Below are 69,117 nucleotides of genomic sequence, written 5' to 3'. Positions count from 1 at the left end.
CTCTGATAAGCGTGTGCGTATTGCACATGCTAATATTGGACGACAATGTATGCACATGCATTAAGCCCCATTTTCCAAGAGCGTGGCTGCTTGTTGTTAGTTATGAGCGTTAGCTCACACTAATGTAGAGAGGCAGTTTTGCAAGCCAGTTTGATTTTAACTAAGCTAAGAACGATAACTGCAAGCCAGTCTGTTGTTTGCTAAGCTATGAACGATAACCTCTGCCTGTCTTCACTACCTGCAGTAAAATTATGCAGACGACGAATGCTACAAGCGTCTTCTCTACTACTGCAGTGTGTATTTAATCAATAGTGTTTAACAGCTTGTAAGACAACATTGGCCAGTCTAGTGTTTATCATCTGAAATCTGTACATATTGGCTGCGTTCAGGGAAAACGGGGCATAATGCATGCCAAAATAATAATATTAGCCTGTGCACACTGATTAGCCTGTGCAATGCGCACAAGCTAATCAAGGACGACTCTTTCTGATTTTATGGTGTTTTTCGTTTAAAGACTGTCTCTGGTACTGGAATGAATATTAATGCATATGCATTAAGTCCTGTTTTCCCAAAATGATGCTTAAATTACCCTTTTATTAATGATTAGAAAAAAACACACCTCGGCCTGTGTTTTAAGACACACTCTTTATAAATGTGAATGGGTTGTGTTGATTTCAAACTTGCGATATAAAGAGCTATAACATAATTTTGAAAACTGAGTTGCGTCTAAGATTATACAACAGCAAACAACTTCAGTGCTCGGCTTCTCCGCTGGCGTTATTGCCACGAAAGGAAAATATTTGTCTATCACTCGGAATGCGAATCTTAGCCGGCCGATACATTCACGCTTCTTGTGGTGTTCCGAAAAGAATAGTGAAGCGCTGGATTATTCAAATATCTGTCAATGACATGTTTTATCAAAATTAACAGGTAACTAACCAGTTGTGAAATTACTAAAACGTGTATCTTGTTTATTAATATCCTAACATTTATTGATAGCGCAAGCATATATCAGAACTTTTCTTTGAGGCAATTTTTTTTCGGAAATGTATATATGCTTAAGATGGAAAACATTATTGCCAGTACGCTAGAAAATGATTTTGAAACTTTACAATGTTTCATAATACATTACATATTTACGATTTGTTAACAATCGTTTAACGTAATGAGAAGGCTTGTTTGATTCATTAATAAAAAGTTATAGCTCCTTTAAAATGTTATGTGTCCGTTATTTTAACGCTTTGAAGAGTTATGTACATGACTTGTAACTGACTTTGTTATTCGTCAGTGTTTGTAATACATGTAATTTGAATGTGATGATTTTAAATATAAGCATTTTCCCATGTGTCAATCTCATAAACTCAAACGGTAATGTTAATCCAAATGTCAAATCATAACTGTTACTTTGCGATTCAATTTGTTAATGTTGCTTGAAGTAATATTAATGATATCGTTCACAAATGTTCTAAAGCTTAAAATTCAGTGCAAAATTTCTGGTAGATGAGAGAATGTAAATCGTCTAGCTGCTGTAGAATTGCATGCCATAACGCACACCTGCACTACATAATCTTGCATACTATATGTTATTATTCCAAGTTTCTTGATAGTCATATTTGTTCATCTAGATTCCCTGTATCGGTCATATATATCTTTTGAATGCAGAATGCCGGATTGTCAATTAATTTTAAGACCTGAAATGGAATATATCAAAGTAATAAAATATGTTGTATGGCTTTAAATCTATGAGACGTAGGTTCTCAAAATAATGCAACATCCATTAGATATATATATGAGAAATGACACCCCAGTATCATAATGAGTATATAATAGTGCGTTATTCATTTTATTTAATGCAAATGACCTATTCATTTGATCCAAACTATTGCAAAAAGGGGTTTAATGCATACGTACAGGCTCATCAGGGACGGCACTTTCCTTTTCTATAGATTTTTTCGATTTAAAGGAAGTCTCTTCTAAACAAAAATCTAGTCTCAGCGGTAAGTGCCGTCCTACATTAGCCTGTGCGGACTGCTACTCAGCGGTAAGTGCCGTCCTACATTAGCCTGTGCGGACTGCTACTCAGCGGTAAGTGCCGTCCTACATTAGCCTGTGCGGACTGCTACTCAGCGGTAAGTGCCGTCCTACGTTAGCCTGTGCGGACTGCAAATCAAGTCTCAGCGGTAAGTGCCGTCCTACATTAGCCTGTGCGGACTGCTAATCAAGTCTCAGCGGATCGTGCCGTCCTACATTAGCCTGTGCAGACTGCTAATCAAGTCTCAGCGGTAAGTGCCGTCCTAAATTAGCCTGTGCGGACTGATAATCAAGTCTCAGCGGTAAGTGCCGTCCTACGTTAGCCAGTGCGGATTGCTACTCAAGTCTCAGCGGTTAGTGCCGTCCTACATTAGCCTGTGCGGACTGCTAATCAAGTCTCAGCGGTAAGTGCCGACCTACATTAGCCTGTGCGGACTGCTAATCAAGTCTCAGCGGATCGTGCCGTCCTACATTAGCCTGTGCAGACTGTTAATCAAGTCTCAGCGGTAAGTGTCGTCCTAAATTAGCCTGTGCGGACTGATAATCAAGTCTCAGCGGTAAGTGCCGTCCAACATTAGCCTGTGCGGACTGATAATCAAGTCTCAGCGGTTAGTGCCGTCCTAAATTAGCCTGTGCAGACTGTAATCAAGTATCAGCGGTAAGTGCCATCCTACGTTAGCCTGTGCGGATTGTTAATCAAGTATCAGCGGTAAGTGCCGTCCTAAATTAGCCTGTGCAGACTGTAATCAAGTATCAGCGGTAAGTGCCATCCTACGTTAGCCTGTGCAGTATGCTAATCAAGTCTCAGCGGTAAGTGCCGTCCTATATTAGCCTATGCGGACTGCTAATCAAGTCTCAGCAGTATGTGCAGTCCTGCATTAGCCTGTGCGGACTGCTAATCAAGTTTCAGCGGTTAGTGCCGTCCTATATTTGCCTGAGCGGACTCCTAATCATGTCTCAGCGGTAAGTGCTGTCCTAAATTAGCCTATGCGTACTGCTAATCAAGTCTCAGCGGTTATTGTCGTCCTACATTAGCCTATGCGGACTGCTAATCAAGTCTCAGCGGTAAGTTCTGTCCTACATTAGCCTGTGCGGACTGCTAATCAAGTCTCAGCGGTTAGTGCCGTCCTATATTAGCCTGTGCGGACTGATGATCAAGTCTCAGCGGTAAGTGCCGTCCTACATTAGCCTGTGCGGACTGATAATCAAGTCTCAGCGGTTAGTGCCGTCCTACATTAGCCTGTGCGAACTGATAATCAAGTCTCAGCGGTTAGTGCCGTCCTACATTAGCCTGTGCGGACTGCTAATCAAGTCTCAGCGGTAAGTGCCGTCCTATATTAGCATGTGCGGACTGCTATTCAAGTCTCAGCAGTATGTGCAGTCCTACATTAGCCTGTGCGGACTGCTAATCAAGTTTCAGCGGTTAGTGCCGTCCTATATTAGCCTGTGCGGACTGCTAATCAAGTCTCAGCGTTAAGCGCTGTCCTACATTAGCCTATGCGGACTGCTAATCAAGTCTCAGCGGTTATTGTCGTCCTACATAAGCCTATGCGGACTGCTAATCAAGTCTCAGCGGTAAGTGCCGTCCTACATTAGCCTGTGCGGACTGATAATCAAGTCGCAGCGGTAAGTGCCGTCCTACATTAGCATGTGCGGACTGATAATCAAGTCTCAGCGGTAAGTGCCGTCCTAAATTAGCCTGTGCAGACTGTAATCAAGTATCAGTGGAAAGTGCCATCCTACGTTAGCCTGTGCGGATTGCTAATCAAGTATCAGCGGTAAGTGCCGTCCTAAATTAGCCTGTGCAGACTGAAATCAAGTATCAGCGGTAAGTGCCATCCTACGTTAGCCTGTGCGGACTGCTAATCAAGTCTCAGCGGTTAGTGCCGTCCTATATTAGCCTGTGCGGACTGCTAATCAAGTCTCAGCAGTATGTGCAGTCCTACATTAGCCTGTGCGGACTGCTAATCAAGTTTCAGCGGTTAGTGCCGTCCTATATTAGCCTGTGCGGACTGCTAATCAAGTCTCAGCGGTAAGTGCTGTCCTACATTAGCCTATGCGGACTGCTAATCAAGTCTCAGCGGTTATTTTCGTCCTACATTAGCCTATGCGGACTGCTAATCAAGTCTCAGCGGTAAGTGCTGTCCTACATTAGCCTGTGCGGACTGCTAATCAAGTCTCAGCGGTTAGTGCCGTCCTACATTAGCCTGTGCGGACTGATAATCAAGTCTCAGCGGTTAGTGCCGTCCTACATTAGCCTGTGCGAACTGATAATCAAGCCTCAGCGGTAAGTGCCGTCCTACATTAGCCTGTGTGGACTGCTAATCAAGTATCAGCGGTTAGTGCCGTCCTACATTAGCCTGTGCGGACTGGTAATCAAGTATCAGCGGTTAGTGCCGTGCTACATTAGCCTGTGCGAACTGATAATCAAGTCTCAGCGGTAAGTGCCGTCCTAAATTAGCCTGTGCAGACTGTAATCAAGTATCAGCGGTAAGTGCCGTCCTACGTTAGCCTGTGCTGATTGCTAATCAAGTTTCAGCGGTTAGTGCCGTCCTATATTAGCCTGTGCGGACTGCTAATCAAGTCTCAGCGGTAAGTGCTGTCCTACATTAGCCTATGCGGACTGCTAATCAAGTCTCAGCGGTTATTTTCGTCCTACATTAGCCTATGCGGACTGCTAATCAAGTCTCAGCGGTAAGTGCTGTCCTACATTACCCTGTGCGGACTGCTAATCAAGTCTCAGCGGTTAGTGCCGTCCTACATTAGCATGTGCGGACTGATAATCAAGTCTCAGCGGTAAGTGCCGTCCTACATTAGCCTGTGCGGACTGCTAATCAAGTCTCAGCGGTTAGTGCCGTCCTACATTAGCCTGTGCGGACTGATAATCAAGTCTCAGCGGTTAGTGCCGTCCTACATTAGCCTGTTCGGACTGTTAATCAAGTCTCAGCTGTAAGTGCCGTCCTATATTAGCATGTGCGGACTGCTAATCAAGTCTCAGCAGTATGTGCAGTCCTACATAAGCCTGTGCGGACTGCTAATCAAGTTTCAGCGGTTAGTGCCGTCCTATATTAGCCTGTGCGGACTGCTAATCAAGTCTCAGCGGTAAGCGCTGTCCTACATTAGCCTATGCGGACTGCTTATCAAGTCTCAGCGGTTATTGTCGTCCTACATTAGCCTATGCGGACTGCTAATCAAGTCTCAGCGGTAAGTGCCGTCCTACATTAGCCTGTGTGGACTGCTAATCAAGTATCAGCGGTTAGTGCCGTCCTACATTAGCCTGTGCGGACTGGTAATCAAGTATCAGCGGTTAGTGCCGTGCTACATTTGCCTGTGCGAACTGATAATCAAGTCTCAGCGGTAAGTGCCGTCCTAAATTAGCCTGTGCAGACTGTAATCAAGTATCAGCGGTAAGTGCCGTCCTACGTTAGCCTGTGCTGATTGCTAATCAAGTTTCAGCGGAAAATGCCGTCCTACATTAGCCTGTGTGGACTGCTAATCAAGTCTCAGCGGTAAATACCGTCCTATATTAGCCTGTGCGGACTGCTAATCAAGTCTCAGTGGTAAGTGCCGTCCTACATTAGCCTGTGCGGACTGCTAATCAAGTTTCAGCGGTAAGTGCCGTCCTATATTAGCCTGTGCGGACTGCTAATCAAGTCTCAGCGGTAAGTGCTGTCATACATTAGCCTGTGCGGACTGCTAATCAAGTCTCAGCGGTTAGTGCCGTCCTACATTAGCCTGTGCGGACTGCTAATCAAGTCTCAGAGGTAAGTGCCTTCCTATATTAGCGTATGCGGACTGCTAATCAAGTATCAGCGGTAAGTGCCGTCCTACATTAGCCTGTGCGGACTGCATTAAGTCTCAGCGGTTATTGCCGTCCTATATTAGCCTGTGCGGACTGCTAATCAAGTCTCAGCGGTTATTGTCGTCCTACATTAGCCTGTGCGGACTGCTAATCAAGTCTCAGCGGTTAGTGCCGTCCTACATTAGCCTGTGCGGACTGCTAATCAAGTCTCAGCGGTTAGTGCCGTCCTACATTAGCCTGTGCGGACTGCTAATCAAGTCTCAGAGGTAAGTGCCTTCCTATATTAGCGTATGCGGACTGCTAATCAAGTATCAGCGGTAAGTGCCGTCCTACATTAGCCTGTGCGGACTGCATTAAGTCTCAGCGGTTATTGCCGTCCTATATTAGCCTGTGCGGACTGCTAATCAAGTCTCAGCGGTAAGTGCCGTCCTACATTAGCCTGTGCGGACTATTCTGGACATCAATTTACACACGTTCATTAAGCACCGTTTTCCACACGTGCATTCAGCCCCTTTTTTTCAAAAGTGTTGCTTATTTTCAAATGGAGGAAATGCATATCATACATTAAGCATAAACGAATTAATACAGCGGATGTGACTGCTTTTGAACAATAACTACATACATTTGTGGTTTAAACTGATTGGTGACCTCACGCCATACCTGGCCCAGAATTATCACTAAACGCAAACGCGTAAACAAAAATCAACCTGATTATATATCAATTTAAATTAAAGAGTTTTATAAGATAGTAATCGTAGTTTATCTAATTGCGTTGAATTCCATATGATTACCGAATGTAATTACTTAAGACTTCATTTACAATCGTAAGAAAATCTGTAACATTTTGTACAATTTTACAATGTATTTGGGCTTCAAAGGCGGGGTTTTAATTCAATGTAATTAAAACCAGTTTAAGTTTTAAACCGAAGTTTGTTCCTGTTTATGATGAAATAAACCAGAAAAAAAATTCCCTACAGGTCCTATCGGCGCGGGGTCGGCGCGGGTCGGCGCGGGTTAAGGCCCATATATGGATCTTGGAGCCGGAAGTTATCTAACATGCTGTGCGGTCTGTATCAATGATAGAAACGATTTTTTTGTTATATATTGTAGGTATACATCTCTTATTTACGCCTAATATGTTTATTTTTTCAATTTCATAAACAAAAACCTGAAATATCAACGGCGCGAGTGACCCCTGTTAAATCCGCGCCAAATTTCGATACTTTTCCAAAATCCCCGGCTGCGCGGATTATATTGCGATATAAACTTTACAAACACCCATTTAAGTTGTATATCATCTGAAAGGGAATTTAATTACCTACAATTTGGTTATAAAATAATGTTCAAGATCTAATTATTAAGGCTTGAAATTAAAAAAAAACTTACCCCAATTTTTTTTTTTTTTTGCCAATTAGACACTTTATATGGGTGATATAACAACATTTAATACGTTATATTGTAGCGGTAAATATGCCCTATTAAAAACTAGTTGATTTTTGCAAATTACACGGGGTTGGAGGCCCAAAATTACTGGCGCGGGTGACCTATTTCGAACCCGAGCCGTATTCCGTTATTTTCCCCGAAATCCGAGCGACGCGGATTGTATTGCGAATAAACCGTTATATACACCCATTTAAGTTATATATCATCTGAAAGGAAATTTAATTACATACAATTTGGTTATAAAATAATGTTAAAAATCTAATTATTTAGGCTTAAAATTAAAAAAAACTTACCCCCACCCCCCCCCCCCGATTTTTTTTTTCTCATTTCATACATGCCAATTAGACACTTGATATGGGTGATATAACAACATTTAATGCGTTATATTGTAGCGGTGAATATGCCCTATCTAAAACTAGTTGATTTTTGTAAATTACACGGGGTTGGAGGCCCAAAATTACTGGCGCGGGTGACCTATTTCGAACCCGAGCCGTATTCCGTTATTTTCCCCGAAATCCGATCGGCGCGGATTATATTGCGATTAAACCGTTATATACACCCATTAAAGTTATATATCATCTGAAAGGAAATTTAATTACCTACAATTTGGTTATAAAATAATGTTCAAGATCTAATTATTAAGGCTTAAAATTATAAAAAAAAAAATTCACCCCCACCCCCCCACCCGCATTTTTTTTTATTTCATTTCATACATGCCAATTAGACACTTGATATGGGTGATATAACAACATTTAATGCGATATATTGTAGCGGTGGATATGCCCTATCTAAAACTAGTTGATTTTTGCAAATTACACGGGGTTGGAGGCCCAAAATTACTGGCGCGGGTGACCTATTTCGAACCCGAGCCGTATTCCGTTATTTTCCCCGAAATCCGAGCGGCGCCGATAATATTGCGAATCAACCGTTACTTACACCCATTAAAGTTATATATCATCTGAAAGAGAATTTAATGCCCTACAATTTGGTTATAAAATGGTGTTCAAGAACTTCTGATTAACGCCCAAAAAAAATAAAATACTTACCCCCTACGCCCCCCCCGGAAAAAATCAGTTCATGCATGCCAATTAAACAGTCGATATGGGTGATATAACAACATTTAATGTTGTTAGGGTAGCTAGCCGTAGGGTAGCCGTAGGGTAGCCACAGGGAAGCTATATATAGGATAGCCGTAGGGTAGCCGTAGGGCAGCCGTAGGGTTGCCGTAGGGTAGCCGTAGGGTAGCTAGCCGTAGGGTAGCCGTAGGGTAGCCGTAGGGTAGCCGTATGGTACCCGTAGGGTAGCCATAGGGTAGTCGTAGGGTAGCCGTAGGGTAGCCGTACGGTTGCCGTAGGGTAGCCGTAGGGTAGCTCTAGGGTAGCCGTAGGGTAGCAAGCCGTAGGGTAGCCGTAGGGTAGCCATAGGGTAGCCGTATGGTAGCCGTAGGGTAGCTAGCCGTAGGGTAGCCGTAGGGTAGCCATAGGGCAGCCATAGGGTAGCCGTAGGGTAGCCGTAGGGCAACCGCAGGGTTATCGTAGGGTGGCCGTAGGGTAGCTAGCCGTAGGGTAGCCATAGGGTAGCTGTAGGGTAGCCGTAGGGCAGCCGTAGGGTTGGTGTATGGTAGCCGTAGGGTAGCCGTAGAGTAACCGTAGGGTAGCCGTAGTGTAGCCGTAGGGTAGCTAGCCGTAGGGTGGCCGTAGGGTAGCCATAAGGTAGCCGTAGGGTAGCCGTAGGGCAGCCCTAGGGCAGACGTGGGGTTGCCGTAGGGTAGCCGGAGGGTAGCCAGAGGGTAGCCGTATGGTAGCCGTAGGGTAGCTAGACGTATGGTAGCCGTATGGTAGCCTTAGGGTAACAAGCCGTAGGGTAGCCGTAGGGTAGCCGTAGGGTAGCCGTAGGGTAGCCGTAGGGCAGCCGTAGGGTTGCCGTAGGGTAGCCGTAGGGTAGCCGTAGGGTAGCTATAAGGTAGCCGTATGGTAGCTAGCCGTAGGGTAGCCGTAGGGTAGCCATAGGGTAGCCGTAGGGTAGCCGTAGTGCAGCCGAAGGGTTGCCGTAGGGTAGCATTAGGGTAGCCGTAGGGTAGCTAGCCGTAGGGTAGACCTAGGATAGCCCTTGGGTAGCCCTTGGGTAGCCGAAGGGTAGCTAGCCCTAGGGTAGCCGTAGGGTAGACGTAGGGCAGCCGTAGGGTTGCCGTAGGGTAGCCGTATGGTAGCCGTAGGGTAGCTAGCCGTAGGGTAGTCGTAGGGTAGCCGTAGGGTAGCCATAGGGTAGCCGTAGGGTAGCTATAAGGTAGCCGTATGGTAGCTAGCCGTAGGGTAGCCATAGGGTAGCCGTAGGGTAGCCGTAGTGCAGCCGAAGGGTTGCCGTAGGGTAGCCTTAGGGTAGCCGTAGGGTAGCTAGCCGTAGGGTAGACCTAGGACAGCCCTTGGGTAGCCCTTGGGTAGCCGTAGGGCAGCCGTAGGGTTGCCGTAGGGTAGCCGTATGGTAGCCGTAGGGTAGCTAGCCGTAGGGTAGTCGTAGGGTAGCCGTAGGGTAGCCATAGGGTATCCGTATGGTAGCCGTAGGGTAGACGTAGGGTAGCCATAGAGTAGCCGTAGGGTAGCCGTAGGGAAGCGGTAGGGTTGCCTTAGGGTAGCCGTAGGGTAGCCGTATGGTAGCTAGCCGTAGGCTAGCCGTAGGGTTGCCGTAGGGTAGACGTAGGGTAGCCGTATGGTGGCCGTATGGTAGCCCTAGGGTAGCTAGCCGTAGGGTAGCCGAAGGGTAGCCGTAGGGTAGCCGTAGGGTAGCCGTAGGGTAGCCGTAGGGTAGCCGTAGGGTAGCGGTAGGGTAGCCGTAGGGTAGCCGTACGGTAGCCTTACGGTAGACGTAGGGCAGCCCTTGGGTAGTCGTAGGGTAGCCGTAGGGTAGCTAGCCGTAAGGTAGCCGTAGGGTAGCCGTAGGGAACCTAGCCGTAGGGTAGCCATAGGGTAGCCGTATGGTAGCTAGCCGTATGGTAGCCGTAGGGTAGCTAGCCGTATGGTAGCTAGCCGTAGGGTAGCCGTAGGGTAGCCATAGGGTAGCCGTACGGTAGCTGTAGGGTAGCTAGCCGTAGTGAAGCCATAGGGTAGCGGTAGGGTAGCCGTAGGGTTGCTGTAGGGTTGCCGTAGGGTTGCCGTAGGGTAGCCGTAGTGTAGCTAGCCGTAAGGTAGCCATAGGGTAGCCGTATGGTAGCCGTAGGTAAGCTAGCTGTAGGGTAGCCGTAGGGTAGCCATAGGGTAGCCGTAGGGTAGCCGTAGGGTAGCCGTAGGGTAGCCGAAGGGCAGCCGTAGGGCAGCCGTAGGGTTGCCGTAGGGTAGCCGTAGGGTAGCTAGCCGTTGGGTAGCCGTAGGGTAGCCATAGGGTAGCCGTATGGTAGCCATAGGGTAGCTAGCCGTAGGGTAGCCATAGGGTAGCCGTAGGGCAGCCGTAGGGTAGCCGTAGGGTAGCCGTAGGGTAGCTAGCCGTAGGGTAGCTAGCCGTAGGGTAGTTAGCCGTAGGGTAGCTAGCCGTAGGGTAGCCATAGGGTAGCCATAGGGTAGCTAGCCATAGTGTAGCCGTAGGGTTGCCATAGGGTAGCCGTAGGGTAGCCGTAGGGCAGCCGTAGGGTAGCCGAAGGGTAGCCTTAGGGTAGCTAGCCGTAGGGTAGCCGTAGGGTAGCCATAGGGTTGCCGTATGGTAGCCGTAGGGTAGATAGCCGTAGGGTAGCCGTAGGGTAACCATAAGGTAGCAGTAGGGTAGCCGTTAAGCAGCCGTAGGGTTGCCGTAGGGTAGCCACAGGGTAGCTAGCCGTAGGGTAGCCGTAGGGCAGCCGGGCAAAGTGCAAAAGGACCGTACAAATCGTCGATTACCCTAACCGTAAAAAGCGCCACTTACCCTAACCGTAAAAATCGCCGCTAACCCTAACCCTTACCCTAACCCTTCGGTTACCGAACGATCAGCGGGACCGTTGGCCGAGTCGAACGCACCCACCCCCGGGGTCGTGCGGCCTTCGGTTACCGAGACCGTAAAAATCGCCGCTAACCCTAACCGTAAAAATCGCCGCTAACCCTAACACTAACCCTTACCCTAACCCTTCGGTTACCGAGAAACCACCACGATCAGCGGGACCGTCGGCCGATTCGAACGCACCCACCCCTGGGGCAATGCGGCCTTCGGTTACCGAGACAATTAAAATCGCCGCTAACCCTTACCGTAAAAATCGCCGCTAATCCTAACCGTAAAAATCGCCGCTAACCCAAACCCTTACCCTAACCCTTCGGTTACCGAGAGACCACCACGATCAGCGGGACCGTCGGCCGAGTCGAACCCACACACCCCCGGGGCCGTGCGGCCTTCGGTTACCGAGACCGTAAAAATCGCCGCTAACCGTAAAAATCGCCGCTAACCCTAACCGTAAAAATCGCCGCTAACCCTAACCCTTACCCTAACCCTTCGGTTACCGAGACAACACCACGATCAGCGGGACGGGCCTTCGGTGACCGAGACCGTTAAAATCGCCGCTAACCCTAAACCTAACCGTAAAAATCGCCGCTAACCCTAACCCATCGGTTACCGAGACACCACCACGATCAGCGGGACCGTCAGCCGAGTCGAACGCACCCACCCCCGGGGCCGTGTGGCCTTCGGTTACCGAGACCGTAAAAATCGCCGCTAACCCTAACCGTAAAAATCGCCGCTAACCTTAGCTAACCCTAACCCTTACCCTTCGGTTACCGAGACCGTAAAAATCGCCGCTGACCCAATTAGGGTTACTCACGCTAACGATAAGCCGAACGGGACGGGCCAAGTGCAAAAGGACACCACCACGATCAGCGGGACCGTCTGCCAAGTCGAACGCACCCACCCCCGGGGCCGTGCGGCCTTCGGTTAGCGAAACCGTAAAAATCGCCGCTGACCAAATTAGGGTTACTTACCCTAACGAAAACATCTAAGTAAATAAATGTTTTAGGTATAATATATCGCGATAAGAATGTTTTTAATAAGTGTTTAGCAATTGTTATGAGTTATTTTTCCTTTTACAGGCGACTTTTCACCCAAGAAGAACAACATCGCAATCCGCGCCATGGAGGAAAATCCCGGTAAATGGCCCAAATATGGGCCCCAGCGTAGTTCCTTTCCCTATGCCGCGGATAACTGAAATTCAAAAAATAAATATACTGTTCGGCGTTGGCAGCCAGGCGATGATGCCCGATGCGAGGCCTTGCCAGGCCGCGTCTTTTGCACCTACCCTTGCCGGGCTCCTTTATTTAAAAAAAAGTCGATTTTTTACGGACTTAGCCGTTTTCAGCGAACATTTCGAGCGAAAATTGCTAAGTATGCAAAGCAGCCAGCCTGCACAGCGGGACCGTCGTTCTTGTTATAAAGGTATAAGTATGATTAAAACGCTTTATTATACGTTCTTTTGGTGTTTAACGGTGACTGTTAAATTACCAAAACACTATGTCCGACACTATGAGGACTTAGCCGTTTTTAGCACATTTAGGGTTACTAACCCTAACGAAAACGTCTAAGTCAAAAATAATGTTTTAGGTATATTATATCGTGATAAGAATGCTTTTAATAGGTGTTAAGCACTTGTTATGCGTTATTTTTCCTTTTACAGGCGACTTTTCACCCAAGAAGAACAACATCGCACTCCGCGCCATGGAGGAAAATCCCGGTAAATGGCCCAAATATGGGCCCCAGCGTAGTTCCTTTCCCTCTGGCGCAGATAACTGAAATTCAAAAAATAAATATACTGCTCGGCGTTGGCAGCCAGGCGATGATGCCCGATGCGAGGCCTAGCCAGGCCGCGTCTTTTGCACCCACCCTTGCCGGGCTCCTTCATTTAAACAAAAAGACGATTTTTTACGGACTTAGCCGTTTTCAGCGAACTTTTCGAGCAAAAATTGCTAAGTATACAAATCACACAACCTGCACAGCGGGACCGTCGTTCTTTGAAATTGTTACAAGTATGAATATATACGACCACGATCAGCGGCACCGTAGGTTTTTTACGGACTTAGCCGTTTTCAGCGAACATTTCGAGCGAAATTTGCTAAGTATACAAAGCACCAAACCTGCACAGCGGGACCGTCGGATTTGTTATTAAGGTATGAGTATGATAAGAACGCTTTATTATACGTTCTTTTGGTGCTTAACGGTAACTGTTACTTAACATTTTCTCCCCCATCTGTGTTTTCACGGGCTTTGGACCGTTTCCTGTGAAAATGTTCACAGGAAGCCACATTAGAGAGTGATAGAAGGAACGCAGGGAACGGTCTGTTTAGCGCTTACAAGCGTCAGAAAGTGGCGCACTCAACACCAAGTAAGACGACGTATGTACTTTAATGTATTTAATTTATTGCTATTATATTTCTAAAAAAGTAAAAATGTGAAAAAAAAGATCCATATATGGTCCCCGGGAATCGGGTCAAGATCCATAAATGGATCCCGAGTCAAGCTTTTTTCACATTTTTACTTTTTTAGTTTATTCGACGGGAAATCACTTGAAACGGAAAAAAACATCAAAAACCCGTGATCTGCATCGTCATTTATGACATATGGCCTTTCTTATGTCAAAATCTAGGGCCCATTTATGGATCCTGGGCCCAAATATGGATCTTTGTGGCACTACAAGTGACATATGGCAGAAATATTTGTTTATTTTGGGGTAATCAACGGGAAATTACCTGAAACGAAATAAACCATCAAAAACCCGTGATCTGCAACGTCTTTTATGACATAAGGCCTTTGTTATGTCAAAATCTAAGGCCCATATAAGGATCTTGGACTTAGAATTTTTTTTCACATTTTTACACTTTTAGTTTATTCGACGGGAAATCACTTGAAACGAAAAAAACAACATCAAAAACCCGTGATCTGCAACGTCATTAATGACATATGGCCTTTCTTATGTCAAAATCTAGGGCTCATGGACTTATTCGTTTTCGAGGGTTTTTGGACTTAGTCATTTTCGAGCGTTTTTGGACTTAGTCGTTTTGGACACTCCGTGTAGCAGATTGTTTTATTGGGTAAAAAGTCGTCTGAAAACAGCGCAAAAGCGCGTCAATCCCTTATGTGGCTTCCTGGAACAGCAGGGAACGGTCCTAAGCCCGTGAAAACACAGAAGGGGGAGTAATAGCCGGATCAATCCGCTGTACTTCATAAAAATATTTTCCATCTGGCTGTCAGAGTCGCCAGGGTAAAATGATTCAACAGGAAAATAACCACGGAAGGCAATATAATACAATATAAATATACGCAATATAACGCAATGTAATACAATATAATATATAATACAATACATATAATGCGAAAAAACATCTCGAAAAGGTTCTCTCGACGCATGTTCAGGAAGGAAGCTCCCTGAACGGATTGTCACAGGATACCTTTAATTTGGTTATACTGATGTCCCAGCATTGTCAATCCAAACTGCCTGAATCGGCAAACTTTTTTTAAAAACGTCTTCGTTCCGTCTTTACGCAGCAGTAGTCCTCACATAGCTGTGAGGGATGGTAGTGTTCCGCTATCCATCTCTTTTTAAATATCTGATATATCTGAAATATAATAACACATAACAATAAATTAAATTAGTACACACGTCGTCACTCTGCGCTGAGTTGCGCAATTACTTCCGTTTCCAGATCCTTACGGACGTCCACAATTTTTGGCGAGTAGAACCTCAATCCTATCATGCTCGTTTCTATTGCCCAAGCTTAGGTTCAAATCCAATGTAGGTGGTAGTATTCCGCTATCCATCTCTTTACACAGCAGTAGTCTCTGCACATCTGCGACGGGTGGTAGTGTTCCGCTATCTCTTGTTCAATGTCTGAAGTTAAAATATAATAACTATAAATTAAATTAAAGTGCATACGTCCATGTTTACTCGTAAACTATCTCCACTGATATTTTCATCTTCGGTATCATCGTCTATTGGTATGCGGTCTATCTTCCCTGCGTTTCGTCTGCCATCTGCTTTCGCCCATCTAATACTCCCTAATGTGGCTTCCTGTGAACTTGTTCGCAGGAAACGGTCCAAAGCCCGTAAAAACACAGATGGGGGAGAAAATGTTAAGTAACAGTTACCGTTAAGCACCAAAAGAACGTATAATAAAGCGTTCTTATCATACTCATATCTTAATAACAAGAACGACGGTCCCGCTGTGCAGGTTTGGTGCTTTGTATACTTGGCAATTTTCGCTCGAAATGTTCGCTGAAAACGGCTAAGTCCGTAAAAAACCGACGGTGCCGCTGATCGTGGTCGTATATATTCATACTTGTAACAATTTCAAAGAACGACGGTCCCGCTGTGCAGGTTGTGTGATTTGTATACTTTGCAATTTTTGCTCGAAATGTTCGCTGAAAACGGCTAAGTCCGTAAAAACTCGACTTTTTGTTTAAATGAAGGAGCCCGGCAAAGGTGGGTGCAAAAGACGCGGCCTGGCTAGGCCTCGCATCGGGCATCATAGCCTGGCTGCCAACGCCGAGCAGTATATTTTTTTTTCAATTTCAGTTATTCGCGCCATATGGAAAGGAACTACGCTGGGGCCCATATTTGGGCCATTTACCGGGATTTTCGTCCATGGCGCGGATTGCGATGTTGTTCTTATTGGGTGAAAAGTCGCCTGTAAAAGGAAAAATAACGCATAACAATTGCTAAACACATATTAAAAGCATTCTTATCACGATATAATATACCTCAAACATTATTTTTGACTTAGACGTTTTCGTTAGGGTTAGTAACCCTAAATGTGCTGAAAACGGCTAAGTCCTCATAGTGTAGGACATAGTGTTTTGGTAATTTAACAGTCACCGTTAAACACCAAAAGAATTTATAATAAAGCGTTTTAATCATACTTATACCTTTATAACAAGAACGACGGTCCCGCTGTGCAGGCTAGCTGCTTTGCATACTTAGCAATTTTCGCTGGAAATGTTCGCTGAAAACGGCGAAGTCGTGGTGGTGTCTCGGTAACCGAAGGGTTAAGGTAAGGGTTAGGGTTAGCGGCGATTTTTACGGTTAGGATTAGCGGCGATTTTTACGGTTAGGATTAGCGGCGAATTTTACGGTTAGGGTTAGCGGCGATTTTTACGGTCTCGGTAACCGAAGGCCGCATTGCCCCCGGGGTGTCTGCGTTCGACTCGGCCATCGGTTCCGCTGATCGTGTTGGTGTCTCGGTAACCGAAGGGTTATGGTAAGGGTAAGGGTTAGGGTTAGCGGCGATTTTTACGGTTAGGGTTAGCGGCGATTTTTACGGTCTCGGTCACCAAAGGCCGCACGGCCCCGGGGGTGTGTGCGTTCGACTCGGCCGACGGTCCCGCTGATCGTGGTGGTGTCTCGGTAACCGAAGGGTTAGGGTAAGGGTTAGGGTTAGCGGCGATTTTTACGGTTAGGATTAGCGGCGAATTTTACGGTTAGGGTTAGCGGCGAATTTTACGGTCTCGGTAACCGAAGGCCGCATTGCCCCGGGGGTGGGTGCGTTCGACTCGGCCGACGGTCCCGCTGATCGTGGTGGTGTCTCGGTAACCGAAGGGTTAGGATAAGGGTTAGGGTTAGGGTTAGCGGCGATTTTTACGGTTAGGGTTAGCGGCGATTTTTACGGTCTCGGTAACCGAAGGCCGCACGGCCCCGGGGCAGGGTGCGTTCGACTCGGCCGACGGTCCCGCTGATCGTTGTGGTATCTCGGTAACCAAACTGTTAGGGTAAGGGTTAGGGTTAGGGTTAGCGGCGATTTTTACGGTTAGGGTTAGCGGCGATTTTTACGGTCTCGGAAACCGAAGGCCGCACGGCCCCGGGGGTGGGTGCGTTCGACTCGGCCGACGGTCCCGCTGATCGCGGTGGTGTCTTGGTAACCGAAGGGTTAAGGTAAGGGTTAGGGTTAGGGTTAGCGGCGATTTTTACGGTTAGGGTAAGCGGCGATTTTTACGGTCTCGGTAACCGAAGGCCGCACGGCCCCTGGGGTGGGTGCGTTCGACTCGGCCGACGGTCCCGCTGATCGTGGTGGTGTCTCGGTAACCGAAGGGGTAGGGTAAGGGTTAGGGTTAGCGGCGATTTTTACGGTTAGGGTTAGCGGCGATTTTTACGGTCTCGGTAACCGAAGGCCGCACGGCCCCGGGGGTGTGAGCGTTCGACCCGGCCGACGGTCCCGCTGATCGTGGTGGTGTCTCGGTAAACGAAGGGTTAGGGTAAGGATTAGGGTTAGGGTTAGGCTTAGCGGCGATTTTTACGGTCTCTGTAACCGAAGGCCGCACGGCCCCGGGGGTGGGTGCGTTCAACTCGGCCGACGGTCCCGCTGATCGTGGTGGTGTCCTTTTGCACTTGGCTCGTCCCGTTCGGCTAATCATTAGGGTGAGTAACCCTATTTGGGTCAGCGGCGATTGTAACGGTCTCGGTAACCGAACGCCGCACGGCCCCGGGGGTGGGTGCGTTCGACTCGGCCGACGGTCCCGCTGATCGTGGTGGTGTCCTTTTGCACTTTGCCCGGCTGCCCTACGGCTACCCTACAGCTACCCTATGGCTACCCTACGGCTTCCCTACGGCAAGCTACCGTACGGCTACCATACGGCTACCCTATGGCTACCCTACGGCTAGCTACCCGGCGGCTACCCTACGGCTACCCTACGGCTACCCTACGGCTACCCTACGGCAACCCTACGGCTGCTTAACGGCTACCCTACGGCTACCTTATGGTTACCCTACGGCTACCCTACGGCTATCTACCCTACGGCTACCATACGGCTACCCTTTGGCTACCCTACCCTAAGGCTACCCTTCGGCAACCCTACGGCTGCCCTACGGCTACGCTACGGCTACCCTATGGCTACCCTACGGCTACCCTATGGCTAGCTTCCCTACGGCTACCCTATGGCTACCCTACGGCTAGCTACCCTACGGCTAGCTACCCTACGGCTACCCTACGGCTACCCTACGGCTACCCTACGGCTGCCCTACGGCTACCCTACGGCTACCCTATGGCTACCCTACGGCTAGCTACCCTATGGCTACCATACGGCTACCCTATGGCTACCCTACGGCTACCCTATGGCTACCCTACGGCTACCCTACGGCTAGCTACCCTACGGCTACCCTACGGCTAGCTACCCTACGGCAACCCTACGGCTGCCCTACAGCTACCCTACGGCTACCCAATGGCTACCATACGGCTACCCAATGGCTACCTTACGGCTAGCTACCCTAAGGCTACCATACGGCTACCCTACGGCTGCCCTATGGCTACCCTACGGCTACCCTATGGCTACCCTACGGCTAGCTACCCTATGGCTACCATACGGCTACCCTATGGCTACCCTACGGCTATCCTACGGCTAGCTACCCTACGGCTACCCTACGGCTACCCTAAGGCAACCCTACGGCTGCCCTACAGCTACCCTACGGCTACCCTATGGCTACCCTACGGCTACCCTACAGCTAGCTACCCTACGGCTACCCTACGGCTACCATACGGCTACCCTATGGCTACCTTACGGCTAGCTACCCTACGGCTACCCTACGGCTACCTTACGGCTAGCTACCCTACGGCTACCCTACGGCTACCCTACGGCTACCCTACGGCAACCCAACGGCAACCCTGCGGCAACCCGACGGCAACCCTACGGCTACCCTACGGCTACCCTATGGCTACCCTACGGCTACACTACGGCTAACTACCCTACGGCTACCGTACGGCTAGCCTATGGCTACCCTACGGCTACCGTACGGCTAGCCTATGGCTACCCTACGGCTACCATACGGCTACCCTATGGCTACCCTACGGCTACATTACGGCTAACTACCCTACGGCTACCGTACGGCTAGCCTATGGCTACCCTACGGCTACCGTACGGCTAGCCTATGGCTACCCTACGGCTACCATACGGCTACCCTATGGCTACCTTACGGCTAGCTACCCTACGCTTACCCTACGGCTACCCTAGGGCTGCCCTACGGCTACCCTACGGCTCGCTACCCTACGGCTACCATACGGCTACCCTATGGCTACCCTATGGCTACCCTATGGCTACCCTACGGCTAGCTACCCTACGGCTAGCTACCCTACGGCTACCCTACGGCTACCCTACGACTACCCTACGGCTGCCCTACGTCTACCCTACGGCTACCCTATGGCTACCCTACGGCTAGCTACCCTATGGCTACCATACGGCTACCCTATGGCTACCCTACGGCTACCCTAGGGCTACCCTACGGCTACCCTATGGCTACCCTACGGCTACCCTACAGCTAGCTACCCTACGGCTAGCTACCCTACGGCTACCCTACGGCTACCCTACGGCAACCCTACGGCTGCCCTACGGCTGCCCTACAGCTACCCTACGGCTACCCAATGGCTACCCTACGGCTACCCTACAGCTAGCTACCCTACGGCTACCATACGGCTACCCTATGGCTACCTTATGGCTAGCTACCCTACGGCTACCATACGGCTACCCTACGGCTGCCCTATGGCTACCCTACGGCTACCCTACGGCTACCCTATGGCTACCCTACGGCTAGCTACCCTATGGCTACCATACGGCTACCCTATGGCTACCCTACGGCTATCTTACGGCTAGCTACCCTACGGCTACCCTACGGCTACCCTAAGGAAACCCTACGGCTGCCCTACAGCTACCCTACGGCTACCCTATGGCTACCCTACGGCTACCCTACAGCTAGCTACCCTACGGCTACCCTACGGCTACCATACGGCTACCCTATGGCTACCTTACGGCTAGCTACCCTACGGCTACCCTACGGCTACCTTACGGCTAGCTACCCTACGGCTACCCTACGGCTACCCTACGGCAACCCTACGGCAAACCTGCGGCAACCCTACGGCAACCCTACGGCAACCCTACGGCTACCCTATGGCTACCCTACGGCTACACTACGGCTAACTACCCTACGGCTACCGTACGGCTAGCCTATGGCTACCCTACGGCTACCGTACGGCTAGCCTATGGCTACCCTACGGCTACCATACGGCTACCCTATGGCTACCCTACGGCTACACTACGGCTAACTACCCTACGGCTACCGTACGGCTAACCTATGGCTACCCTACGGCTACCGTACGGCTAGCCTATGGCTACCCTACGGCTACCATACGGCTAACCTATGGCTACCTTACGGCTAGCTACCCTACGGCTACCCTACGGCAACCCTACGGCAACCCGGCGGCAACCCTACGGCAACCCTACGGCTACCCTACGGCTACCCTATGGCTACCCTACGGCTACACTACGGCTAACTACCCTACCGCTACCGTACGGCTAGCCTATGGCTACCCTACGGCTACCATACGGCTAGCTTCCATACGGCTAGCTACCCTACGGCTACCCTACGGCTAGCTACCATACGGCTACCCTATGGCTACCATACGGCTACCCTATGGCTACCCTACGGCTACCCTACGGCTAGCTACCCTACGGCTACCCTACGGCTACCCTACGGCTACCCTACGGCTACCCTACGGCTAGCTTCCCTACGCTTACCCTACGGCTACCCTAGGGCTGCCCTACGGCTACCCTACGGCTCGCTACCCTACGGCTACCATACGGCTACCCTATGGCTACCCTATGGCTACCCTACGGCTACCCAACGGCTAGCTACCCTACGGCTACCATACGGCTACCCTACGGCTACCCTACGGCAACCCTACGGCTGCCCTACGGCTACCCTATGGCTTCCCAACGGCCACCCTACGGCTACCCTACGGCTACCATACGGCTAACATACAGCAACCCTGCGGCTGCTCTACGGCTACCCTACGGCTAGCTACCCTACGGCTACCCTACGGCTACCATACGGCTACCCTACGGCTACCATACGGCTACCCTACGGCTACCCTACGGCAACCCTATGGCTACCCTATGGCTACCCTACGGCTACCTTACGGCTAGTTACCATACGGCTACCTTATAGCTACCCTACGGCTACCCTACGGCTACCCTACGGCTACCCTACGGCTACCCTACGGCTACCCTACGGCTACCCTACGGCTACCCTACGGCTACCCTACGGCTACCCTACGGCTTCCCTACGGCAACCCTACGCCTCCCCTACCCTACCCCCTACCCTACCCTACCCCCTACCCTACCCCCTAACCTACCCCCTAACCTACCCCCTAACCTACCCCCTAACCTACCCCCTAACCTACCCCCTAACCTACCCCCTAACCTACCCCCTAACCTACCCCCTAACCTACCCCCTAACCTACCCCCTAACCTACCATACTCCTCCCTCTACCCCCTACCCTACCCCTACCCGACCCCCTACCCAACCCTACCCCCGTACCCTACCCCCTTCCCTACCCCCTACACTACCCTACCCATATCCACCGCTATAATATAGCGCCTTAAATGTGGTTATATCACCCATATCGACTGTCTAATTGGCATGAATGAACTGATTTTTTCCGGGGGGTGGTTAGGGGGTGAGTTTTTTTAAATTCCTTAATTATTAGATCTTGAACATTATTTTATAACCAAATTGTAGGTAATTAAATTACCTTTCAGATGATATATAACTTTAATGGTTGTATATAACGGTTTAATCGCAATATTATCCGCGCCGCTCGGATTTCGGGGAAAATTACGGAATACGGTTCGGGTTCGAAATAGGTCACCCGCGCCAGTAATTTTGGGCCTCCAACCCCGTGTAATTTGCAAAAATCAACTAGTTTTAGATAGGGCATATCCACTGCTACAATATAACGCATTAAATGTTGTTATATCACCCATATCAAGTGTCTAATTGGCATGTATGAATTGAAAAAAAAAATCGGGGGGGGGGGTGGGGGTAGGTTTCTTTTAAATTTCAAGCCTAAATAATTAGATCTTGAACATTATTTTATAACCAAATTGTAGGTAATTAAATTTCCTTTCAGATGATATATAATTTTAATGGGTGTATATAACGGTTTAATCGCAATATAATCCGCGCCGCTCGGAATACGGGGAAAATTACTGAATACGGCTCGGGTTCGAAATAGGTCACCCGCGCCAGTAATTTTGGGCCTCCAACCCCGTATTATTTGCAAAAATCAACTAGTTTTAGATAGATCATATCCACCGCTACAATATAACGTATTAAATGTTGTTATATCACCCATATCAAGTGTCTAATTGGCATGTATGAAATGAAAAAAAAAAAATCGGGGGGGTGGGGGTAGGTTTTTTTTTTATTTTAAGCCTTAAAAATTAGATCTTGAACATTATTTTATAACCAAATTGTAGGTAATTAAATTTCCTTTCAGATGATATATAACATTAATGGGTGTATATAACGGTTTAATCGCAATATAATCCGCGCCGCTCGGAATACGGGGAAAATTACGGAATACGGCTCGGGTTCGAAATAGGTCACCCGCGCCAGTAATTTTGGGCCTCTTACCCCGTGTAATTTGCAAAAATCAACTAGTTTTAGATAGGGCATATCCACCGCTACAATATAACGCATTAAATGTTGTTAAATCACCCATATAAAGTGTCTTATTGGCATGTATGAAATGAAAAAAAAAAAATTTTTTTTTTTGGGGGGGGTGGGGGTTAGTTTTTTTAAATTTTAACCCTTAATAATTAGATCTTGAACAATATTTTATAACTAAATTGTAGGTAATTAAATTTCCTTTCAGATGATATATAACTTTAATGGGTGTTTGTAAAGTTTACATCGCAATATAATCCGCGCCGCCGAGGATTTTGGAAAAATATCGAAATTTGGCGCGGATTTAACAGGGGTCACTCGCGCCGTTGATATTTCAGGTTTTTGTTTATGAAATTGAAAAATAAACATATAAGGCGTAAATTAGAAATGTATACCTACAATATATAACAAAAACATCGTTTCTATCATTGATACAGACCGCACAGCATGTTAGATAACTTCCGGCTCCAAGATCCATATATGGGCCTTAACCCGCGCCGACCCGCGCCGACCCGCGCCGACCCCGCGCCAATAGGACCTGTAGGGAATTTTTTTGTGTTTTTTTCTGGTTTATTTCATTATAAAACGTAAAAATAAACTAAAAAAAGTTATTAAAAAATCCGCGCCATGGGGAAAGGGTATACCCGCGCCAACCGGAGCCATACTGTTGAGTCTCGCTCTGGGTAAACAGGGCTTAATGCCTTAAATACGTACGGGCTAATCCAGAACAACATGGTCTGCCTGAAGTGAACTTTCGCGAAGAAAATACCTTATTTAAACGAAATATACCATACAAGCGGAGAGTGTTTTCCCAGACTAGCCTGTGAGGGCTGCGCACATGCATTGAGCCGCATTTTCCCAGAGCGAGGCTATCATATATAATGTATGCACATTAATTGAACTCCAGAAGTATCAACAGCTTCTGATTAAAGAAACAGTATAATGTATGCTCATTAATTGAACTCCAAAATTATCAGCAGCTTCTGATTAAAGAAACAGTATAATGTATGCAAATTAATTGAACTCCAGAATTATCAACAGCTTCTGATTAAAGAAACAGTATAATGTATGCACATTAATTGAACATCAGAATTATCAACAGCTTCGGATTAAAGGAACAGTATTATGTATGCACATTAATTGAACTCCAGAATTATCAACAGCTTATGATTAAAGAAACAGTATGATGTATGCACATTAATTGAGCTCCAGAATTATCAACAGCTTCTGATTAAAGGAACAGTATAATGTATGCACATTAATTGAACTCCAGAATTATCAACAGCTTCTGATTAAAGAAACAGTATAATGTATGCACATTAATTGAACTACAGAATTATCAACAGCTTCTGATTAAAGGAACAGTATAATGTATGCACATTAATTGAACTCCAGAATTATCAGCAGCTTCTGATTAAAGAAACAGTATAATGTATGCACATTAATTGAACTCCAGAATTATCAACAGCTTCGGATTAAAGGAACAGTAATATGTATGCACAATAATTGAACTCCAGAATTATCAACAGCTTCTGATTAAAGAAACAGTATAATGTATGCACATTAATTGAACTCCAGAATTATCAACAGCTTCTGATTAAAGAAACAGTATAATGTATGCACATTAATTGAACTCCAGAATAATCAACAGCTTCTGATTAAAGGAACAGTCTGATTAAAATGCTTACCAAGAAGTCCGTTTTATTATTGCATGTAGGGTTTTGTATTTCGATGAAGGATATCATAAGGAAATATTAATTCAGTGTAAGTGATCAAAGTCTGTTCGTCTCCTGCAGCCAACATTTCTTAAAAAGTGTGTTTCTCTTGTGTAAGTGATCGAGTACTGTTAGCAATTTATTTGTGGGACATGCTCGTTGATTTCATGGGTTGACCGAAATAAAAATTTAACAGAAACTTATTGGAAAATAAACGAGGGAATTTACTTTACGTGACAACGAACAATACATGTTTTGGAAAAAAAAGAAATTTCGAGCAATACAAATGATGTTACAGTATTTCAAATAGAACGGTACTATCTTGAATGAAAGCGATGTCGCTCGCTGAAATATCCAGTGCGCAAAATGTATCGAAGTCTTTTATTTTGATCGGATTTCAGATACAAAGAATGTTTTTGACAGCAAATCATTTAAATTTGCATTTTTTGTTGGCTGCATTCCACTTGTCTTATCTCGCGGCCTGATACTGTGGGTCGAGATTATGGGGGTAAACCATTGAATATTCTACTTGTAATATGAGCTATACATATAGATGTAGTAGATGTATTTTTTAAACATTTACTATCGATAAAGAGATGATATCTTTGGAAAAAAATCGGTGTTCCGACTTGGAAGTAAGTTATAAGTACTCGTATTATGAATGATATAACTTCAATTACTTACATGTAAAAGTTATGACATGATATGTTATATTGATTACAAGGCCGAGAACGCGAGAACTTGATACGAAGCAGCAAAATCATAATGAGAGAAAACGGGATCACAATGTCTGTCTGTCTGTCTGTCTGTCTGTCTGTCTGTCTGTCTGTCTGTCTGTCTGTCTGTCTGTCTGTCTGTCTGTCTGTCTGTCTGTCTGTCTGTCTGTCTGTCTGTCTGTCTGTCTGTCTGTCTGTCTGTCTGTCTGTCTGTCTGTCTGCCTGTCTGCCTGCCTGCCTGCCTCTCTGACTGTCTGTCTGTCTGTCTGTCTGTCTGTCAGTCTGTCTGTCTGTCTGTCTGCCCGCCCGCCCGCCCGCCCGCCCGCCCGCACGCCCGCCCGCCCGCCCGCCCGCCCGCCCGACCGACCGACCCGCCCGCCCGCCCGCCCGCCCGTCCGTCCGCCTGTTTGTCTGCCTGCGTGCCTGTCTGCGTGCCTGCCTTCATGCCTGCCTGTCTGTATGCCTGCCTGCCCTGCCTTCCTGCCACCCCGCCTGCCTGCCGGTCGGTCGGACGGTCGGTCCTTGAAATTAGCAATTGATTATTGTAGGGTATTTTTATTCATTTTACTAGCATACATTATTAACTGCAGCGTTGTTTCAGATAGACGATTTTCCCTTCATGTCCCAGTGTGATTTATTATGTTTCAATAACACAGTAAAATCGTAATTTCTAACGATGAACACCATATTCATAATAACGGTTTTAAAACAATTTCCCCTTTGGGTAGAATTAAAACCTTAACACAAATAATCCTTGTCTAGAACTCTTCCCATCATTCTCAAATATTTCAGTTGAATTTAAACCTATTGCCTTCTGGTGGACGTTCTGGTGATATTATGCTTAATGCAAGTGCTTAGAGTGTCTTCCCAGATTAGCTTGTGCTGTCCGCACAGGCTTATCAGGGACGACACCTTCCGCTTTTTCGGAAGATTTCGTTTAAAGGAATTCTCTTCTGAACGCAAATACAGTCTTAGCGGAAAGTGTCGTTCTTTATTAGGCTGTGCCGACTGCCAGAGCGAATTGATTACATATTTTATTGACTAGGAAGCCTCGTGTTAACAACTAAATAAAGAACCAAGAACTTTTCTGCGGGCTTTTTGTTTATAAAATAATATGCGTCATTAGATACAGTATAATCTGTCCTATGAATACGGTCTTGCTGGAAAATGAACGGTGCTCGGTAAGAGAACTTCGTTACACGGCTTCTTACTAACCCCGCACGATGTGATACAGGACAGCAAACGTATTTTATTTCACTAAACCAAATATTAAAGGGGTCTTTTCACGTTTTGATTAATTGACACAATTAAAAATAATATTCAGATTCGCAAATGTTCGTTGTAGTTATGATATTTGTGTTGAAACAATAATACTGAGCACTTAATATGCTCAATTATATCCATCATATGATTTTTGACGATTAATTAACCTTAAAATTATTAAGCATTGCAACGCGAAACGATTGCTTAATTGGGAGAGTGCTGTTGTTGTCGTTTTATTTTGTGACACTACGAGGATTGCTTATATAAAATATAAAATACATCAATAATTGTATGAGCACTGATGGGCTAATGGTGTAAGCGTTAGTCTTTTACTCCAGGGGTCAGTGGTTCCAGCCAAGTTGAGGGTTACTTTTTTTCTTTCTTTATTTTTTTTTAAATGGAGCTTTTTAGATCAAATGTTTACATTTATCTATGTAAAGCATTTAATGACAAACTTCAATACATGCCAAAATTTGTGAAAAGGTCCCCTTTTAAGCTCAATTGGTCGTTATCGGCTCGGGTACTACTTGAAGGGATCGGGGACAAATAAACCATGAGTGAGATCAACAGTATACATGATATCATCTCTGTGAGTATATAATATGATTAACAGTCAGGGTATACATTTGCTTTTCAAACAAGATTAAAAACCTTTCATTGCTGCGTGCTTATTATTCAGAACATAGGAATACTAATCATTTAACCTTAACAGTATGGTTAGTGTCGATATTATTAATGAACACGTTATCTGACTGTTATAATTTATAACATTAAATGCATAACAAACATAAAACATACCCGCGGATTAATAAGTTCATATTCCTGTTGCCACTGCTATGTGTGTATTTGTGTATAATATCCCAATTTAAAAACATGACATTAGCCTAGATCTGGGAAAACTATGTTCAATGCATGTGCGTAAAATGCAGTCACGGATTAGCCTGTGACGTGTTCACAGGCTAATCATAAAAGAAACTGTCCGCTGTAATGGTATTTTTCGTTGAAAGGAAATCTCTTCTTAAATTAATGTAGTTTTGGCAGAAAGTGTCGTGGCCAGATTGGCCTGTTCACACGAATAAGCATTTAGCTCAGTTGTCACAAAACGATGCTTCAATAAATACGTACAAAACATGTCAATATAGTTATTTTCAATATTTTGTCATCGTATCAAGTGTTAAACAACTCAGACTTCTTAAAACATATTGCGGTCTGTGTTCTCCGGAAACCACCTTAGTCAATTTTGAAGCGACTTTTATTTATTTTTTTCATTGAACGGCGGATGCATGTTACATATTTTGCAAGAAGATAATAGATAATATCTTATCAGAAGGCATAGCTATGGTATGTGATAAAATCTCTGGACGACAATTGTTGGAACACGATGTTACATCAAAAACTGCCTTTAATTTAGTCAACACTTTGACAAAGTCAAGAAACTCGTGGAAACCTTACGCTTCGCTCTGGGAAAACTGGGTTTAAAGCATTCACGTAAAGTGTCGCTCTGGTTAGCCTATGTCACATGCATCAGAGACGCTTTCATGGAATTTTGCGTTTACAGAAAGTGGATTCTAAAGACAATCTTGTGTAGACGGAAAGTGACGTCCCTGACTAGAATGTGCGGACTCCTAACTAGCGTGCACGAAGCCAAGGTTTTCCAGAACGAGGCTCCATTATGTACTTTGCACGGAACAGATCACCAAAGTATCAATAACATGCACGTGGGCAATTATTTATGTCATAAACGCATATAATCAATTAATAAAATCGCTTGCATAATGATCAACGGTAGATCATCCTCAATTATCCTTAATAACACTTGTTTCGGTCTCGAAACAAACACCAAATATGGCTAACACAGTTTCCAGAGAACACATACTATAAAGGAAAATGTTACGCCACTTCAATATACGTCTTATGAGCAATCTTTAAACGATATCTTAGTATTGCATAAGTCCTTTTAGTTCAGAAACACGAGTAGTGTGCTGACCAACATAAGCAATAAGGTCAACGATCTTCCAAAGCAATAACTCAACCATGAATATTTAAAAATAGACATGTATACAATTAGTGTTCCTGAGGAAAATAGAAATTTGAACAACATTAATCAAAAACATATGTATATTAAATAAAATCATCTTATATGCCAGTACATAAAAAAGTTAACTGACTTGAATAGCATACACGTATACACATGAGAAGCGTTCTGGGAAAACTGGGCTTAATGCGTACAGTGTCATTATTGATACGCCTTGCATTCCGCACCAGCTTATCAGGGACGACACTTACCTCTTTTAATGTTGTTTTTTCGTTTAAGGAGGTGTCTTCCAAATTTAAAATCCAGTTTAGACGGAAAGTGTCGTCCCTGCTTAGACTTATACACTTACGCACATGTATTAAGCCTAGTTATTTCTTAGAGCGGCTCAAACTATAACACGGCATATTCCCACTCCTGGGAAAAGGAACCAATGCTCTTCAAAAGAGGAATTTTAAAGTAAAATAAGAAAGTATGAATCATATATATATTGTATTAAGAAATATGTATTACAAACATGAGATGAAGTGTTTAATATCATCTGATAAGTGTTTTCCGAAATTAACTTAAATTTTTAAATTCCCATTATTTTCTTTAATTTTATAGAACAATATATGTGTGTTTTTATGCAAATATGCCCTCGTCCCTGTTGCAAACTTTAGCTGTGAACGCGGCCCGCTAGGCTCACTCGGTAACTCTACATGTATGTATAGCGAGATATTTATGGTACATTTTCCACATTCCGGTGACACGATGTCTTCCTGATACGGATTTTTGTTCATCACATACAAACGTTTTAGGTTTGCGCTGACTTACACTTGACATGTTTCCATGCTTTTGAATCTGAACCACTTTAAATTACATAAAGCATTAGCGCATCATGTTGTTTTCATTTGGCCCAGCACCTTACCAAAGCATTACAGCTTTACGTATAAACATCTTCTTGTTTAATATTTTATATAAAGTGTATATTTATTGCTAAAAGACCATAACGGGCATATGTCAGTTGTTGTATTTGGTGAGAGTATTATCCGCTTGTTCATACTGAGTACAATGATATGCTTAAAAATTAATTTCTAAATATATTTCACATCAATTTGGTGACCGAGAGAGTTGTGGCCGTTAACCTCCGCGGCCTAAAAAGAAATTGTTATCAATGACTGAGCATATTAAGCTCCATGATTTGAAACGTGTCCAGAAAGCATACAGACGCCTTGAGAACACCGAGCGTGAATGCGAATGTCGAATTTTATGAGGTCCTTCCGCGCCGGAGGCTGCAATATGTGTACCCGGAGTATGTCCGGGCACTAATAATTATTTTAATGACTAGACTCACAAAATTTGGAATGAACTTTTAACTACAGTTGCATTTTCCAGCTACTCATAAATACAGTGTTAGTTAAAATACATTCAATGTTGACCACCTTACGACATTGGCCTTGAGCGGGGTTCGAACCCGGGTCGCCTACGTGAGAAGCTCGTGTACGAACCACTCCTTCAACGGACATCTTTCTTGGTGAAGAACCAATAGCGCCCCATGTCGCGGGAAATATGTCTAAGTAATATGGCGTAACATTTGGGTCGAAAGTCAACAAGACCTACTAGGTAAAAAGAGAAATGTACTTCGACGTACAATATGTTACATAAAGCATGTTGACGTTATATCATGTGACCCTTATTTTACTCAACGAAAATCGGCATCATGCGTTCGTTTTTACGAAACCATTTTGCACTTTTCCCTGTGGTTGGCCCTTTTAGAAACCATCTATTGTGTTGGACCTGAAATTCCTTAGCAAATCATTAATACTTCATGACGATAGGGGACATTTTCAGTACGAAAATATTGTACAGAGATATTTATTACACTATTGTGTATACGTTTGGAAAGGTTAAAATAAAGTACATATGGCCCTTTCCGTTCACTTAAAACCCTTTCTGCGGATATGGGCCCTCTGCGCTCTTCAGTCATATCGATAAGTTTTGCTCATAAGTGAGCTAGTTTCGAGTACCAAAGAGATACAGATACAGATATCGAATGTTTTTAATCGTCTGGTTGAAAAAAACAAACATATTTAAGCAGTACAAAAACAGAATCTCTGAAAAAAAGTCGATAAAACGATGGAATCTTGTGGAGTTTGGACAATAGTAAACGACGTAACATGAGTGATATTATGCCTTTCACTGGGACAGCGGCATCCGCGGACTTAAAAAATGTTACGGATGGCGTCGCGGTTGGTGTGGATTACACGCTAAATTTGAAGAAGTCACTGCAAAAGAAATTGGATTCCACCGATCAAGATGATGTTATTATATACGAGACAGGTGGAGGTTTCCGTCTTTTACTGAACACGGGTATGTACGAACTTTTCAAGATTGCGGCCGATCAATTTTTCACCAATAACACTCTTCAGTTTAAATGCTGCAAAGTTCCGGTGCACGACAGACAGGGAAATCTTGTTGAAACGCAATACAAGCTAAGTTCTGGTCGACAGGGTATTTATACTTTAAACTTGTATCACACAAAGAGTTCTTGTTTAATCAACGGGGAAAATGCTCATCAGTTCACGGAAATTCACCTGCCAGCTATGTTAAAAAATATAGAAGATAGATAAGTAAATGACAAAACAACAACAACTGATGCAAACAATGCCTTCAAAAAGCTTTTGATGTCAATAAGCAAAAATGAATCTAAACTTTCGGAGATTCAAAATGAAAATGAATCTGATAGCCATGAAGAATTACGTCGCCTCAATGAATCAGTTCAGTCAGTACGAACAGAAAAGCATGCTCGTCGAATTGATAAAGACAAATTCGTGTATCCATGAGATATTGAATGATTTTATGAAATCAATTTCAAGTGAAATAAATGAGATCAAAAGTGAAAAGCGGGAACACATACTACAGACCTCAACGCAACTCGCTGAAATGAAAGATATTGTATGTGGTTTAAAACATCAACACACTTTGTGCTATTGTGACATGAAACATAATTTGAAAGATGTTTCTTCAAACTCAGAATCTGTTAAAACGCAAATGTGCAACCTGAACGAGGGACTTCTAAAACAATGGCAATCGTTCTCTGAATCAATTAAAAACCAGATGTCTAAAATTTTAACGCAACAAACAAAGTCTGAAATATTGCTAAATAAATTCATGGAAACTCCTACAAGATCGTATGAAGAAATTTCAAATAACAGCTCTTCCAATGTTCCAAAGACTAATTCTACGCAGAATAAAGATCAAAGTTCCAATAATGAAAATACAAATGACAGCTCCTCAGTGGTTTCTGAAATACAAAAAACACCAAATAAAGATCAAAGATCCAACCAAACAGTAACCAGACAGACGCTAATCATAGGAGACTCCATCTTGAAAGGGGTAAATAAGTCTGGCTTGAAGACGGACGTGAATGTTCTTACTTGCCCAGGAAAGAAACTTAATGAAATCCAGTCAAATCTGAGTAGAAAAATCGCAACGAAATACAATAACATCGTTGTTTATGCTGGGGGAAATGACGCTGCTTCCGGTTCTGCCGAAAATCGGAATCGTGCGCAGTATATTAGTGTACCGTTTGTCCACGCATAGACACTGATGTACTTCCGCTCAATGAATTATTAAAGCGGACTGGAGAAGACATGAACGCACTCATCATTGATTGTCATCAGGCGTTTGTATTTGGCAATGGGAACACAGCCCGCCATTACTACCATCGAGACGGCATTCATCTCAATGCAAAAGGCACTAGTGCTCTTGTTACAGCCATAAATCAACAACTACCAATAACAAGGCACGGGTCCGGAAAAGGAAGTGTGAACGAACATCCCCAAATTGCTTCGTTTACTAACAGATCGCGATGGCAACAGGAAAACAAATGCACGGTATGTGGACTGCGAAATCACAGCGCCGAAGACTGCTACCGAAATCGATGGGGCGCCGGCGGCTACTCGTACTACCATGGACGCTACAGGAAATACCGAGGACAGAGACGAGTCATGGCTCCAACGATGTTTCCAATATAGGACAATTTTAACAGACAATCGAATAATATACAACAAACAAGCAGTATCCTTTCTCCAAATAGGTTCTATACACTAAAGTACATATGTATAGAATGTAATAATAATGTCTGCAAATGTTATGCGAGCAATTCTCTTTTTACAACATCATATTGTTCAAATGATTTGACACCTAGTAACAACAATATTGATAAATCTAGTTCAAGTACAAATTGCAATACATGTATTTCAAATATTGACAGGCGTATTGCTATTAACAAGTGTGACAATAATACTGCTCCTAATTTAAACTTCAATTTTTTTAATAGAGGGTTAAATGTTGTTTGTCTTAATATACGTCACATAATGCCTAAATTAAAAAATACTCAAACATTGTGGTGATACCATTGTCGGCTCAATAACATCAATCATAAATAAGAGCATTCAAAGTGGAATTTTTCCGGACAGGCTTAAGAATGCATATATATTGCCTGTGCATAAAGAATCAGATAAAAATGACCTTAACAACTACAGACCCATTTCCATACTCCCTACTATTTATAAGATATTTGAAAGACACATTTCAAATCAAATGAAGTCATTTCTTGAAAAACATCAATTGTTGCATACTTTCCAGTCTGGTTTTCGTCAAAATCATTTTTGTCAGTCATCATTGATTCGACTTATAGATTCTTGGCTACAAAACACAGATTCTGGAAAAATTGTCGGAACAGTATACCTTGACCTTAGAAAAGCATTTGATTTAGTAGATCATGATATTTTACTTAAAAAACTTTCTATGCATCATTTCTCTGAGAGTGTGCTTACATTGATGCAGTCGTACCTATCTAACAGACAACAATGCGTCAAAGTCGGAGCACAACATCAGCTTTTCAAACTATAAAAGCCAGGGTACCTCAAGGATCTATTCTCGTCCCTCTTCTTTCCTTATGTATATTAATGACATGCCGTTTTTCCTTCAAAAGGGAGCGTTAGATCTTTATGCAGATGACTCTACCTTGCATGTAGCTGATGTTGACATTAAAAGCATTTAAAGTACTTTGCAAAATGGCTTAAATATAATATCAAATTGGTGCTCTTTTAACAATATGTTAATACATCCAAACAAAACTAAATGCATGATATTATCCAGTGCTAATAAGTCTGCAAACACCTTATTACTTAAAATCAACAACATTGTTATTGATCAAGTTGAACATCATAATTTACTTGGTATAACTGTTGACAAACATCTCAATTGGAAACTGCATATAAATAACGTCTGTCGAAAGCTCAACTCAAAGCTAGTCTTATTAAAACGCATTAAACCCTATCTAACTAATAAAACAATGAAGATGTTTTATAATTCCTACATCTTACCACATATGGACTATTGTTGTACAATATTGTGCTCAGCCACAAGATCAAATTTAAAGAAGGTAATTTCGATACAGAAACGTGCTGCAAAAAATAATAATGAATAAGCCGTTGTCCTCTCCTTCAATTCCGATTTTCAATCAACTGGGCTGGTTGTCATTTGAAAATAGGTGTACATTTCTTGTTGGGACTATAGTGTACAAAGTTTTAGATAGGTCAATGCCTCCTTATTTTGATGACGTTATCTTTGTATCAAATAACAATACATACTTTCTTAGGTCCACCACCCACAACGATTTATCATATGTTGCATTTAAAACGAATTACGGAAAGCGTACTTTCTCCTTTTGTGCGAGAAATATATGGAACCTTATTCCAAATAATATAAGACATGCACCTACAATTATTTCCTTTAAACGGCACCTTAAAAATCATTTGCTACAAACGCAAAACTTTTTTTGATATTGTAGGTTGTATGGATTAAAATACCGCCTTTGGGTATTTTATTCTCCTTCTTTTTGCTTTGTGATTGTCTGTTTTTGTGTGTGTTTTTTTGTGATTGTCTGTTGTTATGATAGAATGAAATAACAATTATTATTATTATTAGAATCATTATTATAATTATTATTATTATTATGGTTATTATTATTGTTATTATTGTTATTATTATTATTATTATTATTATTATTATATTATTATTATTATAATTATTATTATTACTGTTATTTTTATTATTATTATTATTATTATTATTATTGTAATAATATTACTATTATTTTATATTATTAATTTTATTTATATTAGTATAATTATTTTCATTATATGATGCTTTTGTAATGATTGCAGTATGCTAGACATTGTTGAGTTATATTTACATATACTGTGTTTTTGAAGACCACATTGTAAAAAAGATATGCTATTTCTTAATGTGTTATCTTCGTGAAATAAAGTTATTATTATTATTATTATTATTATCATTATTATTATTATTATTATTATTATTATTATTATTATTATTATTATTATTATTATTATTATTATTATTATTATTATCCCTCGCGATATTATGAAGGGAGCAAAAGTGCCTCTTGTTCAGTTAATTTATTTGATTATTCAGCAACCGATATTATTTGGCAAAATTATTTTAAATGACATTTTATTAAATTTCGATGTATTGCAATTCGACTTGGCAAAGATGCTATCACCGAGTTTGAATAAGGAATTTGTCTACATTTTTGGTACGAAAATCGGAGGAACGAATTGATCTAAAAGAAGCTATTTTCACAACCACATCAAATATTGACGCAGTAAACAGCGCGGGAATCTTTCTTGCATTTACAATAAACGACCATAAAGCTCCATTCTGCAACAACAACGATGAAAGTGTGGTAGGCCCTTTTTATAATAAATCCATAGTGTTTGTTTACCATATATTTAAATATAAATCATGACATTTAACCACATAATGACACTGATGATTCGCCCCACGACAGGTTCGATCCCGTTTGCATGGCCGAAGCTACAACACTTGGTGAGTGTTATGTGCAGACGAGCACAACAGATTAAGTTTGGAAACAGATTTATATAGCAGATTGTGTTTTACGTAATGAACTGTTCTGGGCCGGTATTCATCAACCACCTAAGGGAGAAAAATAACCTAAGGTTGTCATTTTGCCTAAGTTTTTTTATGTTTTCCCCTTAAATTTGAGGAAATGCCTTAAGTCATATTCACAAAACTCCTAACCTTAGAAATACGCCTAAGGTTGACCGTGTTTTCCCTCAAAGTTAAGGGACACATACACCTCCCTTAAGTCCAACGAAATCACCTTAAAAATGGCGTCGTAGCAGACAAGTTTCCGTGGTTTTCGTCATTTTTCGACCAAAATCCATTCCAAAGGTATGTTTTTTCTTTGAAATATATCACCGTTCTTAACAGAGACCGATATGTTTTCCGTTGAGTTTCAAAGTCCGGTTTTTAAACACTCTACCAGAAATAAAATTGTTGTCATCTAACGCGAATTTCATGAATACAACAATAGATTTTTGTATCATTTAACGTTGTTTCTCAGTATGCATCATATATTTGAAGAAATGAAAATAATAGGACACAAGCAGGCTTTATGTACTTGTGTCTGGGATATGTTTACATATCTGACAATGTGGTTATACTGTATCGCATGTCAGATTGTGTTTATCTTTCCCTTTTGCAATGTCTACGAATGTGTGTATTACTATTAACACGGACTTATGAAGTAAGTGCAAACTATTTGAACTTATTGAACGCTACAGTTTGGACAGACAGGGGATTTTATTTCTGAATGACCTACTTACTCCTGTAATTGCACCAACAAACAACAGAAACAATAGTTTGAACAGTATCGAAAAAATTCTCATTTCATTACGATATTTTGCGACATCTACCATTCAACTAAATGACGGTGATGTCCATGAGAGTTCTCAACCCACAGTTTCACGGGTTATTACACAGGTTACTGATGCGTTGACAGAGCCTGAAATTGTAAGACAATTCATAAATCTACCAACTGCTGCAGGAGAAATCCGCCAAATAAAAGAGGATTTCTACAATATTGCCAGATTACCAAATGTAATTGGGGTGATAGATGGCACACATGTCCAAATACAAGCCCCACATGTGGATGAACCGGCGTATGTCAACCGGATGGGATATCATTCCATAAACACTCAGGTAATGTTGTTATTTTCAAAATATCGAAAACATAGCTATATATATTTTATTTAATTCTTCGACTTTGTGAATCAGTGTTCAATGTTTTTTTAAAAAGTTTAATCATTAATATTAACACACTTTCAATATATGCATACAGTTTATGATTTATTCTGATAATGTGCACAATAAACATGCTTATTTGATTTAAAATGCCAAAAAAATTCCAATAATTAATTGGGAGCCAATTTAAGATTCTTCTTTCGTATATTCTCTTTTTATACTGAAATGCATGGATTGTGAATGACATTTTAATATAACGTCTTATTTGTTGTACATATGATTTTCTAATATGGTATAGTGTACTATGCTACAAATAACACAGTGGTAAAAAAATATACAAGTGGAAAAGAATATTAATACTATGTTTGTATCTCCATATAATGTTTTTTTTACAGATCATGTTTGATGCCAATTGTCTTATTAGAGACATTGTGCCGCGATGGCCTGGTGCTGTCCATGATGCCAGAATACTCAGGCAAAGCAGCTTACATCAAATCATGGAGCAGAACATTGTCCATGACCAACACCAATATCTCCTGGGAGATTCAGGTTATCCGTGCAAGAGATGGCTTCTGACTCCATTCATGAAACCAGCTAATGAGCACCAGCTGATTTACAACAGGTTAAAAAAAATACATTGTAAATTCTACTACATAGTAACAGATATTCCATAACAACACCGTAGCTCATATAAAAGCAAACCTAGCAATCAATATGAATTTTTCACCGCAATGTTTGAATAACTTTATGAGCGACAGTTAAGTTTCATGATTTTCTTCTAAAAGAATTTCATTACTTTGACCTCAAATAAATGCTCCTACACTCCATCTCATTCCTGAGCAAAATAAAAAGCACCATTGGTGCTTATATGTGCATGTCTGATTTATGTAAATACTATAATTTCATATTGTGTGTAATTCTCATAAAATGTTTTTATGGTATTACACTGCATAAAAAGTATTTAGTTATACAATAATGATGTGCAATTCTGGGTACTCAATAAATATAAAAGAATGTTGCTTTTATCAGGGAAAATTATCCACTTCTTCATGACCATGCAATAATACTTTCACTACAAAAGATAAAATCAATCATCAGAAGAATTTAACCATTTACCGGTACTTTTGTATTAAAAGGCACACAAACGTACGAGATCTGTGGTTGAGCGCTCCATAGGGATTTTGAAAAGGAGATGGGCGATTCTGCACAATGAAATTAGATTGCATCCATTAAAGTCATGCAAGTGAGTTCATTATAAGAACCTGTAATCATGTTACTTTGATACAAATTTAATTGTTTAACAGAATATGTTAGTCACTGAGAGATATAGTTTTGTTCTCTACATGAAGATTAAATTTTATATTAACACAACACAGCTTCAAAAAAAAGTATTTCTTAAAAAAATATACTTGTATGACTCTACAGCTAACTTAAAATTTTAATGTAATTTCATTTAAAGTAACATTAATGATTAATATCTTGCCCCTGTGTCTGTCTTGAAAAAACGACACTCTAAACAGCACCTGAATTAATGTGACTTAAATAACATGAACAAAAAAGCATATGTTTCAAGTATTATTTATGTTATAATTACATGTTATACATATTGTAGGTTTTTATGACATTTTTATGCAACTTGTGCAACTTAATTAATATTTTTATTAACAGGGTGATTTTGTCATGCGCTGTACTGCATAACATATGCAACATGCGAAATCTGCCAATGGATCCTTTGGACATAGATGCCTTACCAGATCATCCTGAAAATTACCATGGAAATGAAGATGGCTTCGTTACAGGAATCAAGTAGCAAATACATTTTTTTAGATCATAGGTGTCATGATCTGAGAAAACTAGGCATAATGCATGTACGTAAAGCGTCATCCCAGATTAGCCTGTGCAGTCCACACAGGCTAATCAGGGACAACACTTTACGCCTAAATTGGATTTTTGCTAAGAAGAGACTTCATTTAAACGAACAATGTAAAAGCGATAATTGTCGTCCCTGATTAGCCTGTGTGGACTGCACTTGCTTATCTGGGACGACACTTGACCCACATGCATTATGCCCAGTTTTGTCAGAACGCGACTCATATTCACATTGATTAAGTCATGTTTTCAGACCTGTTATTGCAAATGACTTGCATTTTTAATTGAAACAACTATTTAAGCTTTTAGAGCATTTTAAACTTACTAAAGTTACTGTATACAATTTTTCCAAAAATCATAAGAAATACACAATGAAGATGAATTTCATGTAACTCTTTAATATAACTAAACTATATCTTCATATCAAAATAATAACAAATAACAAAATAATCTATTCCTCATCAAATCGCACCAACTGGGCCTCAAACAATTGTATTTGAAGCTCCAGCTTCCTCTTCTTCAAGGCATTAAGTTCATGTAGACTGCAATGACTGCAACAAAATGGATATAAAACATGGTATAATTATTTAATTTTTATTTCATTTTCAAAAACAGTAAATATTGTAATGGCTTCTTTTTTGTATAATGAAAAATGGTAAATAATGATAACACTTCAGGTTCAGTCAAATGATAACACTCTAGGTTCAGTCATCCATATTATGCACATGTTTCTGTTATCTAGATCCTTGTGTAGAATAATTTTTAACCAGGTTTTCCGAAGGAAAAATTAACCAGGTTTTCCGAAGGAAAAAACTGGTTATTAGATTGGCGAATACGGGCGGGCTGGCTGGCGGGCGGGCGGAACAAACTTGTCCGGGCCATAACTATGTCGTTCATTGTCAGATTTTAAAATCATTTGGCACATTTGCTCACCATCATTGGACGGTGTGTCGCGCGAAATAATTACGTCGATATCTCCAAGGTCAAGGTCACACTTTGAGTTCAAAGGTCAAAAATGGCCATAAATGAGCTTGTCCTGGCCATAACTATGTCATTCATTGTGAGATTTTAAAATCATTTGGCACATTTGTTCACCATCATGGGACGGTGTGTCGCACGAAAGAATCACGTCAATATCTCCAATGTCAAGGTCGCCACGACTAAAAATAGATTTAAAAAAAACAAAAAAACTTACAAAGGGGGTTAATTTTGTTTGTTCATTTCAAAAGTTCAGTTTGAGTTTTCTCCCTTTATCAGATTTATTTTTCACAATGAAAACCTAGTTTTGTGACAATTTTGTCCCTTGTTTATATTTTAAAATACATAACATACATACCATGAAGGTGAAGGTTTGTTTGGAGGAGAAATAGTTGCGCTTCTATAGCCATTCACAGCAATTGATGGTGTATATCTGAAATAAGTGCATCATGTCTAATTACCATTACAATTTTTGATATTCAAGATATGTTTGTATTATATTAAAATGTAAATAATCAGGCTTTTTCCGCCCTATGCCACGGGTCCGAAATTCGGCCCCATTCCCAATGCAAATCTGGTTGTTTTTTTCCCAATTGAAAAAAAAAATTCCCAATTTTTTTTTTACCTTAAAATATATAAGTTAACCTGATCTGGTGTAGAAAATAGATAGTGTTGCATAATAAAATTATCTGTTGCCTTGAATTTGTTTTAAAAACTGTAAAATATGGTAATGATTATTTAAGACTTTCCTTATTTTCCTCAAAATCCGGCGCTTCGCACGATGTTTTCACCTCAGAAAAGGCCAGGCCTTTTTCCCAAATTCAGATTTAAAAAACTGCACTTATCTCACATGTTCATAATACTTTGTAAAATTTTAATAATAATTTATTAAAATAGTCGTTATTTACCAGTTTACGGCTTCTTTTAAATTTATGAAACACTATTTACATGCGATAATTTTTCCCAATTGAGCCAATTTTGCGAATAATTTTTTTCCCAAAATGGGGGTTTTCATGACACGAAATTCCCCAAATTCCGGTGTGGCGTATTCCCAAAATGTAGCGGAAAAAGCCTGATAATGCATTCGTCTGATAGCGAGTGTGTTTTTTTTCAAATTATATGCATGTACATGTATATATATATAAAACTTCTGTTTATGAAATTGCATGTAAGTTTATTGCAATAATAATGTTTTCATAATTAATGCCTCACCTTCTTTTCTGATTAAAGGAAACTGATTTTGACATCACAGCACTAAAATTAAATATTAAATATCAATTATAGAACTATTCAAAATGTAATTTCACTTTTAAACATGTAAAAAAATCATTTGTGCATTATTTCATTTTGTATGGTATATTGTTTTTGTCCTGTCTGTCTGTCATTCTGTCCCAAAACTTTAACCTTGGGTAAAGTTTGATAACTTTTGCAATATTGAACATAGCAGCTTGATATTTACCATGCATGTGTATCTCATGGAGCTGCTCATTTTGAGGGGTGATCCTTGCAAAGACCATATTAATTTGTCAGAATCATTCAGCAATGTTCAAAGTAATATTATTCAACATGAACTTGTTCACAGCTCCAGATAAGGTTTTGTGAAATTCTTAAATTACTACCAGATTTTCAAAAAGAAATCTTAACTCTGAAATTTTATTCTTAACGTTACTACTAAGTTTTGGAAAATAGTTCTTATTTTTTATAAATGACCTAAAAATAAATAATAATGGTTATTTTCATGCCAAAAACAATCAAAATAAACATACTAGCAACTTTATTTATAGGAGTTCAACAGTGTCTTTTCAGTATTATACAATTTTATTTTTCAAATACCTTCATATGCCCAAACTGTGCTTAGATTGTATGCCTTAGATTAATTTTTACATATTTCACAATTAAAACGGGTCTTCCCTTCAATCTTTTCAACGTTTAGCCACGGGACTTGTCCCTTCCACTCGGTCAATGTTTTTTGTGTATTTAAGTTTGGACCCGTCGTGTCGTGTTTTTGTTTAGCTTATCCGACTTTGTCGGAAACTGAACATATAACATCGTATAAGATCATTTCTATAATGTCTTTCTAAACATTTAACTTCGGCTCACTTTGCGTACAATATGTTCAAAGCGTGTTTTTGGACGCTTTGCAGTTTTTTAGGACGCTCTCTGGGCGTCGCCATTGTTTTTTGACAGATAGACTGTATACGCCGCTTTTATTGGAAAAAATGCGCTTTGTTAAACAAACCCGATAACCATTCTATATAAGCACCGCAAAGATCTTTAATGCGCGAAAAGAACTCAATAAAAATTGATACGAACAGATGTAATAATAATATTCGTAACTTGATTTTGTAATTGTTAATGGTACGACAAGATTTTAAAATAAATACGTAACGGACTTGAAAATAATTCGTTATTACGAAAATACGACCCTTATCTGGAGCTCTGCTTGTTTAATTATTTGAATATTGACTTTTCACCACTCAAAATGAGCAGCTCCATGAGATACACATGAATGGTAAATCATGGGGGCATTGTGTTTCTGACAAACACATATCTTGATTAATTGTGTTATAAGTTCAAGCTATCATCAATTGTGTATTTGAATGATTACCTTGAGGTACACATGGTCATGTTGTTTTCAGCATCTTGCTGCTCATCATCACTGTAAGCATATTGACAATATGTTGTTGTTTTTTTAATGAACATCATTTGTTTCAATAATTCAAATTTGTTGTTACATTGTAATTGTTTATTTATGCAATTGTTACTTGTATATGAATTGTCAAAATATTGTGTTTAGCATGCACGTTCATTACTTTACCTGTTGACATGTTTAGATAAGAGATACTTTTATTTATAACTTGAAGTGTATTGGTTGTCTTAATTGTTCCATTTATTAAGTAATTACATCATTTGTGGTTGTGCATATATGTTGAAAGAGTCACTGTCATGATTTATTTATTTTAAATTAATGAATTTAAAAACAAAACAAATAATTTGTTCAAACACAAGACACATTTACTAATTTTGTTATTAACACTTGTATTTATATTAAGCAAATATCATTTATATACTTTATTTACACAAAATTATTATTGTATTATTTTAAGGCTAACATCAAAGCAATTCAATTATGGTATGCTAAATTTACAATTATGTCAATACGTCAATGACAGAACTTATTGTTAGAGTAAATGTTCTACTATTTATATGCATTTTAATGTTACTTTAAACAAATTACCGCATATCGGTCAATTGCAAAATAGACGTGTCTAGGCTGCTGGGCCCAATGCCCATTATGTCCACTCCCTCTGTTCCTATCACGTTCATCACAGCCTCAGTGAGGATTGTGCATTTTGAATTAAACGGAGGACTGCCTGTAATATTTTGAGTATTATACAATAATATGCACTCAACAAAACATAATAAAAAGCAAAAAATAAACACTACTAAGTAATACTTTGACAGGTGCACCATCAGGAGAGAACTTTTAATATAGCCTGTGATCCTGTGTGTATTGGAAGAAAAAAATTGAATTGTCTGTGAACACACACAAATTGTACTATAATAGCGGCAAACATACATAACAATAACAAAAATAAACAGCAAAATAAGTTCATTGTTATTATTATTAAAATTTAACAGTTCTAGTAAGCTTTTTTTCAATTATGGTCACAAAGAAATGTCTATATAATATTATTTATTGTCATTTTACAAAAAATATTGTTTTGACAAACTGCATTAATAAGTTATGTTTATAGAAGTTAATATTCGAATAATTAAACAAGTTTATGTTGAATAATATAACTTTGAACATTGCTGAATTATTCTGACAAATTAACCTGTGAATGCCTAGTGGAGTCTCCCATCCTTCTAAATTGGATCAATTTCAATTTATTTCCAAAATTAGGGATGTCTAGTATATTTATTTCTATATTTAGAATATTTCTAACATTAATTCATTTAACAAACAGCGCAGACCCTGATGAGACGCCACATCATGCAGTGTCTCATCTGGGTCTACGCTGTTTGCCAATGCCTTTTTTTAGACGCTAGGCATAAATGAGTTAATATGGTCCTTGCAAGTTGTATAGTTTCCATGTTATGCTTGTAATGTTGTTTTATATAAATTATTTAACAAATACATAAACTTCCTCAACAATAAATAAAGTTGTTCCTTTTATACTTGGTAAAAGAAAACAGCCCTAGTTTAAGTTTCATACCAGTCAATGTCAGCAAACGCTGATGATCCTGGTAGATCCCTCTTTGTGTAGATGTGAGGTTCTCCCATTTTTTCTCGAGGTCACTCCCTTTTCTGTGGGGCCCTGTACTATTGGCGTTAAATGTAGTCTCCACATTTGACCACATTTCCTTTTTTACAGAGCTAAAAATTTCTGAAAAAAAGACAACACAGAACTTAAAATATATACTTTGTAGTGGGCTTTCTCTGATTTCAATGTCATGTTAATGTTCACTCTATACTGTGTTTTTTATGTTTAATTTCAGGATATATTTCATCCTTTTTTCAGTATTATATCCACTTTGATAAGATGCTTATCCTAATCAATAATATTATCAAAAAATTATTTTAATTTAATTTAAGTATTGCCTTTCATATGGGATACATAAAAACATATTGTGTCGACACAATAAAAAACAATTGCTGTTGTTGGGAAACACAATGCCCCCTACTGCGCCACTTTGAAGCCATATATTTGACCTTTGACATTACAGAATGACATTGACCTTTCACTACTCAAAATGTACAGCTTCTCGAGATATACATGCATGCCAAAATATCAAGTTGCTATCGTCAATATCGCAAAAGTTATGACCAAGGTTAAAGTTGTGGGACAGAATGACAGACAGACAGAATGACAGACAGGCAAAAAACAATATACCCTCGATCATTTAATCCGGGGGTATAAAAATCAAATTAGATACAGGGTAATATACTTTATTTTGTGAAACGCATTGCAAGCAAACATTCTAATTGTTAGTTACGGTGCACTCAATGATATTAAAACAATTGTATCAAATGCAATTAGACATTGATAATATCAATGAACTTTCATAAATTGAATAACAACAATGGCTTAATAGTTAATACATAAACGTCAATACAGCCATTTGTCTTCCCCAATTAGGAAAGGTACCTTACCCATTTGGAGAAATTAGTGCAAAAAATCCTAAAATTGGGTAATTTCGCGTCATGAGACTTCCAATTGGGAATGATAGGGTTTTTTAATTGCTCAATGGTATCAAAAGCAAAGTGATAATTTTATTTGTTAACTTGCAGATAATGCTCTTTTATGGAACAAAATTGATGGCATTTGCCTTCCTTTTGGGAAATTTTCAGACAGCAATTGTAGTTTTTCTTCATTTGGGAAAGTACCTTTTACCGGTACATTATAAAGAAGGGAAAAAATCGCTGCAATAAAATACTTAATTATGTTCATATTTTAAAAGGCAGTCATAAAAAATATCTGCAATTAAAGTGTTTGGATGTTTAGAAATAAACTTATCGAAAGTAATTAATATACCGGTACGATAACAAATCATAATAACACTTACGGCTGGTAAACCTATGTCTGTCCAGTTTATGCCTGGACATACCGAAGTTCATGTACTCTTCACCCATCAAATGAGCGAGGAGGGTGTTCTCTTGTAATGTAAAGTTGGGCGCTCGTTGTTTCGCCATTTTTTTCCAACTATAGTCTGCATTCACTTCCGTGTTTTTTTCCAAATTTGTGTACATGTTTGTTGTTGATTAAGAGATCGACGACAACAGCATAAAATCGATACAGGAAGCGTAAACCTCTTACATTATGCACTTTTATATTATTTAATCATCACCAACACGTAATATTAAGATTTTTCTTATCAACACATTTGTGCGCTAATAACATTCCGCCATTTTGCGAGCACTTTTCAACGTCATGTTCTAAATATAGTAATATTTTTGGCTTGACGATCACAGTTATAAAATTATTTTTAAACGAAAACGCATTAATTTTTCCCTACTATTTAAGGACAAATCTTACCTTACAGTACAGCCAAGGCGGAACAAACATATTTCGCGATCCGCGGCGTCAAGGCGAAACGAGTCAATGCCGCGTCAGTTGTTGAAGCCGCGTAAGTCTGCGGCGGAAAGTCGAATTTCGCCGCGAAGCTTCGCATCTGTCCGCCGCGGCATGCCGAGGCAAGCCTCGATCCGCGACATGATGCCGAGTCGATGCGTACATGTATCATAAAATAAACAATCTTTTTTAAATGATTAGTTGTTAAAAAAAAAGAAAGAACATTTATAATAATATGTCAAATCATAATATTTAATGTGCGTGGATTCAAAATAAAATAGATAACATAGTTAATAAAAAAGCGTGCTGTTGTGTTTTTAGTGAGGGCATTCCCGTTTATAAACAAATTGTTGTAATCCTGAAAATTTAACAAAAATCAAAGTCATCAAAATAAAACACGATACACAAGGGCATGTATTAATTCAATTTCAATAATAATTTATCTTTGTCATTTTAAGAATCGGCTTAATTAGTTTAAGTTACTTTGTGTGCGTCTATTAACTGCACCGTTTCATTATTATTTTATATTGAAGTGATATTATGGGCATTTTTCACTGTTGAATTGAACTGAAAAGAATAAACAGGTAAAAAGAGTTAGTGAAAATGTGGTTACTGACAATTAGCTGCAACTCATCTGGCTACCGACTGTTTATTAAATTAGATATTTTTTATGACTGGACATTCTTCTAAGCTGAAATGATCCGTAAAACAAAATAGTGTCTTTGTGTCGTTTGAACGAATCTGCACTTAAACTAATTTCACATCGTAAATCGAATACTTTCTGTCGTAAGTTGAGAAAAACGAATGTACGGTTGATATACAAATGAATTACTTTCTCTTTCCTGGATATTGTTTTAGTATGTTGATGCTGCATTCACAAATGTAAATGTATCTTAAGTGAAAACAAAAACAATAAATAACGGTTACGATAGACACCTATTTACTGTTAGATGACCATAAGAAAACTTTATATGATCAACAAACATATTTGTTTTTGGTTTTATTTTCACGACAACAGGTATTATCATATAAGCATATTTTGTGTGCCTGGCAAGTAAGTAAGTTTCCCGCCCGAAAAGAATGTATTACACACATTAACAAGGTCACGTATTTATGTACAATTGTTTTCCCATTCATATCGAGACATCAAGGCGACCAGGCAGCTGTTTTCGCACCTACAAGTGGTCAAGGCTCCAGCAGATGGGTGGATTTATAATTGCATGTTGTTTTTGCTATTATATTTTAGCAGAGTCAATTAGCAGTTTGAAGCCACAGAACGTTTGCTTGAGGAAGGACTGGGCGAACTGTCGTTTTTTAATATGTAAATCGACCCAGAACATGGAACTGTGTATTGTGTGACATTATTGAATATTAAATGTATTCGAATTGTGTTATTTGTAGAAAATTCAGACTTATCACAGATAATAATAAAATAATTGATAAAGCTCCTGAAACACAAACATAAAAAACGCTATTTCAATATAAAATAAAGTATGTTGATAATGTGTTATGATTTATGCAATCAAATAACAATAGTTATTTGTAATAAAGATTTTTGCCATTTACTTCCGACTTACGTTGTCCTTGTAACACTGCTTGAATAAAACAGCCAAACACTGAAATGAAATACAAATATGTTAATAACAAATTACCGGTAACGCTACATCGTGTTTAGAAGCGGTTACCACACACGTTATAATTTACTTCCGACTTACGCTTTCCTTGTAACACTGCTTGAATAAAACAGCCCTACACTGAAACGGAAATAAAAATATGTTACTACATGTAAATGTACATTCAAACACATAAACGCTACATCGTGTGTATATAGAAGCGGTAACCATTATATTTTGCAAATATCTAATTAAAGGCTTCATTTAGAATAAATATCGATATATTTAAAGACGTGATATTGTATAAATATTCTGAAAAGCATCATATAAAAATCATATCCGTTTATTAAAGTCATATTATGGGCACATTTAACTGTTGAATTGAGCTGAAAAGAATTAACAGGTCAAAATAGTTTGTTGAAATGTGGTTACTGACCAATTATCTGCAACACATCTTGCTAGCCTACCAGTTGTTTATAAAAAATTGTTATTATAGTCGATATTTTACATGACTCATCCAGTCCTCTAAGAAAAGAGGATCCGTAAAACAAAATAGTGACTTTGTGTCGTATGAACGAATCTGCACTAAACCTAGATTTACATCGTAAATTCTAATAATTTTTGTCGTCAGTTGTCAAAGTACGGTTGATTTTCAAATGCATTATTTTCCTCTTTTCGGGATATTGTTTTAATATGTTGATGCTGCATTAACAAATATAAGTGTATATAAGTGAAAACACAAAAAATAAACAACGGTTACGATAGGCACCTTTACGATGCCCATGATATCACTTTATAACATGAAACTAATAACAATGAAAGTGGCGTAAATCTAGGTTTCTATGCTACACAAATGATCATGTAGATGTATATCTATTCACTTGATCCGCCGCGTACGTATGCGGCGGATTCACTCTGCAAAAGTACGCGAGGTTGATACAGGCTCGGCGTTGTTGCGCGGAACGATGCCGAGTGCCGCGGCGATTCGCCGCGTGAACACACGATTCGACCGCCGCGTACAAATAATCTTGCTGTGGCGTAGCCGCGGATAATGTTTGTTCCGTCTTTGCTGTACTGTAGGTTCTACTTAAGGACTTACTAAGTAAGAAAGTTAAGGAAATTTTTGCCTTAGGTAAATTCTTAGATAATTAAGGAAATTTTAGCCTTAATACTTAGGTGGTTGGTGAATACAGGCCCTGGATTAACAAAAGGATGATGATTAAATAATAAGATCTATGTCGATGATGTTACAACTTTCTGCGGATTATCATTTGAAATTAAAAGGTGATAATTTAGTTGTTTTTTACCCACAAACTATGCTATTAAGCAATATGTCAAATAAAATGTATATTAATAATGTATTTGCTAGGTTTCCGATTTTCATTTTTTTGCTGTCAAACGATATGCACAGTTTGTTTTATGTGCGTAACACGTACAATTTTTCGGACTGTTGTTTTCAGATACACTATTTTTCGCCGATTATAATTTAATTTCTAAGTTCTTTAAAGAAGAAATAGAATGAAGAATACAGATGGGGTGATGCAGACGGTGAGGTTTATCATATTTCGAATTGTATTCACATAAAATTGCAATTGGAAAGACTATTAAACAAAACGTTGTAAAATACAGATAAACTGCTTTCCACTAATGTCATCAGCTAGGTACCACTTGTCATTGCTTGTTTCGCCCTTTGAAACCTAGGACAAGCTCTAAGTGGCGGGCGGCAGTGTTGATCAGACACTACCCATTAGTGGATGGCTTCCAGCTACTGGCGTTCCTCCTTAGCCACAGCCAGCTGGAGCTTCTTTCTGCTGCCTGTGATACCTTCTTAATGGCCAGCTTTCTCGCCTGTCCCTCTATTCCCATATCCTGGAACATCTTTTCCAGCGATGGTGCAGGAAACCCTCTGCATCCCACTTCAATCGGGTAGTTCCATGCTCTCCACCCGGCCTCTCTACATTCCTGGACGAGATCTTCGTACTTGGCCTTCTTTCTCTCATGTGCCTGAGTACATCTTTCTTCCCACGGGACAGTCAGCTCTACCAGGATGATCTTCTTTGTCTTTCCGGAGACCATCACAATGTCTGGGCGTAGGGTAGTGTGAACAATGTCTGGAAACTGCAGCTGTTTCATAAGATCTGCCCGTAGTTCCCAGTCATTTGTGCCGTCTAGGATACTCGGATGTCCTCCCTTTGTACCCTTCATTACTGTCCCTGCTGGTACAAAGTTGCTGTGCTTTGCCCCTGCATGTACTCGTGCCTTCTTCTTGTGTCTCTCAAGTGTATCCGCTACCTCTCGGAGTACCTGGTCATGTCTCCAGCGGTATCTCCCCTGGGCAAGTGCTTCCTTACACGAGGACAAGATGTGATCCAGGGTAGCTCTTCCTCCACATAGGGTGCATTCTGCTGTTTCTATCAGCCCCCATCTCTGGAGATTCGCCGGTGTTGGCAAGACATCATAAACTGCCCGGATCAGGAACTGCAGTTGAAAAAACTGGTACTTCCAGATATTTGTCCATGACAGTTTCCTCCCTGTTGTCTGCCACTTTGTCCAGCTTCCCTGGCTCCCCATCTGGACTGCTTTCACCTTTCTTATCTCTTCTTCTTCCTTTCGGATTTCGCTCTGAACAAGTTCTCTTCTTTGGACTGTTGTGGCTGAACTCCACGGTTGTCTAGTGTTCAAGCCGAGTCCCTGTCTACCTTGACAACTTGTTCCCACTATGTCTTGATGTCTCAGTCGACTCTCTGCCTGCTCAACTGCATTCGATGCTGACCATCTTCTTCCAGTTCTGACCTCTATCCCTGCATTTCTAATGCTCATGTCACTAGAGTCTCGTAGGGTCCACACGAGCCTTGCCTTACTAACTTTGTACTCCTCTACAATTGATGAAAGAGGGAGCTGCAACATTCCGGTTCTGTTGTAGAGTCCAATACTTGTCATACATGATGGAAGTCCGAACCATCGTCTCAGGCTCTTGTTTATCATGCTTTCCAAGCTATCAACCGTCGATGTTGGGATCTCATACAACATTAGTGGCCACAGGAGACGGGGCAGGAGGCCATGCTGGAAAAGCCATGCCTTGAACTTCCCTGGTAGGCCTGTTCCCTTTGCAAGCCCATTCCTCAGTTGCTGCCTGATGCGCTCTGTGTTATTTCTGCTATCACCCAGTGTGGTGTCAAACCATTTACCCAAGCACTTGACGGGGTTGTCAATAAGTGATGGGATATCCTCGCCCTGTACCCTGAGTGTTGTCTTCTGCCAGACTTTACCTCTTCTCAAGATAAGAAATCTTGACTTCCTTGGTTTGAAGGCCATTCTAGCCCATGACACAACATCTTCAAGGGCTGATAGGATCCATCGAGCTTGTATGTGGGACTCTGTTGTGATAGTCAGATCATCCATAAATCCCCTCTGTGGTGGAAGTCTGATATCTGTCTGGGTCTTCGGTCCCCTTGACTCCCTGTCTCCGGCTTTGATGATGAGATTCATAGCGGCGATGAACAGTACTACTGACACTGTGCAGCCGGTTACAATCCCCTTCTGAAGCTGTATCCAGGATGTTGTAAAGTTCTTTGTTGTGAAGCGCATGTTGATGTTTCTGTAGTAGCTTCTGACAATTCTCTGAATATGTTCTGGTACATGGTGGTGTTTCAGAGCAAACTCTATTACCTGGTGGGGTACCGTGACATACGCATTTGCTAGATCCAGCCATACAACTGTGAGATCTGTCTTGTTGATCTTAGCTTCCCTGATTAACTGGCTAATAGCGCATGTGTGTTCAATGCAGCCAGAGAATCCTGGAACACCTCCCTTCTGTGCTGATGTGTCAATGTACCCATTACTGGTCATGAATGTTGTAAGACGCCTGGCAACCACTGACATGAAGATCTTGCCCTCCACATTCAACAATGATATTGTCCGGAACTGTCCAATATCCTTGGAAACCTCCTCCTTTGGGACGAAGATGCCTTCTGCTCGCTGCCACTCCACAGGTACATCTCCTTTACGCCAGACCACCTTCAATAGTTTCCACAACCGTCTCAGCAGTTTTGGGCATGACTTGTACACCTTGTAAGGTATTCCATTTGGGCCTGGTGCTGACTTGGATCTAGCCTTCTTGATTATATCTTGGACCTCCTTGAGGGTTGGTTCTCCCTCAGTAAATGCAACAATGGGCATGGGTACTGGGGCTATGCGTTCATGTCCCTCCATCCGCATATGTCTCGCCTGATCAGAGTGCGTGTTCTTCAGATGCTCTTCAACCTTCTCTTTAGAACAATTCAGCTGTCCCGCTTTCTTCTCTTCAAGGATTTCCTTGCTAAAACCATAGGGATTGGAAAGAAATCGTGATCTTTGTCTGGCCTTCTCCCTTCTGGCTTTTCGTATCCTTTCCGCTTTCCTCAGGTCTTGAAGTCTGCGTCTGGTGTGGTCTCGTAGTTCCTGTAGACCAATTTTCTCTAGCTCTGATGCCTGTCTGTACTGGTTCCCCAAGTTGCGAAGGTCCTTCCTCAACTTCTCTATTTCTATCTGCCGTCTGTTCTTGGCGACTGTAGTCTGCTTCCTTTCCGATGGTGTCACCCCAAATCTTTCCTTCCCGACTGCATATATCAGTCTACACATACTCCGCAGTTTCCTTTCTACTGTTCCAAGTAACACCTGTTCCACGATGCCATCTACATCCTCATCAAACTCCTTCCACTGTTTCTCGTTCATAGCTGGCCATTTGATGCGCTCTAGTCTGTCATCTGTACGACTGCCCTGGCTACCAAGATCATGTTCTGGTCTTGTAGGCTTATCCACCTGTTCCACCTCAGATTCGTGGAGATCCTCAGCACTGTGGTGTCCTTCCTGGCTGTGGTCCTCCTGTGTCTCACCAGACAAGTCTGTGCACTGTCTCTGCTCCGGATCAGGCTGACAACCCTTCCTAGACCGGTGTATCTTGAGACCCCTGGCATTCTTACAGATTTTCCCGCAAACACACTGAGCTGTCTCTGTATAGGCCTCACCTGTCAATGTCCGTTGAACTAGCCGTGTCGATTCCGTTGTGTCCGTCCTATTGGATCTCTCTTTCACCCCCCCCCCTCTCGGAAGACCCTGGGGGTATCTTTTTGTATGTCTTGTTGTAGCTGTTCTGTGGGTTACTCCTTACGGAGTCATCATCTTGGGGTGCCGGCCCTTGATGCCCAATTCCAGTCTCTCCTGGATGTCCACTGTCTCTCCAGTTGTCACCAATCTATTCCTGGTTGTCATCCAGTCTTTCCTGGAAGTCACTGATTCCTCAGAAGTCATGTTGTAAAATACAGATAAACTGCTTTCCACTAATGTCATCAGCTAGGTACCACTTGTCATTGCTTGTTTCGCCCTTTTAAACCTAGGACAAGCTCTAAGTGGCGGGCGGCAGTGTTGATCAGACACTACCCATTAGTGGAAGGCTTCCAGCTACTGGCGTTCCTCCTTAGCCACAGCCAGCTGGAGCTTCTTTCTGCTGCCTGTGATACCTTCTTAATGGCCAGCTTTCTCGCCTGTCCCTCTATTCCCATATCCTGGAACATCTTTCCCAGCGATGGTGCAGGAAACCCTCTGCATCCCACTTCAATCGGGTAGTTCCATGCTCTCCACCCGGCCTCTCTACATTCCTGGACGAGATCTTCGTACTTGGCCTTCTTTCTCTCATGTGCCTGAGTACATCTTTCTTCCCACGGGACAGTCAGCTCTACCAGGATGATCTTCTTTGTCTTTCCGGAGACCATCACAATGTCTGGGCGTAGGGTAGTGTGGACAATGTCTGGAAACTGCAGCTGTTTCATAAGATCTGCCCGTAGTTCCCAGTCATTTGTGCCGTCTAGGATACTCGGATGTCCTCCCTTTGTACCCTTCATTACTGTCCCTGCTGGTACAAAGTTGCTGTGCTTTGCCCCTGCATGTACTCGTGCCTTCTTCTTGTGTCTCTCAAGTGTATCCGCTACCTCTCGGAGTACCTGGTCATGTCTCCAGCGGTATCTCCCCTGGGCAAGTGCTTCCTTACACGAGGACAAGATGTGATCCAGGGTAGCTCTTCCTCCACATAGGGTGCATTCTGCTGTTTCTATCAGCCCCCATCTCTGGAGATTCGCCGGTGTTGGCAAGACATCATAAACTGCCCGGATCAGGAACTGCAGTTGAAAAAACTGGTACTTCCAGATATTTGTCCATGACAGTTTCCTCCCTGTTGTCTGCCACTTTGTCCAGCTTCCCTGGCTCCCCATCTGGACTGCTTTCACCTTTCTTATCTCTTCTTCTTCCTTTCGGATTTCGCTCTGAACAAGTTCTCTTCTTTGGACTGTTGTGGCTGAACTCCACGGTTGTCTAGTGTTCAAGCCGAGTCCCTGTCTACCTTGACAACTTGTTCCCACAATGTCTTGATGTCTCAGTCGACTCTCTGCCTGCTCAACTGCATTCGATGCTGACCATCTTCTTCCAGTTCTGACCTCTATCCCTGCATTTCTAATGCTCATGTCACTAGAGTCTCGTAGGGTCAACACGAGCCTTGCCTTACTAACTTTGTACTCCTCTACAATTGATGAAAGAGGGAGCTGCAACATTCCGGTTCTGTTGTAGAGTCCAATACTTGTCATACATGATGGAAGTCCGAACCATCGTCTCAGGCTCTTGTTTATCATGCTTTCCAAGCTATCAACCGTCGATGTTGGGATCTCATACAACATTAGTGGCCACAGGAGACGGGGCAGGAGGCCATGCTGGAAAAGCCATGCCTTGAACTTCCCTGGTAGGCCTGTTCCCTCTATCTTTGCAAGCCCATTCCTCAGTTGCTGCCTGATGCGCTCTGTGTTATTTCTGCTATCACCCAGTGTGGTGTCAAACCATTTACCCAAGCACTTGACGGGGTTGTCAATAAGTGATGGGATATCCTCGCCCTGTACCCTGAGTGTTGTCTTCTGCCAGACTTTACCTCTTCTCAAGATAAGAAATCTTGACTTCCTTGGTTTGAAGGCCATTCTAGCCCATGACACAACATCTTCAAGGGCTGATAGGATCCATCGAGCTTGTATGTGGGACTCTGTTGTGATAGTCAGATCATCCATAAATCCCCTCTGTGGTGGAAGTCTGATATCTGTCTGGGTCTTCGGTCCCCTTGACTCCCTGTCTCCGGCTTTGATGATGAGATTCATAGCGGCGATGAACAGTACTACTGACACTGTGCAGCCGGTTACAATCCCCTTCTGAAGCTGTATCCAGGATGTTGTAAAGTTCTTTGTTGTGAAGCGCATGTTGATGTTTCTGTAGTAGCTTCTGACAATGCTCTGAATATGTTCTGGTACATGGTGGTGTTTCAGAGCAAACTCTATTACCTGGTGGGGTACCGTGCCATACGCATTTGCTAGATCCAGCCATACAACTGTGAGATCTGTCTTGTTGATCTTAGCTTCCCTGATTAACTGGCTAATAGCGCATGTGTGTTCAATGCAGCCAGAGAATCCTGGAACACCTCCCTTCTGTGCTGATGTGTCAATGTACCCATTACTGGTCATGAATGTTGTAAGACGCCTGGCAACCACTGACATGAAGATCTTGCCCTCCACATTCAACAATGATATTGTCCGGAACTGTCCAATATCCTTGGAAACCTCCTCCTTTGGGACGAAGATGCCTTCTGCTCGCTGCCACTCCACAGGTACATCTCCTTTACGCCAGACCACCTTAAATAATTTCCACAACCGTCTCAGCAGTTTTGGGCATGACTTGTACACCTTGTAAGGTATTCCATTTGGGCCTGGTGCTGACTTGGATCTAGCCTTCTTGATTATATCTTGGACCTCCTTGAGGGTTGGTTCTCCCTCAGTAAATGCAACAATGGGCATGGGTACTGGGGCTATGCGTTCATGTCCCTCCATCCGCATATGTCTCGCCTGATCAGAGTGCGTGTTCTTCAGATGCTCTTCAGCCTCCTCTTTAGAACAATTCAGCTGTCCCGCTTTCTTCTCTTCAAGGATTTCCTTGCTAAAACCATAGGGATTGGAAAGAAATCGTGATCTTTGTCTGGCCTTCTCCCTTCTGGCTTTTCGTATCCTTTCCGCTTTCCTCAGGTCTTGAAGTCTGCGTCTGGTGTGGTCTCGTAGTTCCTGTAGACCAATTTTCTCTAGCTCTGATGCCTGTCTGTACTGGTTCCCCAAGTTGCGAAGGTCCTTCCTCAACTTCTCTATTTCTATCTGCCGTCTGTTTTTGGCGACTGTAGTCTGCTTCCTTTCCGATGGTGTCACCCCAAATCTTTCCTTCCCGACTGCATATATCAGTCTACACATACTCCGCAGTTTCCTTTCTACTGTTCCAAGTAACACCTGTTCCACGATGCCATCTACATCCTCATCAAACTCCTTCCACTGTTTCTCGTTCATAGCTGGCCATTTGATGCGCTCTAGTCTGTCATCTGTACGACTGCCCTGGCTACCAAGATCATGTTCTGGTCTTGTAGGCTTATCCACCTGTTCCACCTCAGATTCGTGGAGATCCTCAGCACTGTGGTGTCCTTCCTGGCTGTGGTCCTCCTGTGTCTCACCAGACAAGTCTGTGCACTGTCTCTGCTCCGGATCAGGCTGACAACCCTTCCTAGACCGGTGTATCTTGAGACCCCTGGCATTCTTACAGATTTTCCCGCAAACACACTGAGCTGTCTCTGTATAGGCCTCACCTGTCAATGTCCGTTGAACTAGCCGTGTCGATTCCGTTGTGTCCGTCCTATTGGATCTCTCTTCCACCCCCCTCTCGGAAGACCCTGGGGGTATCTTTTTGTATGTCTTGTTGTAGCTGTTCTGTGGGTTACTCCTTACGGAGTCATCATCTTGGGGTGCCGGCCCTTGATGCCCAATTCCAGTCTCTCCTGGATGTCCACTGTCTCTCCAGTTGTCACCAATCTATTCCTGGTTGTCATCCAGTCTTTCCTGGAAGTCACTGATTCCTCAGAAGTCATGTTGTAAAATACAGATAAACTGCTTTCCACTAATGTCATCAGCTAGGTACCACTTGTCATTGCTTGTTTCGCCCTTTTAAACCTAGGACAAGCTCTAAGTGGCGGGCGGCAGTGTTGATCAGACACTACCCATTAGTGGATGGCTTCCAGCTACTGGCGTTCCTCCTTAGCCACAGCCAGCTGGAGCTTCTTTCTGCTGCCTGTGATACCTTCTTAATGGCCAGCTTTCTCGCCTGTCCCTCTATTCCCATATCCTGGAACATCTTTCCCAGCGATGGTGCAGGAAACCCTCTGCATCCCACTTCAATCAGGTAGTTCCATGCTCTCCACCCGGCCTCTCTACATTCCTGGACGAGATCTTCGTACTTGGCCTTCTTTCTCTCATGTGCCTGAGTACATCTTTCTTCCCACGGGACAGTCAGCTCTACCAGGATGATCTTCTTTGTCTTTCCGGAGACCATTACAATGTCTGGGCGTAGGGTAGTGTGGACAATGTCTGGAAACTGCAGCTGTTTCATAAGATCTGCCCGTAGTTCCCAGTCATTTGTGCCGTCTAGGATACTCGGATGTCCTCCCTTTGTACCCTTCATTACTGTCCCTGCTGGTACAAAGTTGCTGTGCTTTGCCCCTGCATGTACTCGTGCCTTCTTCTTGTTTCTCTCAAGTGTATCTGCTACCTCTCGGAGTACCTGGTCATGTCTCCAGCGGTATCTCCCCTGGGCAAGTGCTTCCTTACACGAGGACAAGATGTGATCCAGGGTAGCTCTTCCTCCACATAGGGTGCATTCTGCTGTTTCTATCAGCCCCCATCTCTGGAGATTCGCCGGTGTTGGCAAGACATCATAAACTGCCCGGATCAGGAACTGCAGTTGAAAAAACTGGTACTTCCAGATATTTGTCCATGACAGTTTCCTCCCTGTTGTCTGCCACTTTGTCCAGCTTCCCTGGCTCCCCATCTGGACTGCTTTCACCTTTCTTATCTCTTCTTCTTCCTTTCGGATTTCGCTCTGAACAAGTTCTCTTCTTTGGACTGTTGTGGCTGAACTCCACGGTTGTCTAGTGTTCAAGCCGAGTCCCTGTCTACCTTGACAACTTGTTCCCACTATGTCTTGATGTCTCAGTCGACTCTCTGCCTGCTCAACTGCATTCGATGCTGACCATCTTCTTCCAGTTCTGACAAATAATTATTAAGAAAGCATATGCTAAATGTCATATTTCAAACATAAATATTTATCTGGTCTGACAGTTTTATTAAGCTTATGTTATCTACTGCTTCATAAACTTATTATCTTTGAAATACTTTAGTCTGTATAATATGATATGTACATCAAAATGGATTGAATATAGAGCTAGTAAAATTTTAGTTATTTATCTGTCATGTCTATTATTACTTGGTTAATTAGAACTGCTGGAAAAATTAAGATACACAAAAGAAATAAAATTATGTGTACAACAGTGGCATACTTCAATAATGTGATACACATATGTGTGTTGTCACGCCCTACATGCAAACCCTTGTGTCCAAGTCTCTCCACCTCTCCCTAGAGTCTCCTCACTTCTTCCTAAATCAGTGTCCAGGGAGAAGTCACTTCTCCCTAAAATTTGAGCCCAGCGTGAGCCCTGGGTACATAGATTGTAAGAAATATGCAGAAACATTAGAAATTGTTTACAATCTTAACTGGGATCACAACAGCTTACCAAAAGATTTATTTATTATTATTAAAAAACAATATTTAATCACAAACATAATACCATACAGTATCAAACTCGACCTTAATCATTAACAACTAACATGGACTTGTTCACAGATTTCGGATTGTTTTGAAGTTTGTGATTAAATCCTTTAAATTGATAAATTTAAACGACATGACTAAAAAACTCCAGTACAAAACAAGAATGAAATTAAGGAAATAAAAAAAAATATAAAAACATTAACCCCACCTGGAATCGAACCACTGACTATATAATTATGAACCAACTCGGTCATTTCTGACAATACTGATAACAAAAATATTGAGTTGTGATAATAGCATCATCGGTGTTGCAATAAATATATTCTTGGTTAAATAAACTGCCGCAATACATTTAAGACACATATAGGAAAGACTTAAAGGAAATAATCACAAAAAGGCTTGGTTGCAAATGCTAAATGGCATTTTAAACATAGCAGAATAGAAACTGGTTAGAAATAAGCACTTCTGTCTACCATGGAGGGATACATTATGATTTAGTATATTGGAACCTTGAGCTTTACTTAAGAACTTTTGACAGGTAGAAGGCTAACTCAAATAGTGTTTCTCCAATTCATGGTTGAGTAAGAATCAAAGCTAAAACATTTAATGAATATCAATTAAAGCAAGGTTTTTTGCACTCACGTCAAAAGTTGAAAAAACCCTCAAAATTGGGTAAACATATTGACGTTAATAATACTTGGCCATGGAAGACACAAGCTCCTATTACTGCGCCCACAATTTTTTAATGGGTGATTTTATGTCCTTATTTCATTACTTAAAGGGAATTGTTCACTGTTCACATTGAATTTCACGTTTTGTATTTTTATGCCCCCTTTCGAAGAAAAGGGGTTATATAGTTTTTGCACTGTCCGTCTGTAAGTCTGTCAGACTGTCTGTCACCCTTTTCGTGTCCGCTCTCTATTTAAAATACTTTTCATCCGACCTTCACCAAACTTGGTCAGAAGTTGTATCAGACAATATCTAGGTCAAGTTCAAATATGGGTCATGCCGGGTCAAAAACTAGGTCACAGGGTCACTTAGTGCATTTCAGGGATTTAGCATGGTAAAATGCTTATAACTTCTATCAAAGTGTTTATATGTCTTATGGTGACAGCTTTTGTTGAAACATATCATTGTTGATCAACAAATCTATAATAATATTCTTAATTTATTAATAAAGCAAGAAAATACAGATGATTAAAAATACCATGAATTTGAAGCAGGGACCTCTTGAAGCCAAAGCTAATGCGCTACCACGGAGCCATGCAGACTTGAGTATTTAAAAGCAAAATATAAACGCTGCTCAACCTATTTTCCAGATTGTTGAGGAAAATAATGACAAATGCTTAATTATTTTATCAATATCATATGGTTATCAAATATTGTTATCCCCACACTTTTCGGAGAAAAAGTGGAGATTATGTGGTTATCTCCATCGTCTGTCCGTCCATCCTGGCCACTATCTCCTCCTACTCTATAAGCCTTAGAATCTTGAAACTAACACACATTGTAGCTATGAGCATATGTGTGACAGTGAGCTATTTGGCATTTTGATCTGACCCTGGCAGACTTTGAACTTGAGGTCAGCGTTCAGGTTTCGAAATCTGCAACCTCAATTAAAAAAAGGCTCATAACTACTGTGTCTCTTTAGATATTGCTTTCATATTTGATATGCATGTGTATCTGAAAAACACCTTTCCATGCGCATTCAATTTTTGACCCCTGTGACCTTGACCTTGAACTTGAGGTCAGCGTTCAGGTTCCGAAATCTGCGACCACGATTCGAAAAAAGCTCATACCTACTGTATCCCTTCAGATATTGCTTTCATATTTGGTACGCATGTTATCTGGACAACACCGTTCCATGCGCATGTAATTTTTGAACTTGGGGTACGCGTTCAGGTTTCGAAATCTACGACCGGGATTCAAAAAAAGCTCATAACATCTGTGTCCCTTCAGATATTGCTTTCATATTTGGTAAGCATGTGTATCTGGACCTTACCATGATGCACATACAAATTTTGACCATTTGACCTCAACCTTGAACCTAGGGTCCGCGTTTAGATTTTGAAATCTATTATGTGGTTATCTCCGCCGTCTGTCCGTCCGTCCGTCTGTCCTGGCCACTATCTCCTCCTACACTATGAGCACTAGAACCTTGAAACTTACACACATGGTAGCTATTAGCATATGTGCCACAGTGCACTATTATTTGGAATTTTGATCTGACCCCTGGGTAAAAAGTTTATTGGGGTTGGGGTGGAGCTGGGTCAGAGATTTTCACTCATTTTTATGCCCCCGTATCAAATGATCGGGGGATTGTTTTTGTTCTGCCTGCCTGCCTGCCTGTCTTTTTGTTTGTCTGTCTTTTTGGCTGTCTGTCTGTCCGTCCGTCCGTCCGTCCGTCTGTCCGTCCGCCCGCCCGCTCGCCCACCCGCCCGTCCGTCCGTTCTCACGAATGATACATTGTGCAACTTTTTTTATGCCGATATATACATTGTGTGTCTTAATTTCATTGTGCGACTAGTCGCACAATACATTTGCCCAAAGTTCGTCAAAATGTGTCTTGTGCAACTTTAAACTTATCTGGAGAAGTCGCACAACGTTTTTGTCCAAAATGTGTCCAAAGGATGTCCATGTAAAACTGTCTATGTGATGGATGAGACTGTAACTTTTATTTTTGCAAGTGTCCGTGAAAGTTTGAGCGTCTATATTTGAGGCAATCAGCAGCCTGTTTATAACAAAACCGAGCCAATGAACACCAGGCTTTCTAATCGACGCATGCGCATGCACCTGCTTGTTGGACATGTGCAGTGGGACTGTCAAACGTTGTTTATCATAACGGATAACGGATTTATATTTTATAGAACCATATGTGAGGTAAGTTTCGTATGTTGTTTTTTTTCTTTTACTATAATCTATTTAGATGTTTTTTCTGTTTGTGAATAACTTATGGCACCCAGTTTAAGCCATGAAAAGAGGAATAAATAAGGTCATTTTGAAATCTGTTTAATTGGCCACACAGTTATCGGGAAATGCAATACTTAAATTTTGTCCAATTGTTTTTACATCCAATATGCCATAAGCACAACTAATTTTAAAAGAGTAAACGCACATTGCTTTCAATAGTTGTTAATAATTTCGCTGTTTTTTCACGCGCACCTGCTCGTCGTTAGCAACGTGAAAAGACGCCGCCATTTTGTTTGTAAACAACTTTGCTGCAGCAATTTTTTTTAAATGGAAAAAAAGTAAAGCGGCGTTGTGGGGCGGAAGCCACCATAATGAGATTTTAATTAGATAAGACAAACTGTAAATGCAGAACTGGTCAAACCCGAGTGTCATTTGAAGTGGCATTTAATTACGATGCCGAAGTAACCAGGTGCCGAAGAAACTAGCTACCTGTCAATTGTAACCATTACCAGTGTGTCTTAAAATGCGGCTTTTCCAGGGAAACCATGTGTTGGCTGACTACATGTTTAATTTTTACATCTTACGAGCAAATAAATGTGTATTGCTCAAGCAAAAACGTTGATCATTACACTGTTTTCAGTGAAACATAAAGGCTTTTCTTATTTTCTTTTAAAGATGCATTGGCGATTATAAAGTTTGCTAAAAATTTGAAGATGGATATCTATTATTTGAACAACATTAATTGAACATAAAGCTAAAACAATTTCCCCTTTTTCTTCAAAACAATGTTAAATTCCCCTACATGAGGCCCCAGTCCCTTGAAATGTAATTAGGGCCGTGTAATGATATCTAGGTTCAGTTTAAATCTGGGTATAGTTTGTCACCAGATGAACTATTAAAACATTATGAGTTTATAAAACAAGAGGAACAGAACTGTTTAGTTTTCTATGACAGTGTTCATTTTGTTTTTATGTGAGTACCTGGTGCATTGCTGCTATATAATTTGTAGTTGAAAGTTTTTACTTAAATAATTATACATGTAAATATAAATTTTACATTCAACACAAACACACGAGGAACTTGCATGTACATTTTGTTTGTAAATAATTCTGAGGTAAATGCAGGGCTTTTTTTCAGCCAATTTTACAGCCTTGATGGTCGGCCAATGAAAATACTAGAAGAGAAAATATTATAGTTATTGTGTTTATAAAATGTTTAACTTTTATTTGAATATTCAATGCTGGTCTTTCAAACTACTGATATTGAGCTGATTTTTAGCTCGGCTGTTTTTGGAGAAATACAGAGGTATTGTCATAGCCAGCTCTTTGTCCGCGGTCTGCCGTCCGCGTCGTGCTAAAACCTTGACATTTGTCTCTAAAGTCAAAGTGCTTCCACCTACAACTTTGAAACTTCATATGTAGGTGCACCTTGAGGAGTTTTACACGTAAAACCCATTTTTGGGGTCACTTGGTCAGAGGTCGAGGTCACTGTGACCTCTAAAAAGCAATTCTGACACTCTTTTATTCAAAACTGCACCCGAAGCCGAGCGTTTACACCCATTATGCAGTGCTCTTGTTTAAATTCCAGTGGTATGGGTAGTTTTACATTCTGTTGAAAAACGCCCTGAAATACTTTTATTGTGAGATTGTTTATTCGTTATGTATTTGGTTTGTTTGTTTTGTGCGTTTGGGTAGAGCCACCAACCTTCTGCAGTTATCTGGATTCCCGGGGGGGGGGTATCTTCCCAGATTTAAGGGCAGGAGTGTCCCGCTGAGACTTCCAAAATGTGACCCAACTTTGATAAAGTAGACCCATTTTGATACAATATTTTTGAAGAAGCAGACCCATTTGTATACGACACCGTTGAGAAAGTGGACCCATTTCAATACAAGAATTTTGATAAACTGGACCCATTTTAGTACTAGAATTTGAAAAAGTGGTCACATTTCATACTAGAATTTTAATCTCTATCATATCAATACAGTATACTTATTGAATTATGCAAATATTAATGTTGTTTTGATATATTATAAAGAGCGTTCTTAAGTATGACCGGAAATTATATGTTTTCTTAATTTGCTTTCAAAGCCTGTGATAACGATTTCATGATTCCACACATAATCAACATTTTCTACAAAAAATATATTATTATCCATGATGTCACCATGGCAGAGTATAATTCCGTGTACACATGTAGCATAAAGTCGGTTATTTTGCACTTTTCCCGGCACTTTTAGATTATGTAACGTTTTGGTCACTTAATTATGACGTATGTTAATATATGACGTCACAGTATCATCTTGTTCGATCAAGCAACAGATAAAAACAGTCAAGTTTCTGCATCTTTCTCGCTACTGATTGATACCCATTTATGTACAAGAATGACATTGATCATTCCCATTTTGATACTGATACTTTCAAATCTATATGCATTTATATACAAGCAAATTTCTGATATCAATACCCATATCTATACTTAGATGCTCAAAACCATACCCATATCTATAATTTTAGTCGAAAAATACACCCCAAAATTCGGCACACCCCTATATACCGTATATAGGAAGTTAACCCCCCTGGGTCTGCAGTGCACCTAATTACGTTCAGCATTATCGTAATTGCTCTATGTTTTCGGACACTTAAAAATAATTAATTTTTTTCGTGTCCGAAACTTAGATACGATAATTATTCACAAAATACAGGTGTCCGAAAACTTAGAGTCGAAAATTGAAGTGTCCGAAATAGCGTCAATTGTATCAACGACTACGGGTAATAGCACGCGCTTGTAAAATACCATGCCGTATAGTATAAATTACAGTTATATGTGTTTGCACTGCATTTTAAATAATTTTAAATGCTTAATTTATTTGACAGATCGTTACTACAAGGTTGTACTTTGACCAACGAGTTCAAAGATGAGTATGTGATGTACCGATACTCGCTAGTATGAACCTGTAATTAACGCAAAAAAGCAAACAATGAATTCTTTGTTGGTTCATTTCCGATAGTTGTTTTACACCTTCCATTGTTCGTAAAACTTGCAATAGGGAGCATCACACTTTGAAGCGTTTAGTATTTGTCAGTTATTTTACTGAGAAGGGGAAGTACCATTGCGGTAGATAATAGCACAGTTCTGCTGTGACGTCACTAATTGCTAAGCTGACCGATACATAGGTCACGTGGTTTAACCACAGACAAAGGATTCACTCATGTGGATTCACTCATATTAATTGGCACTACCCCTGGTAATTGTCAGAACGCTTATGCTATCGGGCGAAACCATTGATTCATACCAGTTTACAAGGTTATTTACCTATAACGCAAATGTAATGGTCCGTTGCCCTCAGGCATGCACCTGTCATGTTTTATGACGTTAATCTGGTTGTAAAACCCCATGATCGAAGTGTCATTAGAAACCGAAAACAGGACAAAAATTTGGTAAAATAGCGCTGTAAAATAGACTGTACGAAAACTAAGAGACATTAATTATGGACGAAAACTCGTGTGTCCGAAAATTAAGAGTCACGAAAAAAACGGGGTGTCCGAAAACTTAGAGTGTCCAAAAACATAGAGTAATTAGGGTATTCATTATTCAAAGATGGAAGGGAGGTATATAGGAGTTGGCTTTAGATTGTCCGTGTTAAGTTTCCAAAATATAAAAATGGCGTCTGATCTTATTTTACACTTATACTTGATTTCAACAATAACTCACTTGATGATCAGTACAGTCACACACGTTATGGACATGACAGTTACTTAGATTATTAAAATTAAAGTCACACAATTTATGGACATGACAGTCACTGAGGTTATGGACGTTAAAGTCACACACCTGCGTTATAGACATGACAGTTACCTAGTTTAATAAAATTAAAGTCACACAATTAATGGACATAATAGTCACTTAGGTTATGGACGTTAAAGTCACACACGTTATGGACATGACAGTTTAATAAAATTAAAGTCACACAATTTATAGACATGACCGTCACACAACTTACGGACATTACAGTTACTTAGATTATTAACATTAAAGTCTCAAAATTTATGGACATGACAGTCACTTAGGTTATGGGCGTTAAAGTAACACAAGTTATAGACACAACAGTTACTTAGTTTAATAAAATTAAAGTCTCACAATTTATGACATGACAGTCACTTAGGTTATGGACAACTAAGTCACACAACTTATTGACATTACAGTGTTACAACTTACGGCCATACAACTTACGGCCATTACAGTTACTTAAATTATTAACATTAAAGTCACACAATTTATGGACATGACAGTCCCTTAGGTTATGGACAATTAAGTCACACAACTTACGGGCATTACAGTGACACAACTTACGGTCATTACAGTTACTTAGATTATTAACTTTAAAGTCACACAATTTGTGGACATGACAGTCACTTAGGTTATGGACAATTAAGTCACACAACTTACGGACATTACAGTGACACAACTTACGGTCATTACAGTTACTTAGATTATTAACATTAAAGTCACACAATTTATGGACATGACAGTCACTTAGGTTATGTACGTTAAAGTCATACGAATTATGGACATGCCAGTTACATAGTTTAATAAAATTAAAGTCTCACAATTTATGGACATGACAGCAAATTAGGTTATGGACAATTAAGTCACACAACTTACGGACATAACAGTCACACAAGTTAGGGACATGTCAGTTACTAAGTTTATTAATATTAAAGTCACACAATTTATGGACATGACAGTCCCTTAGGTTATGGACAATTAAGTCACACAACTTACGGACATTACAGTGACACAACTTACGGTCATTACAGTTACTTAGATTATTAACATTAAAGTCATACAATTTATGGACATGACAGTCACTTAGGTTATGGACAATTAAGTCACACAACTTGCGGACATTACAGTCGTACAAGTTAGGGACATGTCAGTTACTAAGTTTATTTATATTAAAGTCACACAATTTATGGACATGACAGTCCCTTAGGTTATGGACAATTAAGTCACACAACTTACGGACATTACAGTGACACAACTTACGGTCATTACAGTTACTTAGATTATTAACTTTAAAGTCACACAATTTATGGACATGACAGTCACTAAGGTTATGGACAATTAAGTCACACAACTTACGGACATTACAGTGACACAACTTACAGTCATTACAGTTACTTAGATTATTAACATTAAAGTCACACAATTTGTGGACATGACAGTCACTTAATAGTTGATGTACATTAAAAACACACACATTATGGACATGCCAGTTACATAGTTTAATAAAGTTAAAGTCACACAATTTATGGACATGACAGCCACTTAGGTTATGGACAATTAAGTCGAACAATTTACGGACATTACAGTCACACACGTTAGGAACATGTCAGTTACTTAGTTTATTAATATTAAAGTCACACAATTTATTGACATGACAGTCACTTATGTTATGGACGTTAAAGTCACACACGTTATGGACATGACAGTTTCATAGTTTTATAAAATTAAAGTACCGCAAGTTATGGACATGACAGTCTCTTATGTTATGGACAGATAAGTCACACAACTTATGGACATGACAGTCACACATGTTATGGACATGACAGTTTTATAGTTTAATCAAATTAAAGTCAAGCAATTTATGGACATGACAGTCACTTATGTTATGGACAAATAAGTCACACAACTTATGTACATGACAGTCACACAAGTTATGGACATGACAGTTTAATTGTTTAATAAAATTAAAGTCACACAATTTATGGACATGACAGTCACTTATGTTATGGACAAATAAGTCACACAACTTATGGACATGACAGTCACACACGTTATGGACATGACAGTTTCATAGTTTAATAAAATAAAGTCACGCAATTTATGGACATGACAGTCACTTATGTTATGGACAAATAAGTCACACAAGTTATGGACATGACAGTCACACAAGTTATGGACATGACAGTTTCATAGTTTAATAAAATTAAAGTCACACAATTTATGGACATGACAGTCACTTATGTTATGGACAAATAAGTCACACAAGTTATGGACATGACAGTCACACAAGTTATGGACATGACAGTTTCATAGTTTAATAAAATTAAAGTCACACAATTTATGGACATGACAGTCACTTATGTTATGGACAAATAAGTCACACAAGTTATGGACATGACAGTCACACAAGTTATGGACATTCCAGTTAATTAGATTATAAATATTAAAGTCACGCAATTTATGGACATGACAGTCACTTATGTTATGGACAAGTAAGTCACACAACTTATGGACATGACAGTCACACAAGTTATGGACATGACAGTTTCATAGTTTAATAAAATTAAAGTCACGCAATTTATGGACATGACATTCACTTATGTTATGGACAAATAAGTCACACAACTTATGGACATGACAGTCACACAAGTTATGGACATGACAGTTTCATAGTGTAATAAAATTAAAGTCACGCAATTTATGGACATGACAGTCACTTATGTTATGGACAAATAAGTCACACAAGTTATGGACATGACAGTCACACAAGTTATGGACATGACAGTTTCATAGTTTAATAAAATTAAAGTCACGCAATTTATGGACATGACAGTCACTTATGTTATGGACAAATAAGTCACACAAGTTATGGACATGACAGTCACACAAGTTATGGACACGACAGTTTCATAGTTTAATAAAATTAAAGTCACACATTTTATGGATATGACAGTCACTTATGTTATGGACAAATAAGTCACACAAGTTATGGACATGACAGTCACACAAGTTATGAACATGACAGTTAATTAGGTTATTAATATTAAAGTCACGCAATTTATGGACATGACAGTCACTTATGTTATGGACAATTAAGTCACACAACTTACGGATATGACAGTCGCACAAGTTATGGACATCACAGTTACTTAGATTATTGACATAAAAGTCTCACAATTTATGGACTTGGCAGTCACTTAGGTTATGGACAGTTAAGTAACACAACTTTCGGACATTATAGTCACACATTAAGTTATGGACATGACAGCTGCTAGATTGTTATTAAAGACACATTAGCAATAGGGATAAAAGATACACTAGTGATGTAGTTCATATACACAAATCATGCCTATTAATGACACAAACAGTCATATAATCAAATAAAAAAAAATTTCATTTCAGTGGCTTTACAGAAACAACCAAAGAACTTGGAGACCTTCTTAAATGATGTAGAGTTTGCACTGAAGGAGGGGTTCTTAAAGGTATGAAAACATAAACTTTTGTTGATACATTAATATTTCTGTTACTTGCCTTTTAAATATGTTCAGTATTACAAACTGACTAAAATAAATTGAAAATCCATAACATTTACTGCAAAGTAACACGTTTTTCAACTTTTCATTTTACTTTTATTTCAATTCAAAATGTGTGTACAAACATATTAACAATTTTGGCTTTACCTATACACATGATGTTTGTGTATGTGGCTATTTTCACCTTTTCTGTGTTTTTGATTTTATAATTCATTAGTCTGCACATCATTGACCGAAACTCTGGCATTTTATTATTTTTTGTTAATGATGTTATCCCTTCAAATCAGGATGTAGGTCAAGATACATCACCCACAGCCAGTAAATAGGTGTGCTCATCCACAGGTCAAGATACATCGCCCACAGCTGGTCAGGGGGTGTGCTCATCGGCAGGTCAAGATACATCACCCACAGCTAGTCAAGATGTTTGGCCATCAGCACATCAAGATACATCCCCTACAGCCAGTCAAGAGGTTTGCTCATCAGAACCTTAAGATACATCAGACACAGCCAGTCAGGAGGTGAACCTTAGGAAATACACTGCAACATTAAGCCAGGTAAAGATTATATCTTGTACTTTGTGGGTTTGGAACTCATTTAAATTTAACAGTGGATTATTATGCCCGGCCCCGGATCGAATGATTGGGGGTATATTGTTTTTCGCCTGTCTGTCTGTCATTTTGTTGAAAACTTTAACCTTGGTTAAACTTTTGCAATAATGAATAACTTTTGAAATATTGAAGATAACAACTTGATCAAATATATGGCTTCAAAGCGTCGTTGAAACTTTAACCTTGCTCTTACTTTTTCGAATGGCTTTCTAAGATCTCACTACTGCTTTTCAGCTCACCTGATTACAAAATGCTTATTGTGAGCGTAGAGAAAACTCCTTTTCTGATAGAGCAAGAAATAGAGCTTAGATATTTGATGTAAATCTTGTCTATAAGAAAATCGGTAGCTTTTTGGTCATGTTTTGGAAATTTATGCTGAACAAGCTCATCTGAGAAGACCAAAATAGCAGAATCTTCGGTGTCCTATTGATTTAATTATCGCCACTGTAGTGTGTGTTGTCAGAAATAAGGACTATATATTTTGTAATAAGTTTTGAATT

General features: G+C 40.9%; 2 protein-coding genes across 2 annotated transcripts; both read right to left on the bottom strand.

Annotated features, from left to right (window-relative positions):
• Positions 1–48,821: 48,821 nt before the first annotated feature.
• Positions 48,822–52,370, bottom strand: LOC127849777 (uncharacterized). The gene is made up of 2 exons (XM_052382528.1): positions 52,265–52,370; positions 48,822–52,087 (listed from the first exon to the last, which is right to left on the bottom strand). The coding sequence occupies exons 1-2, from the start codon at positions 52,368–52,370 to the stop codon at positions 48,822–48,824; spliced, it is 3,372 nt and encodes a 1,123-aa protein (XP_052238488.1).
• A 125-nt stretch (positions 52,371–52,495) lies between these two features.
• Positions 52,496–59,608, bottom strand: LOC127849775 (uncharacterized). Its single transcript, XM_052382527.1, has 3 exons — positions 59,583–59,608; positions 56,176–57,219; positions 52,496–55,973 (listed from the first exon to the last, which is right to left on the bottom strand). Exons 1-3 carry the CDS (start codon positions 59,606–59,608, stop codon positions 52,496–52,498), a joined length of 4,548 nt encoding a protein of 1,515 aa, XP_052238487.1.
• Between the last annotated feature and the right edge of the window lie 9,509 nt (positions 59,609–69,117).

The sequence above is a fragment of the Dreissena polymorpha genome, chromosome 11 (assembly GCF_020536995.1).
Source record: "Dreissena polymorpha isolate Duluth1 chromosome 11, UMN_Dpol_1.0, whole genome shotgun sequence".
NCBI classification, from domain to species: domain Eukaryota; kingdom Metazoa; phylum Mollusca; class Bivalvia; order Myida; family Dreissenidae; genus Dreissena; species Dreissena polymorpha.
The sequence above is the reverse complement of the archived record's forward strand: the minus strand, read 5'-3'. Positions and strand labels throughout refer to the sequence as shown.

Excerpts from the sequence above, each read along its gene's own strand:
- LOC127849775 (XM_052382527.1), bottom strand. The coding sequence starts at position 59,608 with ATGAAAGCAATATCTGAAGGGATACA. Across the intron at positions 57,220-59,582 it reads GCAATATCTGAAGGGATACA|AACTGGAAGAAGATGGTCAG; the intron begins GTAGGTATGAGC and ends ATTATTTGTCAG. Across the intron at positions 55,974-56,175 it reads TGGAAGCCATCCACTAATGG|AGACAGTGGACATCCAGGAG; the intron begins GTAGTGTCTGAT and ends TGACAACTGGAG.
- LOC127849777 (XM_052382528.1), bottom strand. The coding sequence starts at position 52,370 with ATGACTTCTGAGGAATCAGTGACTTCCAGGAAAGACTGGATGACAACC. Across the intron at positions 52,088-52,264 it reads CCAGGAGAGACTGGAATTGG|GTGAGGCCTATACAGAGACA; the intron begins GCATCAAGGGCC and ends GGACATTGACAG.